Genomic DNA, 72,089 nt, shown 5'->3' on the forward strand with positions numbered 1-72,089 from the left:
GGGTCCAGTGGCGCCTCTGCTGTGCGGTTACACTAATCTTTGCATCCCCAGATGCGGGGGCAAAAATCCTTTTTGTTTGTTTCAAACAAACTTTCTCTATTTGGTTTGTCCTAGAAACCCTGTTCTATTGGTATGTTGCACAGGTGTGCACAATACCAGATGTTGTCTTCCTTTTCATGCATCTGCTGCTGTCGTAAGTTCCCTATAGGGCCCACTGAGTTCTCCCTTATTTTAGCCTAACTGCAAGTTGTAGGCTGCTTTGCTTTGCACATGTTGCACTTAGCAATGTTTTTTTTTGTGCCATCACATTATTTAAAAAAAACACTGCACTTTTTTGTTATTGGTTCTTCTCTCTGGGGCCATGTCTGAACATCTCGTAAAAGTTCAAACAGCACTGTTACCTGTCTTCTGTGCTCGGTTAGCAACGTAGCTTGGCATTGAGACACAACATACCGTCACATCTGCTGTTTTAATAAAAAGACACCTCGTATCATATAAGAAACCGATGCATCACTTCCTCTCCGAGATGTGCAATTTGAAAACAGAGAAGGGAATTCTTGCAGCAGAGAGGTCATGAAATTAACGAGCCAGCCGTTAATGACAATAATACAGGCATGGAGTTAGATTCTAATCCCAGAGATCTATGATATATCACTGTGACACCGCAGTGAGGATAGGCTAAGGCAGATATAGCTTTAAGCATGGTAGGGCTTCTCATTGTATATAGTTTACTTGTGATACTACTCACTCTCCTGGCATCCATATGTTTTTGAGTTGTTTTATAATAGAGCACAATAGTTTCAATAAATATTGTAAACTGTTCTTGTGTCTTTGTTTTGTTTATTATGGACGTGCATGAGTGAGAAAATGAAAGGTGAAAATCTGTTTCCACCGTTCCCTGAAGGGACTAGAGTGATGTGTTCTGAGGTGCTAACTTACCTGTCACTCTGGAAAGGTTAGGGGGGCAGGTAAGGCATTATGAGCTAATCAGGATTGGGGTTCATAGGTAGTGATGTGGTATGGTGACTCAGTCCCTACATACTCACGTTCTATGATCACAGGCATAGTTCTGCTTACACAGTATCCCTGCAACATGACGCTGCCAATGCTTGGTCTGGTACTTATTGCACAGGTCTCCTGATTAGTGCATGTGTGTCCATAATAGCCCCTACACCTACCAATGGAGTTGTCCGTGGTGTTGGGGATTAATCCCCCACAGTGATTAGGAAACACCAAATTCTATCATTTTTCAAGCTTGAAAGTTTAAAAGGATAACCCATTTTTATGTTGCACTTTCTTTCCACTTCTGGTTTATTAATGGCTGCACCGCTGTTGTCATTCCTCTTAATTGCAGGCCTGCTCTCCATGCACAAGCAACGTATTATGGACTTACTAATGCAGGTGGTGCTTTTATCTTTGTAGTATAAGCAGATGATGCTTATCATTTTGAAGTACTCTATTTTTGGGTCGAACTTCCAGCTGCGGATGCTAATTCATACATGTCATACATATACTACTCCTGCACCACCAGCACATTACAAAGCGTATGCGCTCATGGAAATACCACTGTCTTACTGGGAATACAATACTTGGTTCCTTGGGGCTCCGCTCATGTACCTACACCTGTATGCTTGAGTCCCCTTAGTAATGATGAGCTGAACTGGCCAGCACTAGCTGGATATACTCCATACCCTGATGTAGCTAATCTCAATCTTGCACAAACATGTGCATTATATCTTGCATTGGTTACAATATATAGACGCTTGACTCAATATGCTTCACACACTTAGTTGGCTGTGCCACCACAGCCTAGCCTGCTCGGACAAGCCTAGTTGCCTGCAGTGTCTACAATATGTCCTGTAATTGTTTATCCAGTTATGGGCAAGGTGCCCACTAATCGTGAGGATTGCCCAGAAAACAGACCACTTGAAGCTGTGTTTCCCCTTAGGGGACCACAAGACAAACACAGAATATTAAACTATGTGCTTCTTACCTGGAATGGTTCCCAAATTAGGTGATTGCAACTCATGGGGTTCAGTCTTTTGCCTCTGTATATCCATCAGTTAAGGTAATCCGTCCATGTCAGTCTTGCTGGACATGTTAAAACATACAGAACAAGCACCAGGTAGCTGCTGCCCTGGATTTGGGGCTCTAACTAATGGGATACTTTCCCAAGGTGTCAGCAATGATTCGGTCAAACATTAAGGGCAACACAGCATCTCTGGCTATACACCAGAGGCTCGTAGAGGACGGACAAGCCATCCTTGAACGTGAGCTACCTATAATTATTGCCGGTGTGTACACATCCTAAGGACACGTTTATTTAGGAATCAGACCTGCTAACCCACTTCTTGGCAAACCTAGTACAGACAAGGAAGCCAAGCAAAACCATGAGTTTGTTAAAAAACCATGGGATGATTCTAAACAAATACAAAAAGATAAATCTCGCAGAGGTTCTCCGCCCCAGGAGCCCTCTGAGAGATGCTACAATTTTCGTAATCACACTAAAATCAAGGCGCCAGACAGGTATTAGAGTTCTGTTGCACGTTCTCCTCATTCCTTTCACTACTTATCTGGAAAGCAGCACAAGAGAGGAGGGCAATCCGAGTGCAGACAAGAAAAGTATGTGAAAGCAGAAGAGAGACTCACAATGCATGTCTGATGTAAAGATAAAGGAGGAGAAATCTCCTCCATTTAACATGACAATTTCAAAAAAAGAAAGTTGCGCCCATCACTGCAAAGTATGCTATAGACACTGAGAACACTCCTCCTGAAAAGTAGTTGGGCGGTGGCTCTCCTCAACAGCGCGGCAGAAGTCACCGTAGTGCGCCGGATTCGCCAGGAGTTTCTGGCAGCGAAAGCAACAGATAGCTTTGTTTCAGTTGTAACCCCAGATAGGCGCACAGCTCCTCCAGATAGGTTATATGACTTAGAAATACAAATTGAGAGTGACAACAGTGCACCATTAAAGTAATCTTCTGGGAGAATTTAATTCTGTCTTGTGACATCCTTTTAGCGGAGGTCAATTGTCCCCCACTCTTTGTCCAAAGATCTCCACAGGGTGAGATTGGATACTTCCTTCATTTTCTGCTCTTGTCCCTGATGAGGTCAAACAAGCTTATGCAGCAGAATGGGATCATGCACAAGCCCTGGCTTTATACAGCAATCATGTTGGCTGGTGTTAGACCTGGCATTATTGCCGTGGGTTTCCCCTGTATTTTTGCCTTTGCCTCCTATGTTTTTGCTGTGTGTTGGACTTCGTTTTGCTGGTCTAGATGCTTTGGGCACTTTGCCACTGCTCTTCAGTGACAAAGTGCAAGTGCTCCCTTTGTAAATTGTTGTTATGGAATGGTGTTTCCATGATTGGTTTATTTGGTTTACTGTTCAGTGCCTAGTACAGAGCACTGGGTGTGCCCAATGCCTGTAAACCAAATGCTGCTAGTAGGTTTGCAGCACTAATTGTGCCACCTACAAAAGCAGTCTTGCAACAAGGTCTCAGGCCTGCCATTGAAGTGCCTGTGTGCAGTCTAGGACTGCCATGTTGACCTGGCAAGTGCACCCTAAACTTCCCTTTTATTACATGTGTCACCCCTAAGGTAGGCCCAATATACCTCTGTGGGCAGGTATGTGAAAGGTAGGACATGCCCTGATGTGTGAGTGTCTGTCCTGATAGTGAAATACTGCCAATTTAGTTTTTCACTATCATAAAGGCTATCTGTCCCCATAGGATAGAATGGGGAGTTGGCTCAGACCATATTATTAGTATTACTGCCTATGGGAACAAGATCCAAAAATAAAGTGTGATATACCTGAATTTAGAATGTTAAGATGCATCTTTTAGTAAGGGTGATTTCTACATTCTGGGTTTAAAAATACCACTTTTAGAAAATACGTATTTTCATACCCAAGCAATCAGTCTGCCTCTGCTAGGTTGTGTAATGACCATCTGGTTTTAGAGTAACAGGGGCTGGGGATGTGGATACTGTTCAGACAGCCACTTGGGGGGGTTGAGGAGTGTCCTGACTTTTCAGGGTGAGTCAGTGCTGAGCTGAATAGACCTGGGTTGCATTCAGAGTAGGGGGAGGAGATTTCTTTCACACCTGAATGGGCCTGGTCAGCAAAGGAAATAAGCTGTCTCCGCCTCCTGCCAGGAAGCTGCACCAGAGAGGACAGAGTCAGGGACAGAAAGACTTCGCCCCCAGCTCCCCTGAACTTCCTTGCTGAGAGTTCTGACCTGCCAAGAGAATCCTGTAGCTGTTCCGGGCCTCTAGAGGTTGTTCTGGCTATTGGAAGCTGGAAAAGCAATGCAACAACGAGAAGCGCGACGCAACCATACCTGTTTCCTGCGCATCGCCGAAGAAACCGACGCAGAGCTTGCCGCAGCTCGAGAAATCACTGCACGCCACATCGGGTAAACTGATCTCCGAAGTCAGAGATCACCACACCGATTCTGACGCAAGCCCTGCTGTGCGTCTGTAAGAACCCACGCATCGTCCCGCATCGTCACATCGTGGCACCAGATCAATGGCATCTTTGGGGGACACAGTAAGAAACCGATGCATCACCTCCCCACGCAGTAAGAAACCGACGCATCACCTCCTCTCTGGTAAAGAACCGACGCATCACCAACCTCGCGCAGCAGTAAGGAACCAACGCATCACATCCCCCGGAGCAAGGAACCGATGCGCCACCTTCCCTGAGTGTAAGGAACCGACGCATCACCTTCCCTGTGACCCTTTCCTTATTTTTCTATTCCTGTGGATTGGATTCATGACTGTTTTTTTCTTTCTGATTAATGGCGACTATTTTCTAGAATGCTCTGCTACCGAACTGGTCAATGGGGTTTTGGCCCCCATTCTTCTTCACATGAGCTAAAAAGAGACTTGTCCCTCGTGAACATTTCAGTTGATGGAATTGTTTGGGATAAAGTTTTTTACAACATATTCGGTCCTACAGAAATCCTGCAGATACCATATGTATTTAAGGTCTCTAAGGGGATGCAATAGTACCTGGGTTATATTCTGATTATTGGGATGTTGAAACTATAAACTCCATGCTCTCGGAGCTGGAATATTACATTGTTTTCAAATCAGAGAATTTGTACCTTAATTCTACTATGGTGAGATGCTCTGTTACCACCCTTTGGACATTATTATTCACATCGAGCTACAGTTCAACGCACACTTTTCAATTATACACCAGGGGAACATTGTCCAACTCCTCCATAGGGGAGTTTAAAAACAGTCAAAGATAAATGTACTTATTTTTCAGGATATAACAAGCCAGATCCAACATCCTTTAATTTTAAACTTGTCCGTAAACGACCGAAAAAATATATTCTTACACAAACCAAATTAATCTATGGATACATTTGTTACAAAATTAGCTGTGAAAGGCTATGATTATTTGATGAAAAGTATTGATTTGAAATCCATTTGGGGTACAAAATCTTGGCAGGTCCAGGGTACCAATACTGTATTTCGAGCCTGTTTAATGCCAAGTCGAATGATTCTCCTGAATGACACTGTTGAGCAGACTACATGTCTAGGATTGGCTAATATTAAAGAAATGAATGCACCAACCATTCCTTCCTTTGAAATGTTTGAAAAATTGTAACATTTAACAAATTTCACTGCTGAGCAACGCAGCAGTATGTTACAGAATGGTACATTTAACACCACACTTTCAGGTCCTCACAGGTGGGTATTGTGGCCAGAAGACACAAATGGATGGCATACCCATTTTTTTTTATTCCATACTGGGGTTCAAAGCTAGCTGACCTGATCCTCATTATTCCCAATCGTAACACTCAGTAATTGTTACTACCTATTCAGTGGGTAAATTGTGTCAGCAAGGGTTAGAACACTTTACACTATCTGCAGTAAAACAACATCTTTCTCTCCTATTGGAGGACATGGACCTGTCTGATTTTCTGTTGGGTCCTAAATCTCTGCATACTAAAAAATGTATTTATGCTACATATAATTAAATTTGGAAATTGTCACAAATGGAAGCTGTTGCACGTTTAAGACAAATTGCTCAAGATAATTTGTATAAAGTGCTTGCTGTTGTTGATAATAGTATTAATACATTGTTTTCTCTCATTTACAATTTGAATAACATGATGTCATCTGTTATTGATAGCATGCAAAGTGACATGTCTTCTCTCTACCATGGGCAAAGGCAGCTTAGATCCATCATGCAGTTTAGCTGGACCCTTCAAACCCTTAAATCAAGCCAGCTATTCATGCCTTTCAATCTGGCACATAAACAACGACTCTTGCCAAACAAAAGCCGTAACCTACAACATTTTACATTTCGAGAAGCTAGGACACCTACCTTTCACTATAGCAGAAACACCTTCCGCTGTATGGTTAAAACATGGAGTAATATCTCTGCCAATTTCAACATTTCAATTTACAGCTTGCATGAAACATTTCCCGGTCTGTATATACGAGCCCCTCGGAGGCAGCTTCATTCATGAATTATGTTCCCTTTCTTTTTCTTATTGCTGTAAATGTACGAATAAGGAGGTTTTCCGTACTGGAAAGGAATGCTACTCTTCTGTCAGACATTCACTATTTGTCAACATGTTTCCATTCATGGCGCATTTAATGCTTCAGTAGGGAATTTTCAGTGTTTTTTAAAAGGAATCCCAGCCCCTTCCATAATTCCCCTTATTCAAGTTCTTTCAAACAGAAGCTATTTAGTGTTAAAAGATCACAAATGATGTGGAATGAAAACTGGGATTCCATATATTGTGTTGGTTTCCCGCACTGTAACCAGCTGCAATAATGTGCTCTTCCCCCCGTCAGGAGGAGGATACGATAGCTTTTCGTGGCCTTTCATTCCAACTTTGAAGACAGATTTTTAACAAGCTAAGCAGACTCAAAGCACTATTGTTTCAAAAAGAAGTGGTACTAACATCTACTCGAGAAACCTTTGAATTACAAGTTGCAGGGACATCCAGTAAAATACACTCCTTATTAAACACCAACCTCCCAATACATTTCGGCAAATTAGTTCATAACATTTTTAATGCATCTAATACTTCCGGCCTTGCTCACTTTATTAAAGTACTCGGTTCTGGCATAGTCAGTTCCTTACAAACAATCTTTGGAGTAATACCAGCTTTTATCCATTTATCCATTCTCTTTTCTCTAGTGTGTCCGGAGGCATCTCATTGGTGTTATTCCTCATTTGTGGCATTTTGATTCTATTTTTGCTCCTCTGAAGTGAAGAGACTTCAACAGCGCCTCCAAGACCTCGCAGACTATCAATTAGCTCCACTGACATTCTGTTTGTCGTAGATTCTCTAATACAGAATGACAATGGGCCATGCTGCAGTTATAGCATGTGGAGTGTTGGTGCCCGCATCAGAGTCATACAGACTTCTTTAGATTTTTAAATATTAGAACTGTTCTTCCAAACCTACTTAATAGTAGAATTCTGTCCGGTGTTCAGAAGGGTGAATAAATACCAAACTAATTTCAACTTACGTGCCACTGAAACAGAAGCCATGCTTTGGGCTTCCGGGTGTGCTGCATTTCGAAATATCCAAAGAGGGGTAATGGCAAAGACGTCTGAGTTCTTTGCCTGCTTGCAATTATATGGCCATCATAAACATTTTAATTTAACTCAGGTGATTAATGTATCTCCTTGAGAGATTTCTGAGCTTTGACAAATCCCAGTGTTTACTCATCATAAAGTAGAGCAGAGTGATATTGTGCTTCTTGCAAAGCACAAAGTGTAACATGCGTCTCAAAAATTGTTTTTATGTGGATAGTTCAGAGGGTTCATTTGGATAATAATAAATCTGTATTAGTAAGGACAACTACTATGCTATGTTTTAACCCCTGAGTTTGTATTCCTGCAGACCAAGCACTCTTAACATATAATCAGGGCAACTGGAATTATGTACTTCTGCAACCGCAGTTTTTTTTCTCATAAATATTGATTTGCGGCATTTGCTGTATAACCAATTATCTTTTGCACAATTTGCAGATTTTAGCAAAAAAGTGTATTTCTTGCTCTAATGGATCAAAAGTTACTAAAGATATTTTCACACGCAGTGGAAGGCGCTTCACCAAGTTTAACTGGTCATCTTTCTGTTGCTTATTTATGTATTTAGTTGTTAAGCTGGTACTGATAAGGGGAGATGCTTGCACAGACAGTATTACCAATTGGCCATGTATTAGAATTTAAAAATAATGAAGTAATACTACAAAATATGTGTTGCATTATGCCGCATGAATTGCCTTTACTTGCTGTATAAATTAGTCAACCCTGCCGCATAATTTCAGTGTCCCTGCATATAATGCCTACCAGTATAAATGGAATATAACTACTGCACCTTGCAGGCCTCATTGTTGCAAATAACATTTCCTCTACATTGACATACACACTTATATGAGCCATTGTCGCTGAATAATATGTGTGTGTTGTGAAGCACTCTTGACACCCTAACTTGGGATGAGTAGCGGTATAAAAGAAATGAAATACACTTTGGAGAGGCTATATGAAGAAACTAGCAGCCCGTCCCGACCTTGTCCGGGAGCAATCAGGCTTCAGGGCCCCTGCCCGCCCCTGCCCCCGCCCGCCCCGACATTGTCCGTGGGTCCCCCGGAGTAGCAGCCCGTCCCGACCTTGGCTTCAGGGCCCCCGCCCGCCCCGACATTGTCCGTGGGTCCCCCGGAGCCTTACCTCATCCGCCGCACCTCCCCGTGCTCCTGAGTTCACCGGTCCGCCGCTCCTCGCCGCTCCTCCCCTCTCCTCCCCGCCTGTCCGCCGCTCCTCCCAGCCTGTCCGCCGCTCCTCACCGCTCCTCCCCGCCTGTCCGGTGCTCCTCCCCGCGCTCATGTCTGCCGCTCCTCCTCGCGCTCCTGGACGTCGCTCCTCCCTGCGCTCCTGATATCAGCACGCACGTCGCGGCCGGCGCTACTTCCATGGGACTACTATTTTTTTTCTCGTAAATTTTTTAAATAACATATTTTTTTAATTTATATAGCCTATGTCCATCTGCACACCCTGACAATTTCAACGATGTATCGGGTGTGTGGATTGGCGCAGTGGTTCCAGAGTTTACCCGCCTCAATGGTTTAAAGTTCTTCCTTTATAATAGTAGTATAGATTTCCACGCCAGTATTCTTTGAAATCTTGCTTCCCCTTCCTCTGTTTTCTACCTCATTTAGTAGGAAATTTGTCTCTATTAGTTAAATAATCACTGCTAATGCCTGGTCCAGACTACAGGCCATAAGTTTGAATCCTACCAAGGCCAACACAACCTTCCATCCTTCCGAGGACAGTCAACTGAGAACCATCAAATCTGTGAAAAGAAGAACTCATTGATAACAGCACTTTAAAATGACAAAATGGTGGTATGGATAGCTAAATAAAAATAAGTTGGCATTTTTTTCTCTCCCACAATCTCCTGTAAGGGGTTGAGCAGATTCTCCAAGGGCCATCAACTCAGTGCCATATATAATAATGCTTTGCGAATGAGCGACTGTCACTACCAGTGTGCCCAAAATTCTTCAATGGGTGGCCCCATGCAGCCCAAAGACTAATGACGATCTCGATATCGATATGGGAGACTCGGTGTACCATATCACATTCTGTAGGGGGGCAATAATTTTGCACTACGCCACTGGCTTTCCTCTCGGTGTAATTGTGTTGTGGGCTAAAGAGAAGATTAGTCCTTCCTGCTCAGTTGCAGCAGGGGGGCGAGCATCAGCTGTGACTGCATGTTAGAGTCTGTGGTTTGCAGTATAACCCCCACACACAGAAAAGTGACAGGAAAGAGCGGTAACACCTCTGCTGCTACAGACGGGCATTATGAAGATCACACAGTGCTATAGTGTACACCTGGACAGTGAATTTCGACCATGAAAATGTTTTCTTCGCCCCGATTGCTGCTGGAAATCAAAATGTCCGGGGAGCAAGTGGGACATAAATGTTCATACATTTAAACATGCGCACAGCTGCCTGAGGGGTACTAATTCATTAGGCCCAGGGCAGAACCGTTAATTATAATCTGGGTTAATTGAACTATGTGGCGGGGACGATCATGCCTCAGAGTTGACTTCATTTGATGGCAAGAAAAGGCAAACTATGCAGCATAATGCATCGCACTTTGTGATAGTATTACTTCGTTATTACAATTCTTAACACTGTCTGCGCGTCGGTTTTACTTCATTAATAAAAGTTTAACACCCTGATATAGCAATATTCAAGAGAAAGGTGACCAGTCAAACATTGTGAGGGGCCTTCCATTGCACTGCAACTTGTAAGCACACTTTTAGTCTCTGTTGATCGGTGTGAGCTACAAACAAAACATTATTTTTGTTAAAATCTTCAGATTATGCAACAGTTGATGGATAATGTGGCAAATGTGGCAAACAACACGAAAATAGCATGAGTGCAGTGACCATGATTATAAGCACTTGCACAGGAAGAGTCTCCTCAGACCCCCCAAAACACAAAAAGAGGTGTGGAGAGGGAGGCTACGAACCTTACCCGAGTTTTGGAAAAAGAAGAGCGAAGCAGGTCTTTTCCTAGAAGCGAAACTCATGTGCTCTACTTCCGTTCTTGTAGTGTTGGGTCAGGTAAGAGCAATGAGTGGTTAGATGACTGGATCTACAAATCATTAACGTGTCCTACACATTCTTCTTGCGCCATGAGTACTGCATACATTCAAATGGAGCTCCCGGTCTCTGCAGGAACCAACAACACGTCATTAATAATTACGGCGCAGAGGCACAGCACTGACGTCAGCACGCACGTCGCGGCCGGCGCTACTTCCATGGGACTACTTTTTTCTCTCGTAAATTTTTTAAATAACGTATATTTTTTACATTTATATAGCCTATGTCCATCTGCACACCCTGACAATTTCAACAATGTATCGGGTGTGTGGATTGGCACTGTGGTTCCCGAGTTTACCCGCCTCAAAGTTCTTCCTTTATAATAGTAGTATAGATGAGGGGCACTGTTGAATGGAGGTGCTGAGGGAATCCTTGGAGAAAGAGGTCTTTGGGGGGTTGGCACCAATAAACATTGTCACACCAGGTGCAACCAGCAGTAAAGTCTGCCCTGCCCTGGTGTAGTTATCATTCTTGTGGCAATGCAGTGCTCCAGGCCCTTAGACAAAAGCCCTTCAGGAGCTGAATGTGGGATGGACTGGTAGTAAGGCATAGTCTATGAACGGAGGGATTTAATTTTATTGTGATCTCTATTTCTGTACAGTATTTATTTCAAAATTTCTAGTTAATGGAGAATGAAGAGCACAATTAGAATTATCTAACATAACATGACTGGTGTGCACTAATCCCAAAATCTTCTAGTGCCACACTGTAACCTGCCAGGCAAGTGCCTTGTGCTGCAGCCTTGCTCCCTCACTATTTGAAAAATAGCCTTTCCTTAACAAATATAAAATTCTGTCTGCATGTATATTTTATTTCTAAAGCATGACCCTACTCAAAAGGTAGCAGAATGCAGTACAAGGTCCGAGACAAAATGTATGTCTGGACGCCTGCACCAAATCATTGAGGACCATGTTTACTAACATTTCATGTAAAGCAGTGCAGCGAATGAAGTTCCTGCACTGCGTAAAACGAAAAGAGCAAAACAGCAACATATTTTTAAAGATATGGTGCAGTTATGCTCTCTCCTAGTACTGTTGTACCTATGGCTGCCAAGTGCCAAAACCTTGTGATCAGGTAATTTGTTTGAACAGAAGAGAAAACTATTTTTTCAGTCTCAAGTCAGAAACATTTGTAATGCGCACATATCACATCCAAAGAGTCTCATGGCGCTTGCAGACGGCTCTGACAGGAGGCAAGCAGCTTAGCTTGCAAAAAGCCATGTCTTCAGCTTCTTACGAAAGCAGATGTGTTCTGAAGTAGTGCGCAGGTTCGGGGGCATTTTATTCCAGAGGGAGGGGGCAAGAAAAGAAAAAGCACGACCGCCATTTCTGGCGGTTTGTATTCTCAGCGGGGTAAGCAGCGACTCGGAGTTGTCTTCTGGGTGCGTACCAAGTAAGTTTATGGGACCAATATTTTGGGCCGTTACCATACATATGTTTATGGTCTATAGTCTATAGTCTAGTTCCTCTTTGCATGTGTGCTGCTTAGAGGAAGTAACAAGGAGAAATAAAGATATTTCTCCTCGTTATCCCAGCTTCGGATAGGCACGCCCTTTTTCAGTAAACCCATCCGTACAAGTCTTTGTAAATATGGGTTTACATCAAAATACATAGGCGGATACACGAGAACGCCCACGTGCCGCCCTTGCGACGCCTACCTAACAGAAGGTAATGCAAGGCAGTGCTATGCACCATATTGTGTTGCTTTTTTGTTTTTACAAAGGCATGCCAATCAGGATTGGCACACATGTGTACTATAAGAGCTCCTTTAAGCTAGAAAGACCAGGCTTATTTGTTTCATTCTTGAGACTAATCATCTTGATAACTGAAAACAGTCTTACCATAATGTACTGCCAAGAAACACCGATTAGTGAGGATGGTGGAGGTATATCAAGTGGGGTGGCAACAGGGCACACCGGGTTTCACACTCTATCATAGCTGCTAGGTTTCTACATGTCATGCTGGTCACATTCTGTCAATCTTTTTTTTTTTAACTAACAGAGCATTGCAGGGGGGCTTCAGGGCCAAAGACAACAGCTTTAGGCTACCCACCCTTGGGTTACTTTAGGTCGTGCAGAAGTACTCCCTTCAATCAACTTCTCAAAGGGTAAGTTGAATCCAAATGCTTTCCTCTCATTTTCACTGCTTGCTCTTTCCCCCGTTATTTTGTGTGTCGCCTCCTTTCTTTTCTCCTGTTTTCACAGCTTTCTCTTTGTTCTTCCCACATTTTTTGTGTGCCTCCTCCTTGCCTTTCACCCTGTTTATGTGCAGCCTCCCCACACGACTCCAGAACATCACCTCTTTCTTTCTCTCCTGGTTTCCACTTCCAGGGCCCACCTCCCCTTCAAATTATGCCTCGATCTACTTGCAAGTTTGTTAATCTTTACATGCACTGCAATAGTATGGTTATGTCCCCTGAGCAAACGGCTGAGAATATTAAACTGAAGGCCAGTGCTTTGGTTGAGTTAAGTTAACACTGTCAGCCTTAAAATATATGTGACTTGATTTTTATTTTGCTGGTGCAGCCTCAGTTTATTTAAATATGACTGTTAACTTAGTGAGGAACCAGTGATCGGAGTACTTTTGTTTGCGAGGCTACTGAAAACTCTGCAAACCATTTTGCGCTAAGAAATGCCCAACCATTGCCTCAACAGTTTATGTAGAATAGAGTTTAGGCGATATTGGTGTATTCTACAATAGATGCAAAAGTAAATTTGTTTACAAAGTCAAACATGACACAGCTATAAATCTCCCTTTCCTGAATTGCACGATAATGAGCTTTCCCTCATTATGGCCACAGTGAGTTCATGTTGTTTTTTTCATGTGTCACCATACTACCAGCTTTATTTTGCCTGGTGTTTCCTGATGATCATTTGGCCCATAGCATTTCAGTCTACTCTCATATGGTGAGTGACCAGGGTGATATCCAGAGGTTTACTGTGTTTAGCATGCTGGTTCGTGGTTCACTGTATGTTGATGCTGCTATGCAGTGGCGTAACAAAAGCCCATGCAGCCCCCGCAGTGCGGGGGGGGGGCCTGCTCCAAGGGCGCCCCTCAGCACAGTACCCTCGCCCGAGAGCTCCTGAGTGAGTCCGGAGGGGGGCCCCTCCATGTACTTTGCAGGGGGGCCCTCTCAAGTTTCGTTACGCGACTGCTGCTATGAAATGGTACACTGAGTGTTCAAGCTGCTGAATGATGAGTCATGGTTTGATAACGCTGGTATAAAGTGATTCTTTGTCTGTCCCAGCTTCTCCATGATTTTTCCTGGTGTGACTTGGCTTCGGTCCAAAGGCTTACTTAGGGTCTCTTTTGGATGCCGGTCGGACTGCCACCGACCGCTTATCGATGGCTGCCCGCTGGTTGACAGTCCTTCAGTCCAACCGCCGGATAATGATACTGGAAATCGGGCCATTTGCTTTCAGGGGAAACCCACAGCCTCCAACAGGATCTAGGATCCCATCGGGGCGGCAACCGGACTCGTATCCCTAAAATGGCGGCAGTGCCAAGGTAGGCACTGCCTTCGGCATTGAATGAATGAATTAATAATTTGATAGCGCACTCAAATCACCCCAGGTGGGGTATCTCGGTGCGGCAGTTAGTACAAGATACTAGAACAGAGTCTGAAATCTAAAACAGAGGTGATTTTAAAGCTTTCCCTAATATATTTTAATCCGGGCAGGTTCGAGCTGAGAGATGTAATTTGTTGCAAAAGGAGGGTGTCAAATAGGAAAAGGATCTGCCTCCCCATCTAACAAGTCGTATGCGAGGGACTGCCAATAGCTCCTTCTCACTGGAACGTAAATTCCTAGTGGGAAGATATTGTTTCAGTCTCTGGGTAAGATATATGGGACCTTTACTCTGTAATGCTTTATAGGTTAAGCAGAACAATGTGAAAACCACTCTTTTCTTTATTGGGAGCCAATGTAGTGATTTTAAAAGAGGAGGAGAGGCTATGCCGGGTGGTCGGTTGCAAATCAACTGTGCTGCCGGATTTTGTACAACCTGTAGTGTTGACAGTAATGACTCATTGGCAGCAGCCAGCAGAGCATTTCCATAGTCCAGCCAGCTCACAACAAGAGCCTGAACTAGGGTCTTTCTGGCCTCCAGAGGGAGGAATGGGAAAGTCTTCTTCAGTAATCTTAGCATAAGGAAACAAGTGCTGGTTGTAGCCCTTTTCCAGGCCCGTAGCACAAGCCGCAGTGCTAGGGAGCACTTCTCGGACCGCCACCATGGCGGTCAATTCGTAATTGGGCGGTCAGACCGCCGCCTACCTGTAGGGTGGTCCCTGGACCGCCGTGATGGCAGGCGGCGGTCCGAATGTCCGGCATCAAAATAATGCCCTTAGTCTTAGTGAGCTATCTGATGGTGAAATGTGACCAGGCTACTGTATGATAGTTGACAGTGAGATGTGGCTGCTATTGCATGGCAATGTTGCTGTCACTCCGACCACTTTTATGGGTAGGCTGTAGCTTGATGTTCCATATATGCCAAGTCTTGGTCGAGTTACGCCACACATAGTATCTTTTAAAGTGTACTTTAGTATAGCTTGGAGAGTGCTTGAGGGCATATGTGTACTAACTTGTAGTGCACTTGCAGAAGCAGTATTTAAATTGACCTAGATTGGCTTGGAAATGGGCAGTTGAGGCTAAAATACATTGTATTAGGACAGCCTCTGGGTAGCTCGGAGTAAAACAATAGTGTTAATACAAATAATAGATACTGAAGGGAGGTCTTTAAGCACATCAGGGCTCTGGAGAGTCTCATGAAGGAGCATGAAAATCAACAGTTTGTAGGATCCGTAGACTCTGTCTGGCATGACAAGAAAAAAATACAATCTGGGTACTGCAATACGTAGTGGATTGCTTGAGGTGGGATATATTGGAGTGGGAAAATACTCATGGCTGTGTCATTACTTTTAAAATAGTTACTGTTGTGTAAAGAGTTAACTTAACTGTTTCCCCATCTGAGGACGTCCAATCTTTAGTGGTATATGAATATGCATCAAGTGGCATTGATGACAGCCCTCTTAAACTCATTATGATCTGAAGATATAGCCTAGTACACAGATGTCTTAACCATCTTTCGTGTTAAAATAACTTGCAGTGTCTGTGCGAATCTCCTCAGATTTAAACAACTCTACCTTCCCAAGAGGTAGAGTCTAGAAACGCTATACAATTTGCAAATAAGGTGTCTCAATGTTAAAATTGAATATTGAGGTACATCAGAAATTCACCCCTCACTTTCTAACCGGTGGTGGTAATAACCTTAACGCAGAAAGCCATAGTTCTGATTCACCTGTAGACCCACTCGAGACAAGCCAAGATAATTTAATTTATTTACAGAGGCTTTTAAACTTGGTCAGATGCTTTCATTCAGTAAGTCCCCCTTAACCTCTGCCATCATGTACTTAATTCAGGAAGTCACAATGTAGGACATTTGTATCGATCCCGATAATCCCGCCTTTTGCCTTCTCCCTTTTAAGTCAAATAATTGGATACTGATAATGGCAAAATGTTGCTCTTTATCAGAATTAATGAGATAATGAGCAACAGACCACCATAAATCTCCTCTACAGCACCACCCACAAGAACACCCCAAATGACCAAACTTCACACCCTTGAACAACCAGCCTAGGACCAAATGAACAAAGTCTAGCAAACTATCACACATGCATCTCAGCCTTATTATGAGTTTGAGTTGAGAAGGTATAAATAGGCAATAAAGATGCCTTTAAATTTTGTTTTCAGCTTGTCACAAGTGCCATGTGTTCAAGAATTGAGGGCAAATGTCAGGCTGTATCGTCTGGCAAATTTCAGCTTATTCCTTTAATGTGTGAATTGGTGTTTACAAAATTCTCTAACTTTGCAGTCAAGGACAGATTACTAATATGGACTAGTTGACAGTCTTGTTGTGGTGGTGAAAGGCGTTCAAAAACAAAAGGTTGTAAGCTGTTAGTTTTTTTGTTACACGCAACAACTTTTAAATACCTGTAAATCAACTGCACAAATGTTTCAAAACATATCATCGTATAGAAAACCACAAATGGACCACTTGTCCACAGGCTATGCGAGTGCAATGGTGCAAGATGGACATTGGAATGTTGATTCTATTGGAGTGGCTGGGGGGGGGCAGGCGGGGTATGGGGGCTGATGATGACATGACTGTTCTGTTGTTCAATGATAAAATGCAAATAAAAAGATATTTTAAAAAAATAAAAAATAAAAAATAAAAAATGGACCACTTGTTTGTAATTCAGAAGTGTGCTGGAAACATAGTTTTAATAGGATCAAAACAATCCAAACACTTTACTTGGTGATGTTCAAATGATACAAATGTGCTGTAATCACATTTCCACACATTAACATGTGTGCACTATATAGTTTTAGCAATAAAAATGCATGTTGTCATTTTGCTTCCATAGCAATGGAAAATGTTCTGTGTGTAAAAGACAGGGACTCCTTGTGACCTACAATAATTCCTCAACAAAGTATACAGTTTCTAGTCTGTAGCACACTTCTGTGCATCAATAAGAATCTGCAGTTTACAGCTCACAGAAATTAAATGGACCAATCAGTATACTATTTCCCATACACAGGTAAAATAAGGATAGTTGATATCTGGCTAGCCAGGGCGTTGTGTAGTAAAATCAACTTCTATCTAACCGTTCTGGCCCACAATAATACCATAACACTCTGCAGTCTGCAGCCAATTATAGCTCATGCAGGCTGGTTAATAACTCCCTTTTCCTGCCTCATGCTGCTACCCTCACACAAGACCTGTCCGCTATGGGTCTTATCCATCACTCAGTACTGTACCAGTCCCTAAACCAGTCATCACCAGCTGGACAGACATTGAATACCTGAAGCAATATGACACATAAAGATGGCCATTTGGAGGACTGCACTCTAGTCTAGCACTGCAGGTTCCAATTAGCTACATCCTATGTGTGCTTCTTTACATCTCACATTATGATATGATATGAGATGCTAGTAACAAAGTCCATCCAAGCAGATCTTCCCGACCACTTGTCCCACCAAACATGCCCGCTCAGGACCATGAACTGTAAACAAAATATCAGATTAGACAACCCAGTGCAGTAACCATATAAATAGATTATGATCATCTTAAACACCACAAAAAGACCTGCATGGTTGCTAAAAGCTGCGTGCATACCAAAAGAACGTGAAGTGCATAATTGTCTCAACCTAATATAAACCTATTCTGACTTATACTTATGTTGGTTGTCTATTTACTTACTTATTTACTAATGCACAACCTGTTCTGATGCGTCTGTAGAACGTATCTTTTGTCTTGAATTTTGACCTTCTGTTCTGAATTTTTGTCCTGAATTTTGACCCTTTGTCCTGAATTTTTACACTCACTACCCTGAATTTGCACCCATGCCGGTTGGGCACTCTCCACATGCACTACTTCACTCCCAAGCACACGTTTATATGTTGAAATGGTTTCCCCGTAAAGTAAATACACAATAATTTTCAAAACAAAATATAAACAATCTCTTTTAGTTTTTTCTTTTCAGGCTTTTATTCTTTTGGTTTCAGCCACAGCCAACACGTGTTTCGTTGCAATTGGGGCGTGATCCCGCGACTTCATCAAGGCTGTATAAAATAAACATACAGAATTCCTCTGTATTAAATTTTTCAAAGCCTAATTGCATACAACATTCCATGTACATTAATCATTTGAACTAGTTGTATAGTGATCTTGATCCTTAACAAAATGTGTATTCATTATGAATTACAATTCCTTAACATAATTGTACATGCGCCTCTCAAAAATGGAGGTGTGCAGTAACCCGAAAACGATGGAGAGAATAACAAGTGGAGCACCAATTAATTTTCAAACTAAGAGTGCCACCTTATTGCCCAAGAGTCTCAAAGAAAAGACCAGTGCTGTATCTAAATGTTGAATTGTAGCCTAGCAATGTAGAAATACTTCGCTATGATGTGCATATTTAAAATCCCTGAATCACAGAAGACCAATCCCAAGTGTATAGAATAAGTCACAACCAACGCAGGCACCATAACTCAAGCATATTTGTCAAAAAGGAAATACCTATATATATCAAAGTGTTGAGCTCTGCAATTCAATTGAGATATACACAAGTATAAGTTCACTACAAGCCACTTCTCTTCAATTACCTGTTTCTCTAACCAACAATATCAGTCCATCTTCAAGTAAAAATAACACCTACTTTAAATGTGGTGATATTTCCAACCCACATTGGGGTTCCAAATTATGTGGCGCAATTCCAGGTAATGCGTCTAGCTTCCAGTATCCTTTGTATTTCACGTACTGTTCTGAAAAACATATAGTATAGAGATTAGCTAAACTCTCTAAATATTGATTCAATTAACTCTCACTGTGTATATAGACTAATTAAACATAGTCAAATCCCAAATTCTGTTGCCAGATATACTCCTGTTTGCCCCTAATACTTGTTAATATTCATGAGGCAAAATTATTTGTGATCCCAGGTCCGAGTGCCCTCAACGTTTTTCAAATCCCAAATCATGTTGCCAAATATACTCCCGTTTGCCACTAATACTTGTTAATATTCATGAGGCAAAATTTTATGGCTGGCTGTTCTTCATAAACATTTAAATGCTTCCCCAATCTCATGCCAGCAAACGTTTTATTCACCGCAAGTAAGTATCCCCACTAGCTAGACAGATTGAAACATCTCCTTACCTTTAGATTAGCAGAATATGGCGTCCCAAACTACGTTCTGACATCTATCGAGTGAGATATGAAGCTCATCTTAAATCCACCCGCCTCGGCGCCGCATCCGCGTTCAAGCGAGTTCTGGTTCCCGTGTAATGAAAACTAACGATGGACTAGCGTGTTTAGCCTCACGGCGGCCACCATTTTTAAGTGTGTTTAAAAATGATAGTGGGCTATGGAAAACGTACAAATCGTGCAGTTATAGTATTTTAATTCAAGCTGGGCATATTTATGTGTCCCTAAACGGGAATTCATAAATATAAAGTAGTAAAAATTATTAGAAAAATGAGCGAGTGTACAGCTTAATAAATTAAAATTAACAAGGTGTACTTACCAATAAATCATGATGAGTTTCTAAACAAGATATAGTGGCTTGTCAATTTCACAAGCGTGATGAATCCTCACAATAAAATGTATGCAGGCTAGTCAATTTGAGTGAGTCTATACGAAGTAAAAGAAAACCTAAGTTAGCGGGGATGTGTAAATAACAGCAGTGCCAATGCTGTACTTAGTAGAAAATATCAATCTCTGACAGGGCATAATGTCTCTCCATCAATTAAGGTCATAACAAAACATATAAAATAAAAAAACATAATATCGTAATACATTCCTTACTTTTCATCATATACACAGAATTCTTACAGTAAACGGAAAGGAAAAAACAGTTGCTTCGTTGCATGTTCTCTGACAAATTAGAAATATATTCAGCTTAACATGTACAACATACCTGGACATAGCCCATATTGTTTTTGTTTCATTGCATCATCTATGTTAGTTGTACACGTCAGTCACAGACACCCAAACCTGTCCTGAATGTAGTTTTTATATCGTTTGCCCAAAAAGTAATGTAACTCCTGGTCGATGTTAAGACCGCATTCAGTACTGCGAAGTTTCAATATCCATAACGCTTCTTTCTTGCGCAACATTAATTCCCTATTGCCCCCTCTGGGGTGTCTAGGTGTATGGTCAATACCATAAAACTCAAAGTGTCTATTGGTTATCTGTAGCGGGCATATGGACATATGTGCAGCCAGTATCGCATGTTGCCCTGTTTTACAGCCCGTACGTGTTCACCAATCCTCTCCCTTAATGATCTAATGGTGCTGCCTATGTATCTTTTTTTGCATTTACATTCTATAGCGTAGACAACAAACTTTGTCAGGCAATTAATGTTGGTCCTAATCTCATACCTCTTCCCATTGGGACCATGAAAGTGAGTCTTCTTAGGAGCAGCCCATTTACAAGCCACACATTGGTTGCAACCATAGAAGCCTATACTGTGTTGTGTCAACCAATTGTCTTTGTTGGGTAATGTGGGGTAGCTAGGGCTCAAGATATTCTTCAATGTTAAACCCCTTCTGTATGTAATGTTAGGTTTCTCCGTGATGTGTTTGTTAAGATATTTGTCTGCTCGTAATAGGTGCCAATGTTTCTCCATGCTTCGCCTCAGTACCCCTGACCAATTAGTATATCCAGTAATTAACCAGATTATATCAGCTTCCTTTGTTGTCTTTAAGTTGTCCCTCAATGTGTCCTCTCTTTTTACTCGGTCTATTCTAGATTCTGCCTTCCTCAAAGTGATCCCATCATACAATCATCTATGTATCGTCCCCAATACAAGATGGAATCATTCCACATAGTGCCTTCCGGATCCCAGATTCTCTTCTCCTCCAGCCAGCCCATAAACACATTGGCATACAAGGGAGAGAATCTGGAGCCCATAGCCACTCCCTGTTTTTGTATAAACCATTTATCCTGAAACAAAAAAACATTACTGTCCAAAATAAGTTCGACCATTTCGATCAGCATCTCGGTATAGTTCCATGCACTTGCTGCTCTTTTACTCAGCATTCTTCTAATTGCCATCAGTCCTGTCTCCCTCTTAATGCTGGTGTAAAGGGCTGTAACGTCTAGAGTTACCATATACAGCATCGAGGTGACTCGCACTACATCTCGTTGTATGCCGATGATCTGCTTTTATTCCTCCGGGAACCTGAGGAGGACTTGCACGGGGCAACCTCTATGTTGTCCAGCTTTGGGAGGGTCTCCGGTCTTAAGGTGAACTGGTCCAAGACCTGCCTCTTTCCTGTGCGACGGAGTCGCTCTCAACCAGCTGGACTGGGTGCCATTAGGTGGGAACCGGCATGCTTCTCGTACTTGGGGGTCCGAATTTATCACCTAGACCAAGATATGCTGGAGGGTAATGTGGGCCGGGGTATCAGAGCTCTGAAAAACTGCATGGAATTCTGGGCGAAGCTTCCTCTATCGGTTATGGGCAGAATTGCGCTGCTTAAGATGGTGGCGCTCCCCAGACTCCTGTACTATTTTCGTACACTGTCGATCTGGATTCCGACGAGAATCTTCAGGGAACTGAGGTCACTGATAGGGGGTTTCATCTGGAGCAGTGGTAGGCGGCGCATAGCCCTGGCAACACTGATGAGGCCCAGGTCGGAGGGGGGCCTGGCGGTACCGGACTTTGAACTCTATTATTTGGCGGCCCAATTACAGGTTTTAACGCAGAATGTGGCGAGGGAATATCGGGGCCCCGAGACTGGATGGGGGAGAGGAATCCCTCGTCATGAGCAGGCCTATATAGTTCTGCAGCAGAAGCTGGACCTGAGGGATCTGACGGGAGAAGAGAGGACCCTAAGACTTTGCTGGAATAGGATGCAAAAACGAGCGAGCAGGGACTCCCCACCCGTACGCACCGGAGATACCGTTGGGCATGCTGACAGCACTTCCGCATGGTGGAGACTGGACCCCGCTGGCGGACTGGGAACAGTTGGGGGTCCAAGTGGTGGGAGACCTATACGTGAATCAGGAGTTGGTGCCTTTTTCGGTGCTACAAGAAATGTTTGGCCTGCCAGAGGGAGACTTCTTGCTTCATGCTGCGGTCACGACTGAGATTCAAAAGCACTGGAAATCCGGGAAAGTGGAACCAGTGGAAACCCTTGCTTGTCAATATGTAGTCATGGCAGCGGGCACAGTTAAGGCGGTGACCTGCCTCCAATCCCGGTTGCTCCGGGAAGGCCTGCGTCCTTTGGATGCTCTTAAAACGAAATGGGAAACAAATGTGGGTCGACAGATACCGGATACCGCCTGGGCCCAAATCCTTCAACGGGCTCGGAAATGTACGAGAAACGCGCGTCTCCAATTCATCCAGTACTGTGTATTGCATAGGGCCTATCTAACGCCGGGGAAGATCCGGAAATATTTCCAGGTCCAAGATGCAGCGTGCCCGCGATGTCAAGAAGAGGGCGCTGAGCTAGACCATATGCTATGGCTTTGCCCCCACATGGGGAGCTACTGGGAGGAAGTAGGTGAACTTCTGAACATGATCACAGACAGACACAGAGTATGACATGGCCACCTGCTTGTTGCACTGGTTCCCACATACGGCCAAGACCAAGGTAACCAGCAAATTTATTGACTTAGGGCTTTTGCTGGCGAAACGTGAAATTACCTGGCATTGGAAAGCGAAAGAGGGCCCGTCATTTGAGAGATGGAGAAGGGAGTTCTGCAGGTGGGCTAGTTGCAAGCGTGTGGTGCGGCTCCGACAGGCTACCCGCTCAGGTCAAGAGAAAGCACTAGAGGTGGCTCGGTCTTGGGAGGCCATGGTCCAATCCTTGAAGGACAGCCAGCTGACTGAGGAGGAAGTGTAGGGTTCACATCTGCGTGATGGTTACCATTATAGTGTAGTTTTTGCTGACCCCGTGATAACTCAGTTGAGATGTATCAAGCGGATTGGTAAGCGCCCACACCGCCATTCATGTTCGGGGGGAAGGGAACCGGGAGGGAAGGGAGAGTTGAAGGGGACGACAAAGTGGAACTGTTAGTGATAGCTCCAGGGATAGTTTTAGCTTGTTTGTTAGGTATTTGGGGGGGAGAAAAGAAAAGCAGATACAGTCCTCCGTCTATTTGCCAGAACTGGTTCTATTACTGGGAAACGTATGTATGCATTATGACTCTGAAACTTGCCGCCCGTCCTCCGGGTTGAGGGCTGAATGGCTGTGTACCTCAAATGTTTCTGTTCTAAGGACCACGAACGTTGGTTACAGAGCTGTTGAATGGCATACATGTGTAATATCATAACTGCAATAAAAATATATTTTAAAAATAAATAGAGTTACCATATACATGTTGTCATCCCAGCCAAAGTCAGAGAGAATGCCTAAGATGTGTTTAGTGTCCCTGATAAAGGATGGTAAGTTCCTTACTAAAGGATTAAGAAAAACATCTACATATTCCGAGATTCTTTCCGTGGGACCCCCAATTCCGGAAATAATCGGCCTCCCTGGTGGAAAGGGTAGTGCCTTGTGTACCTTCGGTAATGTGTAAATGCATGGATACCTTGGTCTGTCTGGTTTCAGGTACGTCAGTTCATTGTCATCTATCAGCCCCAAACCATGCCATCTCCTCAGTTGGGTATTGATATGTTCAATTAATGCCCACATTAGGTTGGAATTTAAGGGTTCGTAACATTCTGGGTTATTAAGTTGTGTTAGGATTTCATTATTGTAGTATACACTTCTCATCACCACCATGTTACCCCCCTTATCCACCTCTCTTATTGTGATCTCTTTGTTTTCACATAGTTCTTTTAGTGCCTTTCTTTCTCCAAATGTCAAGTTATCTCTTCTCTTTTTAAACATATTTTTGTTATCCTCATGTCTGTCCAGATCAGCTAGTACTTGTTTATAAAACAAATCTATATTGTTCCCTGATGTCAATGTTATGTTATGTTATGTTAGAGTGCATTTTTATAGCGCGCGGCTACTCTAAAAGAGTGTCCCGGCGCTTTCCACAGGCAACTTACAGTGTTAAATCAACATAACAGGTAAAACAGAACCCAAAAAGAGAAAAAGCCACCTAAACAGAATGATTAAAAAGCCAAGTCTTCAAATTCTTCCTGAATTGAAGCAGGTTAGGAGTGCTACGGAGTGCCAATGGAAGCGCATTCCACAGCTGGGAGGCCTTAAGGCTGAAAGAGCGCCCCCCAATACGGGCCTTCCGCACGCGTGGGACCACAGCAGTGAACAGGGATTCTGAGCGCAATGAGCGAGCTGGGCGATAGAAGGCTAGTCTTTTCTTCAGGTATCCTGCGCCTGAGCCAAACAGAGCCTTGTGCACCAGCGTCAGAGATTTAAAAACAATCCGCTTCCGGATTGGAAGCCAATGGAGCGTCTGCAGCAACTCCGAAGCCCGTGCTCGTCTATGCAGACCAAAGATTGCCCGGGCTGCCGAGTTCTGTGCCACCTGCAGGCGCTGAACCAAATAATCCGGGAGGCCTAGGAAAAGGGCGTTAGCGTAGTCTAGCCTGGATCCGATAAGCGCCTGCACCGTGATCCGTCTGTGCTCCGCAGACAATAAGGGTAGAAACTTGCGGAGCATTCTGAGGATGCCGAAACAGGTGCCGGACAGGCAAAGGATGTGCGCTTTCAGAGAAAGTTTGTTATCAAGCTTAACACCCAAGTTCTTGGCAATCAAGGACGATTGAGCCGGAGGACACATGGCGGCCGGCCACCACTGTCGCCACTCGGGATCGAAGGCACAGCCGAAGAAAAGAACCTCCGACTTGCTGGAGTTGGCCTTCAGACAGTTTTGCTGGAACCAGCTAAAGACCCTGCCCAGGCAGTCCCGGATTCTCTCCCCATCAAATGTCTGATCTTTTTCACATGTGAAGAGGAGTTGTGTGTCATCGGCGTAGGACACGATCTGGGCTCCGTAAGCCTCAACCGCAGCCGCCAGAGGGGACATAAAGATGTTAAATAATGTCGGGCTCAACACCGAGCCCTGTGGAACCCCAACACCCAATGGCGGCATCTCGGCGGAGCTCTGGGAAACCCAGACCGTCTGGCGGCGGCCCTCCAGGAAAGATGTAAACCATCTGAGCACCGTCCCCCTTAGGCCGATGTCATAAAGCCTGGCGAGCAGCGCCTTATGGGGAACGGTGTCGAAAGCCGCCGACAGGTCCAACATGACTAGCATGGCCTTGCCACCCCCATCCAAGGTCTCCCTGATGATCTCAGAGACCTCCACCAACGCTGTTTCCGTACTGAAATTCGGACGGAAACCGGATTGGGATGGATGGAGCAGATTGTTAACCTCAAGGAAGTTCGACAAGACGCCATGAACATGTTTCTCGGTGATCTTGGCCAGAGCCGGGAGAAGTGAAATTGGCCTATAATTGGCCAAAGCCTCGGCATCAAGACCAGGCTTTTTCAGGAGGGGGATCACCATCGCCCTTTTCCAGGCGCGTGGGACACTCCCCGTACTCAAGGAGGCATTGAGGATCGGGTTGACCAGGGGATTCACCACTGCCGCCATCCCGGCCAAAAATTTGGCGGGGCAGGGGTCAAGTGGGGAGCCAGATTTAAGACTGGCTAACAAAGTCCGGGACATGTCACTGGAGACAGGTGGAAAGTCCTCCAGGATAGCCATATGCATGGCCGATGTTCCAAGTCCCACCCCAAGATCACAGCAACCCTCCTCCGTGCTTTCCGAGAAGGAGGCCTGAATTGCCTTAATCTTGTCGGTAAAAAAGGTGGCAAGATCACGCGCCCACACATCAGGTGATACAGGCGGGGGTGAGTAAGAAGTCGGAGACGTGAACTCCTTCACAATCGTGAAGATCTCCTTACAAGAGTTTGCAGACGCCTCGATCCTCCTGGCAAGGTATTCCCGCTTGGCACCAAGAACATCACGGTGATAGGCCTTCACCGCCGCCCTATAGACGAGTTTGGCCTCCCCATCATATTGATGGCGCCAGGCCCGTTCAGCGACCTTACATTGGCTGCGAGCCACATGTAGCGCTTCTGTAAACCAAGGCGCAGATTGCCGTTTCGCCGAGGACCGGGGGGTTGCCTTAGGGGCAAGGTCATCTAACCTCTCAGTCAGCCATCGCTGCAGGGCCTCCGTGTCTCTTTCCGGATCCCCGAGAGAGAACAAGGATGTTCCGTGAGCGCCTGCTCTAGCATAGCAGGCGTCACTCTGTATAACGCTCTCGAGGCCGATCTGGGTACCGTGGGGGCGCAGGTGTCGAACCGCCCATTCTCTAATACAGAGAACCCGATCAGCCTATGATCTGACCAGAGCACAGGCCACGTTTCAATGTCGACAATAGGGACAGAAGAAAACACTTGATCAAGGGTATGCCCTTTCTCATGTGTAGGCCCGACACAAACGGTGTCAGGCCAAGCGGAGATGTAATATCCAGCAATCTTGCCCCATCCGGATCGTCCGTGACATCAAGATGAAAATTGAAGTCGCCTGCCAGCAAACAATGCTGTGCAGACAACGCCAACTCCGAGATAGCTGTCTGTAGGTCCTCCCAAAAGGAACCCACCGGGCCAGGAGGCCTGTAGACCAACAGACCCTTAAGCGCTTGGCCTGGAGACAGTCTTAGCATGAAAGCCAGGGATTCAGAGCCCCCAATGGGGTTCACGGGAAGAACAGAACAAGAAATGTTCTTCCTTACCACCACCGCGACTCCGCCCCCCCTGCCCTTAGCTCTGTCTTGGCGAAAGATGTTATAGGTTGGAGGGATTGCAGAAAAGATATCCGGATTGGACGCCTCTCCCAACCAAGTTTCGGTCAAGAGTAGACAAAGAGGATTATCCCTGACCAATAAGTCGTAGATGTGCTGCGCATGTCTTCCTACCGACCTTGTATTAAGCAGCAGACAGAGATGCTTCGCAGGCACCTCGGTGGCCCTGGGAGCGCTACATAGCGTCCCCGTGGGCGACCAACCGCAGGCCGGACAGCGTCGTTTACCCTTGTATCGTCCAGGGAAAACTGAGCGGCACTGACAAGAAATAGTGCGCAAGGCGCGGAGCGACGCCGAGGTATAATGGATCATTTCGCCCACGCCTGACCAAGAGTCCTACGCCGCCCTGCCGCCTCCTGGACGCTGACGGGCGCAGACGGGCAGGACTCCGGCACGACTCAGGCTAAGCGAAGGCGTCCACCTGCGCGTGGGGAGCGACTTTAAATAGGCTCTCCAATGAGCCCTTGGCGCGCGCGACCGGTCCAAAATGGCGGCCGTCGCCAAACAACAATCCCCAAACAAAGATGGCGCCTGAAATGGAACCCAGGAACCCGGACCCACCAAAGTGGTGGTGCTTTGAGGCACAGAGGTGCACTTTATAAATGCGGTAAGGGGAGCGAGGCGCTAGCTGCAGGCAGCAAAGTCTAAAACCAGGGGTAAATAAAGCAAGCAATAACAAAAATAGAAAACGAGGACAGCTTAAAATAAGCCAGCGCTAATGCAGCGCAGTCGCAGCAAAGTGGTAGATGGTGTAGAACGCTACCCCACGAAGGACCGCCTTAAATAGGCTCTCCAATGAGCCCTTGGCGCGCGCGACCGGTCCAAAATGGCGGCCGTCGCCAAACAACAATCCCCAAACAAAGATGGCGCCTGAAATGGAACCCAGGAACCCGGACCCACCAAAGTGGTGGTGCTTTGAGGCACAGAGGTGCACTTTATAAATGCGGTAAGGGGAGCGAGGCGCTAGCTGCAGGCAGCAAAGTCTAAAACCAGGGGTAAATAAAGCAAGCAATAACAAAAATAGAAAACGAGGACAGCTTAAAATAAGCCAGCGCTAATGCAGCGCAGTCGCAGCAAAGTGGTAGATGGTGTGGGTGTCCATTTAGATTTTCTCTTGCAAATTACTCGAAATGTTGTAATCATTAGTTATGTCAAGATCCCTCATGATCATTTCAGGCGTAATCAATTCATCTTCACAATCAGTCAGAGATACTAACAGACGTGTATCTAAGATGTCTTGGATCAAATTCGCATCAGACAATATCATAGCCAGATTCTTATGCAATTCTTTATTCTCAGAGTTTGTAGCTTCAAAGTGTTTTTTTAACTTTAAACGTCGCACAAACTTAAACAAATCGATTTTCATGTCACAAACATCTCCAACTGAATTAGGACAAAAACTCATTCCTTTAGTAAGTAAAGTACACGCATCTTTAGACAAACATATATCAGTAAGATTAACAATATTCAAATCAGTTATTTCTTTTGGGTCCAGGATCTGGTCCTGACACCTGGTCTCTCTTCCTCTTGAGCACCCTCTCTTCATGCACCCCTGCACAAGGGAAGGGTCCCTAGTATAGCTCATCTAGAGGCACTATTCAGTCTGTTTCTTTCTTCACAAACCATGACACCTATCCCTCACTTCACCCAGTCTATCCTCGGGAGGCTGATGCGGCAGAGACTGTTGTTTGTTCCTGAGCACCCAGAACCAGTGCTCTAAATGGGCAGGTTCTTTCCGGTAGAGTACCTGCACTTCTTTAATTTTGAAGGGGGGGGGTGCCTGCATTTCTCAGCAGAGTGCTGCAATACATTTCATGGAAGTATGCCGGCACTTCTCAGAAGCAAGCAGGCCATCTAATCTGATAAATGGTTCTTTGCATTTCTTTATATCCATTTAACTCACTGCCCATACCTTGCAAATCTTTGCTGCAATAGCTTCAACAACATTATGGTCTTGCCCCTGCATTCTTCTCTCTAAACTCTTCTCGTGTCCCTCCTCCCCACAAACTCTCCACCGGTGTGTTCCCTCAACATCCCCACACCCCAGCATAACATGTTGGCGTCAGTGACCCGTGTTGCGAGCTAAAATATATCTCATTTACGACACGTGACCTTCGGAAACGGAAACTCCGAGCCAATATCTCAGCCCTATCTTCATTAATAATTTATAGCAATAGAGCCACATTTTCCTCTTTTTTCTGAAGATGAAACCTTACCAGCCAGGTGACTCACGCTCCCAGCCCACCTGTACTTTTAGAGTCAGTGACGACTCGAAAAACCTTTACGGCCGCTCCCTCGCGGGTACCTACAGTTACTATAAACAGTGATTGACGTACTATTGAATGTAGGCCTGAGGCCAGCAGGCAACTGCGATCAAAGTTACTTTACCGTGCTCATAGCAGTATAATGTTTCTGCTTCCTGTCATTATCCTTCGACAGTCCTAGGCCTCACGTACCATAACAATGCGTGCCTGTGCGCGCGGGCATGCGTGCTCGTAAATTATAAATAATGCGTGCCTGTGCGCGTGCTCGTGCGTGCTCTTCAGGCCTCAGCGTGCAGCTGTTACCTCATCAGTGAGCGTGTTAAGCATCGGAAACCTGTTGAACCTGTGGAACTCAAATTCGGGGTCAGTACGATGGAAAAGAAGAATTCCTTCATATTTTGGTCCTGTTTTTTCTACGCAACTATGTGGAATCTCCACACATGATGTGAGAGAGTATGGGTTTAAAATTCGATAAAGACAAAGGCGAGAATATTATGTTTTAGTATTCTTTGCTGTGAGAAAAAACGCAAAAATAGATTTTAAAAAACGTCACGTTTCTTTAAGTTCAGAGACCCAAGGTGAGTGGGACATCCTGCCTTTCACCAATCAGCATGCATTATTCCACATCATTGTAAAGAATTTTCCTCTGCAACAACGCACCCACAACCATGACGTTGAGAACAACATTCAGTCATCTTAAACTTAGATATCCCGCTAATATGGGAATTTCCCACTAGAATTAAACTAGCAACCTCTACAAATATGGAGAAAAAAAGTCGAATGGCAAGTTAGGGAAGTCTTTCCTGAAATAATGTGTTTTCAATGTCTATAATGAAGAGAGGCCAGGGATATAGCCCAAATGGATGCTGGTACCCTAGCTAACCTCCAAGGTAAAATAATTTTAATTTTAAAATAATATCGAGTTTCTTCATTGATAACTTTGATCTTGGCCACCGAAAGCTGAAGAAAGTCTCCACAGAAATTGTCATGAACCTTTGAAAATCATTTTTTGGATGGGCAAATTATGAATTTCTTCAGTGCACAGCTCCATAGAATCAACAATGAGCGGCACAAGATATAATCATTATGTCATTAAAATAAATTGTCATCCTGACACCCTTATCCCCAAGAAAAGTCACATTCACGTCAACTGCTTCGTGAAGCAGTGGAGCAGAGTTACAGCCGAATGGAACCTATAATGCCTTTAAGACATAGAATGTTATATATAAAAATGTCTGTGTTGTGGCGTGAGCCTGGCAGTTCTAAACCAAAACAGTTAACAGGTGGTTGGTAAGGAAGGACCACGCTTGAGTCGTGTATGATAATAATGTAATTGCAAAAAACACAGTTGATGGACAGAATGTAGAACAATGTCATACATTCACCCCAGTACAAGGACCTGGGCCTAAATCCATCGTTTTTTTGCACTCCACACCACCCTGGGTAAGACACTGGCTATATGCAAATCAGCTCTGACCCTGTGCCTCATGGGAACAGTCCAGTCCGAACTACCAAGCCATGTCTTTCCCAGACCGGAATCAAGCATCCAAGGACCGGTTTCTGGCTATCAGCCTTCATCAGCCTGGATAGCTTGACTCCAGTGGTGTGGAGAGCCTGGGACTCACGTCTGAGCATACCCAGCCCACTCGGGGTGAAAATTGCAAAAAACACAGTTGATGGACAGAATCTAGAACAATGTCATACATTCACCCTAGTACAAGGATCTGGGCCTAAAAAATCCATCGTTTGTTTGCACTCCACACCACCCTGGGTTAGACACTGGCTATATGCAAATCAGCTCTGACCCTGTGCCTCATGGGAACAGTCCAGTCCGAACTACCAAGCCATGTCTTTCCCAGATCGGAATCAAGCATCCAAGGACCGGTTTCTGGCTATCAGCCTTCATCAGCCTGGATAGCTTGACTCCAGTGGTGTGGAGAGCCTGGGACTCACGTCTGAGCATACCCAGCCCACTCGGGGTGAAAATTGCAAAAAACACAGTTGATGGACAGAATGTAGAACAATGTCATACATTCACCCCAGTACAAGGATCTGGGTCTAAATCCATCGTTTTTTTGCACTCCACACCACCCTGGGTTAGACACTGGCTATATGCAAATCTGCTCTGACCCTGTGCCTCGTGGGAACAGTCCAGTCTGAACTACCAAGCCATGTCTTTCCCAGACCGGAATAATGTAATGTCATGCTATGTAAAGTGAACCTGTGCCTTCTGTTCCATAAACATAAAAGATGTGTTTTTTTGGAGGAGAGACAGTTGTTTTGCAGTGATCTTTTTAGGATTTCTTGAGAGACAGACTGACAGTCTATTTTGCAGATTTATTTAGATACTTATAATTATGCTTATTCTTTTGGTTTATTAATTAATCTTTTTGCCTTCTGAAATGATACTATTTTTTAACACACTACAAAGGGGAACACTAAATAAATATATCTTGAAAGTCCCCCCAAAATGTTTTCTTTATACAAACAGGTCATCAAAAAGAGTGAAGGTCCGATATATATTGCAGTTTTTGCCTTTGCCCTGGGCTGAGAATTTCTCTATGAAGAATAAAAACTCTGTGAATAATAGATATTGGCTGAAGTATTCTGAATGGACTGAATGAAGACTGGATTTGGACTGCGATATATATTGGACCTTCACTTTTTTGATGTTTTTGGGTAAAGAAATCATTTTTGTGGGACATTCAAGATATGTTTTTTCATATTTTTTGTGCTCCCCTTTGTAGTGTGTTTGCATTGGAATTATAAAGAGGGTCTCTTGACAGTGGGACATAGTATTATTGATTCTAGGTATTCTTCCACAGGTGCGGTATATTGTGTCATTAATGTCTTTGATTGGCGTTTTGATACTACTTTTAGTAAACCCACAAGATTATTAATTTTAGAATCTTGTCATGTGCCGGTTTTATTAATAGCCTTAGACTAAGTCTATGTGAGACCCAGACAGTCCTGTTCCTGCCTAATGACCTTAAAGCATCAACAAGTAGTTTTGTGATGACAGACATTGGTGAATTGAGGCGGTCCAGGGGGGCTAGGTACAAATAATGGCAAGTTGTTATGAGGCATGTTGCTGGTGGTAATGGATTGGTAGGAGTGCGAAAGGTATGGACTTTGGGCAAGCAGGACATGAGGATAGGGAGGTAGAAATGCAAACAAGGGAATAGAGACTTCAGATAGCTCGAGTCTATTTACAGGAATACGTGAGGGTTTGAACCTTAAATGAAATTCATCTGTGGTAGAGGATTATCGAATTGACAACCCTCATAGACGCTGAAGATTTAGAAGTTGCGGTATATTTGTTTCTTACGCCCCTCATCAAGCGTCATGGCATAGTCATTGGGTAGTCAAAAGGTTTGGTATGCCGGCCTCACCCGAGGCACCTCTGGAACAGTGTAGAAGTGTCCAGAGACCAACAATTGTACCTCCAAATGGAAGGGAACACAAGGTCGAACTATGAGGAAAATATTAAAAACAGTTAGCACACCTCAAGCAATTTATTCGGGAAGGTGAGAACTGTTGACTAAAAGAATAGGGTATATTCGGTAATCGAGTGACTAGATTACCATATACAATTGGTAGTTAAAAGTCGACATGTTTCAGCTCCTTATGGCCCAGCCGGGTCTGTGGAGCTTTCGTCAGGACAAAAACAAAGCAAAATGTACTTACACAACTTGTGCAGTATTCATGTGTTTAAGTACTCACAGATTCATTTCCCTGTATTTTGGATACATAAAACACAACATAATATGATTCATATATGTGACATCGGCATACTGGACTGGCCACATGCGTCGCAGTCTGTGACATCTTATTCTATTTAGAATGTGCCAAATTGTAAAATGTGCGTGAAAATGCATGCACACATACTCTCTATGAGTGATGAAAAAGTGGGTAGAGAAGCAGGTTAGAGTCTCAGTCAGAAACGATCAATTCTTTGTTATGGAATTCACAGAATTAAGGTGACCACTAGCAAGCAGGCAACCTTAGTATAGTAACACTGGTGTGATTTTGAAGGAGCGCTAGCAGTGTCATTGGCATTAGGATTCAATAAACATTATCTCAGTATCTTTTTAGTGCTCAGTTCGGAGGGCAGGCTGGTGAATAAAGAGAAGACGCTAATGCATCTTCATATCATTTGTCACACACTCCGCACTTAATTACCTGAGTACACGGAGGAGAATTCCTCTTCAGAGTGCTAAGAGTCAATGCAGAATTTACTGAAAACGATAAACACAATGTGAGTAGTCATGTTAGACGGAGGGGCCCCACCCGGGATTCACACGGCAGGGTTCTCACTTACCCACATGTTCGTCCGTTCGTTGCTAGTACTGACTCTGCCTCTGGAAGCGCCGAGGCGCGGAGAGGCAGCGTGTTATGACAAGATAGCATAGAAATGGACAAGGTCTACATTGTCGGGAAGACAGACTAGCGTCACGGCAGAGAATATTATTGCAAAGTTTACCAAATACACACAATTTCTTGGTTTTTGCTCAAAAATTAGGTATTAAAAAACACAATTATAATGTGTTAACCAAAAACGCTATTTAATACTGATACCTAGAATCAGATAAAATCTGCAGACTAATGTCATGAGATAAGTCAAGGTCTGAATTTTACCGGACAAGTCCCCATGTAGGGAGCCTCACATACTGTTAGTAGTTGAAATGAACAGTGTTCAGTTCCGGTCAGATTACACACTCGTAACAGATAAAGGGTTGGTGTACCTCCTCATATGAAAAACGATTAATTTCCAAAGAGGGGTCATTCTCCTCTAGAGTGTTAATGTTGTCACACCTCAGTGGGGAGATCTATAATAATAAGAAGTGTGACGGAATGAGTGCAAACATAATGCTCATGTGGAGTTGGTCTCAATTTAGGTTGCACACTCCTCTAGAGTGTTCATGTTGTCACACCTCAGTGGGGAGATCTATAATAATAAGAAGTGTGACGGAGTGAGTGCAATCAAAGTGCTCATGTGAAGTTGGTCTCAATTTAGGTTGCACACTCATAACAGATAGGGATCTCCCTGATTCTTGTGATCAGAGCTGAGCTTTACGCAAAACTCAGGAAAAATGGTGCCAGGGAATATTATCGTTCATCCCAAGCAAGTGGGTTTTCAAGCGATTCACCCATCTTTGCTCCTTTTCGAAAAGGATTTGTTCAGAATTAGTGTCTCTCTCTTGCAGCACCTCAAGGACTGTCCACCTCAAGTCATCGCATGTGTGGCCCATTTCGACAAAGTGGGCACATAGTTTTGTCGTATTCTTTTTTAGCCTCACATTGCTCCGATGTTCTCCGATTCGGATTTTCACCTTCCTGCATGTCATCCCAATGTATTGTCCTTTTGTCCAATAACGTATGAGGTCCAAAAACTGGTAAAGAAAAAGTGGTCCATCATCACCTCGGGTGCTTTTAATTGGCCAAAGCCGAGATTTGCCAATAAAAGGACAAAAAATATCAAAGATGTGTTGGTCCACACAAGACCCCTTAAGAAACAATCACTTCCAAGAATCAGAGACCATACCATGGTCCCGATGACAGGACATCACCCCTGCGGGACGTGTGGGGTCTGTAAATTTACTAAGAGTACAAAAATTTTGCAATTGACTGACCAACTACTATGGACCCAACGCTATCACACGAATTGCAACTCGACCCACGTGATTTACCTCATCACCTGCCCCTGCCAAAAACAATACATTGGGATGACATGCAGGAAGGTGAAAATCCGAATCGGAGAACATCGGAGCAATGTGAGGCTAAAAAAGAATACGACAAAACTATGTGCCCACTTTGTCGAAATGGGCCACACATGCGATGACTTGAGGTGGACAGTCCTTGAGGTGCTGCAAGAGAGAGACACTAATTCTGAACAAATCCTTTTCGAAAAGGAGCAAAGATGGGTGAATCGCTTGAAAACCCACTTGCTTGGGATGAACGATAATATTCCCTGGCACCATTTTTCCTGAGTTTTGCGTAAAGCTCAGCTCTGATCACAAGAATCAGGGAGATCCCTATCTGTTATGAGTGTGCAACCTAAATTGAGACCAACTTCACATGAGCACTTTGTTCGCACTCACTCCGTCACACTTCTTATTATTATAGATCTCCCCACTGAGGTGTGACAACATGAACACTCTAGAGGAGTGTGCAACCTAAATTGAGACCAACTCCACATGAGCATTATGTTTGCACTCATTCCGTCACACTTCTTATTATTATAGATCTCCCCACTGAGGTGTGACAACATTAACACTCTAGAGGAGAATGACCCCTCTTTGGAAATTAATCGTTTTTCATATGAGGAGGTACACCAACCCTTTATCTGTTACGAGTGTGTAATCTGACCGGAACTGAACACTGTTCATTTCAACTACTAACAGTATGTGAGGCTCCCTACATGGGGACTTGTCCGGTAAAATTCAGACCTTGACTTATCTCATGACATTAGTCTGCAGATTTTATCTGATTCTAGGTATCAGTATTAAATAGCGTTTTTGGTTAACACATTATAATTGTGTTTTTTAATACCTAATTTTTGAGCAAAAACCAAGAAATTGCGTGTATTTGGTAAACTTTGCAATAATATTCTCTGCCGTGACGCTAGTCTGTCTTCCCGACAATGTAGACCTTGTCCATTTCTATGCTATCTTGTCATAACACGCTGCCTCTCCGCGCCTCGGCGCTTCCAGAGGCAGAGTCAGTACTAGCAACGAACGGACGAACATGTGGGTAAGTGAGAACCCTGCCGTGTGAATCCCGGGTGGGGCCCCTCCGTCTAACATGACTACTCACATTGTGTTTATCGTTTTCAGTAAATTCTGCATTGACTCTTAGCACTCTGAAGAGGAATTCTCCTCCGTGTACTCAGGTAATTAAGTGCGGAGTGTGTGACAAATGATATGAAGATGCATTAGCGTCTTCTCTTTATTCACCAGCCTGCCCTCCGAACTGAGCACTAAAAAGATACTGAGATAATGTTTATTGAATCCTAATGCCAATGACACTGCTAGCGCTCCTTCAAAATCACACCAGTGTTACTATACTAAGGTTGCCTGCTTGCTAGTGGTCACCTTAATTCTGTGAATTCCATAACAAAGAATTGATCGTTTCTGACTGAGACTCTAACCTGCTTCTCTACCCACTTTTTCATCACTCATAGAGAGTATGTGTGCATGCATTTTCACGCACATTTTACAATTTGGCACATTCTAAATAGAATAAGATGTCACAGACTGCGACGCATGTGGCCAGTCCAGTATGCCGATGTCACATATATGAATCATATGATGTTGTGTTTTATGTATCCAAAATACAGGGAAATGAATCTGTGAGTACTTAAACACATGAATACTGCACAAGTTGTGTAAGTACATTTTGCTTTGTTTTTGTCCTGACGAAAGCTCCACAGACCCGGCTGGGCCATAAGGAGCTGAAACATGTCGACTTTTAACTACCAATTGTATATGGTAATCTAGTCACTCGATTACCGAATATACCCTATTCTTTTAGTCAACAGTTCTCACCTTCCCGAATAAATTGCTTGAGGTGTGCTAACTGTTTTTAATATTTCCCTCATAGTTCGACCTTGTGTTCCCTTCCATTTGGAGGTACAATTGTTGGTCTCTGGACACTTCTACACTGTTCCAGAGGTGCCTCGGGTGAGGCCGGCATACCAAACCTTTTGACTACCCAATGACTATGCCATGACACTTGATGAGGGGCGGAAGAAACAAATATACCGCAACTTCTAAATCTTCAGCGTCTATGAGGGTTGTCAATTTGAACCAATGGTTCGTGTAGATACAAGTGTCTCCTTCTCTTTGATTAATCTAAACTCTATCCCTGGGGAATCGAATGGGACAAGTTTCCTCATCCCTCCTTTTTTGATGAATGTAGAGGATTATCTACCTACAGAAATTATCATGCCAACAACGCCAGCTGCATTTATGTGCCTACATTTTCAGTTGGACCCCATTGCACAGCAAGGGCATTAGGCCTTTACCAAAGAAGCTTAACCAGCAGAGTGGCTCAGAGAGTTAAATGGTCGATGTTAACAAATTAGGTAATCAGAATATCACAAGTTCAAATCCACACAAGGTAGACTTGGTCTTCTGAATTTGGTAAACTAGTTTTCAAGAGAGTAGTCTGTCCACATAGTTTACTTACAGTGCTTAGAAACGGTGTGAAGCATTGTTTGTAAAATGCATTAGTACTAAGTACTTATATTTTACATTGAGTTCCACCACTTTAGCTATACTGTATTTTTAGGGCGACATACTAAAGTATACAAAAAGGAATGGATGGAATGCTTGAATTAATCTCAGCCACTGGTAATTACTCGGGGTGCATCCCAATCCACCGTTATTTTGCACACCATGCCAACTCATTTCGGATCCAGCTATATGCACATTAGTGTTGACCCTGCTCCAAAGAGAACAGTCCAGCCCAAACTGCCAAGCCGGTCCTTCATGAACCTTAACACAAGCAATCCAGGACCGGTTTCGCCCTTGTTATGGGCTCATCATCCGGGTACAGCTCGTGGCACAGTGCATACAGAACCCCCATCTGAGCATACTTGTCCCATTTAGGGCAGCATACTAAAGTATACAAAAAGTGATGGATGGAATGCTTGAATTAATCCCAGCGACTGGTAAATATTCAGGGCGCATCTCAATCCATCATAATTCTGCACACCATGCCACCTCCGTTTGTACCCTGCTATATGCAAATCAGTCTAGATCCTGCCCCAAAGTGAACAGTCTAGCCCAAACTACCAAGCCAGTCCTCCCTGAACTGGAACACAAGCAACCCAGGACCGGTTTTGCACTTGTTATGGGCTCATCAGCCGCGTATAGCTTGGTTCCAGTGACACATTGTGCATGGGACCCAAGTCTGGGCATACTTGTCCCACATACTAAAGTGTACAAAAAGTGATGGATTAATTTCAACCACTGGTAATTACTCAGGCCGCATCCCAATCCATTGTTATTTTGCACAACATGCACGGGGCAGCACATTCAGCGAAATGCGTAGCGACTGCTCCAAACCCGCTCCATGTTTTACAGTGCAGGTGGCAACCCACCTGCTCTTTAAGGGGCATAAATGCCCCTGCAGGCTGGTGCTGTGAGTGACCGCACCCACCTGTAGTGGTGTGTCTGTGCTTTAGAAGGCTGGACTCAGGGGGAGCACTGTTAGTGCAGCAGCTTTTTAGTGGCACACTATCAATGTGCTACCTAAGGGCATGTCTGCCAAGCGGGTGCACACAACTGTTGCATCCAGGGTCGCTATGCGTAACATGGCCCCTTGTGCTTAAAATCATAAGTTAACAATGGCATATGTTTCTCACAGAAACAGTTTCTCCACTAGGGCGGGGGAGCATTACCCCCCGCCTGCTGCGAGCTGTGCGTAAGAAACATAAAATGGCAATGAAATGATTGTATTGGCATTACATTTTTTACCAATCTGCGTGCCGCAGTGCCCCGTACCGAGAGACATGTGGGGCGTGCCCTCTGCTGAAGATTTGCAGCATGGAGGACTGGAGCCATGGCTGGCCAGACGCTCCACAGTGCACATGTAAGTGTGGCCGGCTGTCCTGCAGTGACCAGCCACTGACTTTGAAGCTCTCCATCCTGGGCTGTCTTAGACAGCTGGGTGGAGAGCAAGGACAAGCCTCCTGGGCCTGAAGGAGCTTCCGGCCAATCTGCTCCATCCAATTCTGGTGCTTCTCTCATGCTGGGTAATAGCATAAGTGTAACATAGTGTTACAGGTCAAATTTATCTGGAGCACAATTAGTTGCTCGGAGCACAAGGGGTGAACAGCGAGAAAAATGATTCAGAATGACAACACAGTATTTTGGTATTACTTCATATATTTGAAAGACATGAAAAAGCACTGCGTTACATTCAATGGCATGTAACCTGTGTGATACAGTGCACAAGTGCTCGTCAAATAGTGAACAGCGCAAGTGACACATGAGAAAGTATGTACAGCAACAAGGAGGGGCACAAAAAACAAAACAAATAGTGTACAGAATTTAAGCATAGAAATACCCAAACAATACATGTAATTATATACAGAAGGTTTAGATGGGTATCCTTGAAGGATTGCCGCCGTAAATTACGCTGTGAGAGACGATAAAGTTTTGGCCTTTCCATAGTTCTCATTGGTAGAGAAGTACACACTGAAGAAATAGCTGCCGATTTATGACCAATTGAAGGAGGAGCCAGCTGGGATCTGATGGGCAATGCTTCGATTAGCAGTGAGCTGCGCCGAGGCGCAGTCATTAGTTGGGGAGGCGAGGTGAACCCAATCCAAGGTGCACGGTAGTCGGCCCTCTGAGTGAATCCAGCGGGCTGAGCCTATGTCATGCCGGCCTGACATATGCTCAGTCCGCTGGATTCACTCGCACAGAGCGCCGACTACCGCACACCTTGGATTGAGTCTGTGGGGCCCGCCAACTAATGATTGCGCCTCGCCGCAACTCACTGCTCATCGAAGCATTGCTCACCAGACCCCCGCCGGCTCCTCACTTCAACTGGTCATAAATCGCCAGCTATTTCTTCAGTGTGTACTTTTCTACCACCGAGAACTATGGATGCGTCCTGACATCCAAACAACAGCGTGTTTATGCACCTCAGCTCAATCTTCAGATTCACTTGGGTCCACTCCACTGGTTTCATTACTTACTGGGTGCGCTTCACCATCTTCCCTCACTGTCATGTAACCTGGTCCTAATGATGGCCTAACATCCCTACAGGCCGAAACTTTGTCAACTCTCACAGCGTAAATTACGGCGCCAATCCTTCAAGGATACCCACCTAAACGTTCTGTATATAATTACATTTATTGTTTGGGTATTTCTATGCGTAACCCTTTGCGTGCGTCGGATGCCCCCAGCCATCCGACGTCACGGTGGGCTTGTGCGGAGTACTGCCGGGGGCCATCCTAACCACGCCCAGTGATATATCACCGGGACCGCGGCAGAATTGCCGCCGCGGTCAACTGGTTAAATTCTGAACCCTATTTGTTATGTTTTTTGCGCCGCTACTTGTCGCTGTACATACTTTCTCACGTTTCACTTGCGCTGTTCACTATTTGACGAGGACATGTACACAGTATCACACAGGTTACATGCCATTGAATGTAACACAGTGCTTTTTCATGTCTTTCTAAATATATGACGTAATATATACAACAATACTGTGTTGTCATTCTGAATCATTTGTCTCCCTGTTCACCCCTTGTGCTCCGAGCAACTAATTGTGCTCCAGATAAAACTTACTTGTAACTTACACCCTTAGAGACACTGTGCTATGTTACACATGTTGGCCCTGGTCTCTATAGGGTTTAGGGGCTACCTCCTGTAGTCTGATACTGGGTAATAGCATAAGAGCAGTGTCTGGATTGGTTAGGGAAGCTCCACAGCAGACTGCAGATTCAGAACACAGAGGAGGACGTGCAACAGTGGGTAGTTTATTGTAAATGTTAGTGTTGTTGTTTTATTTTAGGCTTTTGGAGGATGGGGGTGTTTTATTTTGGGCTTTTGGAGGGAGGGTGTTTTTTATTTTGGGCTTTTGGAGAGAAGGAATGTTTATTTTGGGCTGAGGGAGGGGGTATTTTATTTTTTGTTTTTTTGATAAGTGGTGGGGCACTTCCCTCGCCTCACCACTTTCAAAGGTTATGATCCGATCCAGATTGCTCAGAGGAAGACTGGACTACAATGGGCTTTCAAAGCTTTTCTCGCAGGCCTTTGCCTGGGGAAAGACGAGCGGACTTGGGCATAATCAGTCATATGTCAGTAGGGTAAGGCTGACTCTGCCACTGACGTCTTCTGGTATTTCCCAGTGGACTGTTAACTAGTGGGTTGCTTTTAGGGTGGGTAAGCTGTCATGATCAAGCTGTGCAACTCTAACCCATTAAATTATGAAAAATGTGCTGTAATTTGCACCGTTTGATACCATTGTTTTGGAGAAAACTGTTTTCGCTGAGTACACTTGCGTGCATGGTAAATTAAGGGGTTGGTGTGAACATCTCTGCCAGGGTTTTCCGCCCAACCCATCCCTGCAGGCGAGCTCTTGTGGAAGAAGATAGAGCTGAGCTAGAAAACTGTCAATCTCACGGCAGGAGCTGACCCCTGGAAGGCCTATAGGGTTGAATCAGAGTAAACTCCATGTTAGCCTGCGCCTGGCTCCTGAGCCTGCTTAGCTGCAGATCAGGTGACCTAACAGTAGTGCTTTCTATTCTCTCACTTCTCACACTTCTCATATTGCGGCTTAACCACAGAGCAGCAGACTTACTGTGAACAACGCCCACTTCATATGTTTGTCCAGGAAGTTGCACATATTTGGCTTGGCTCCTTCCAGCATGCACATTCCTATATTTTTAGGTCTGGTTTGACAGTGCTGCTGTCGCTATACCTTATGTTATCAACAGAATAAAAGCTTTAAGAAGCACTACTGGGTGAGGGACTTATCTCCACCCACTTGTTGATAACTTTCAGTACAGAATTTGAACACAAATGTATGCTGCCATGGAAAAAGTGCTTGTATTGCAATGGTTGCCTTGTAGGAAAGCACATGGTCAGTACAGCAGGACTGAGTTGGTTTTGGTGACAAGTTAGTGATCAAAAGTAAAGAAAGCCTATTCACTTTATTGTGAAAAGATATGGCTAAATCCGTAGCTGAGCAAACACAAGCCTGTCTTTAAAAAAAAAATTGAGTTGTTTATTTCTATTTTATGATGCGAAAGCTTTTCAGTATGCTCGCGTGTATTCCTGACCATTCCAGCATTACAGTACCCATGCAACAATTGTCACTAGTTACCCATTGGTGGAGTATTCTGTAATGGAATAGTACATTTAAACCTATTGTAAACTAATAAAATAATGCTGAGAAAAAAAGGAAAAGTTATGACAAAGATTTTTTTATTGTGAAATTCACATGTTAAAGCCAAAAGGGTGCTTTCTTATTACACTGTTTATCGGCTGTATATAGAGTTTACTGGACTAGACAAGGGGGTTGGTGCAGTATATCCCCCACTGACACACAGAAAATTGCCCTGTGATAATACTTGTTAGGCACTTTTAGGAGGGGGTTATATTTTGCTTTGATTTCTGTAATAGTACGTTCATTTTTAATTTTATGACTATGACTGATGATTGCCTTGTGGCCAGTCTTATGCTGAGGGCAGTAGGCCTGAGTTGTTTATGATGACGAACCAGCTATGAAAGCTCTAGGCGTTTTTCATTGGGAAATGTTATGACAGACGCCATCGGTCTGATCTTATTAGTATGAACATTTACAACAAAGCCACTAGGTCTGACTTGTGTATTGTGAAACGTTCATGCTAAAATCAAGGGTGGATTGTTATTACACTGTGTTAAAGCCTGTAGACAGGCATTTTGTTGAGCAAATCTCACTGATCACTGTTTTGATGCAGAGGGTGTATTGTTATACAAACTTTAATTGTGTATATATTTTAAATGTTATAACTGTATGCCTTAAGATTATCTTGTGGGAAATCATACCCATAGTACAGTAGGCCTGAGATGGTTATGGTGAAAACTCAATGGTAAAGACCATAGGCTTGATTGGTTGACTGGGAAATGTTCTGTCAGATTTCATAGTTATTATCTGTTTATTATGAAACGTTACAACAAAGGCTGTATGTGTGATTTGTTTATTGCGAAAAGCCTAGGTCTCAGCCAATACATTTTCAAGGGTGGATTGTTAGTACACTATGTGTAAGAATACTGAGAAATATTTTGTGAAATTAAGTCTCATATATCACTGTGGTGGGCAAGAGGTTTGGTATTTTTACCCCCACGTTCCCTTACAAAACTTGTGGTTAACATATTTGCACTGTTGGAATCCTTGTTGGGCCCTAGTAAAAGGGGTTGTACATTGGTTTGCCAAATGTACATTTGTGTATAATTTTAATTTTATGACTCTATGCCTGATGGTTGTCTTGTGTACAGTAGACCTGAGTCAATTACGGTGACAAATCAGTGATAAAGGCTATAGGCCTGACTGGTTCAAACTGTTAAATGCCACAGACCTCTGATTTGTTTATTATGAAAAGTTAAAAGAAAAGCAGTAGACCTCATTTATTTATTATTAAAAGCATATATTAAAGCCAATGTAGCTTTTAAGGGTGGATTGTTATCACATCGTGTTAAATCCTGTAAACAAATATTTTGTTACATGAAAATCACAGATTACACTTAGGGTTTTAGTGATGGTTCCTCCCCTTGAGGCACCCTCGGGGTTGAAAGGCATTTACTGTGATAATTCTGGCTAAGCAATGGTCTGACCTGTTTAGTTGTCAGACAGGCTCTTGAAATCAAATAAATGTATAAAAACACATATAATCAAATACATACATACAATACATGTATGAGTCCTTGGACACAATCCTAATACAACACTGCACCTTTCCTACACTGAGTGAGCTCTACTCAAAACCTTAAAGAAACATCACTTCCAAATGTATGAACATCACAAACTGGATTGGTCAGACACCCTTCTTCCTTCCTTTCAAAATCCTGTCCTTATTGCACACTCCAAATGCTAAACCAGAGACCAAAATAGTAAAGTCTTGAGCTCTCAAGCAAATTGACAAAAAGGTTCTAAACGCCCTGATGCACTCTATAAAACTACAAACAACCAATTAGTGTCTTTCTCCCCTTTTTGGTAGTGCAGTATTATAATGATATGATATTCAGACTGTAGTCAAACTAGCCCCATTTGCCTTCAAGTCAGTGCTTAATTTGAGCCAGTAGTTTCCTGTGCTCGGCACCAGCACTTAGTTGTCCACACCAGCATTTGTTACAGTCTGCCACATGGTGGCGATGTCTGTCTAATTTAGAGATGTGCATGAAAACAGTTGTTTATTAATTCAATATAGTTCGTTCGAAAATTATTATTACCTGCCGCCTAAGCCATTGTTATAGCTTTGGGGGCCTGGAATAGTCTGAATTGTCACACTAGTAGAACTGTGATGGTTAATAGTTGTGTTGGCACTATTATTGGCAGTGCTGGCCGGGGCAATCTGTGGTGCAAGCTGCAGTGGGTCTCCTGACGAGGGCCCTAGCACTTTTTCTTTTTTTTTTTTTTTTACAAATTAAGCACTGCTTTAAGTTGAAAAAATCCAACAAACCTCAAATTAGTGCAACAGTGAAGTAAACAGGACATGAAAAACCCTAGAAGACTCTGAAATGTATTGAAAAAATACCCTACACACACCCATTTTACAATACTGAAAGTTAAACTCTTTCAGATCATACATATACAATTCCAGAGTCTGTCCCACCTCCCTTCACTGTATCCAAATGTACCGATTTACCCCCACACTTCTTCAAAAAAATCATGGCAATCAGGGAGCCCAGAACAAACTGACACCTATTTCGAATTCCGAAAATTGTAGTTTACCAAGACAATATCCTCCATAACTTGAATCACCTTCACTCCTATTACCACAAATGCATTAAGCAAAGTCATTACTAATACTATAACCTTCAAATTTCTCATCACTCCCCATTACCCATCTCTAGACTAGGATTGTTGGACTTGGCCTTTTCCCCCCAAAATTTTTCGCTTTTGACCCCCTTATCTGGATTGTCTCCCCCATGGGATTAAACCTGTATAGGCCATGAGTGGTGTGAGACACCTTGTGAAAATGTAATTACCTGACATAATGTGAGCACTTGTAAAATCCCCCATTTTAAAACTGCACCCCCATTTTAAAACTGCACCTGACTGAAATGTATTGCTTTTAAAATGGATGCCATGGCCATGGGTTTTGCCACTGGACTGACATAGGTCAGCAGTCTAGATAATATTACCCAGCTACCCCTAGCTTTTGGAGGGAAAGCCTGGCACCCAGGGTGCTCACCCCCTCCCCTAGAACCAGTTTAGGCTAGATGTGCCAACATTCTAGAAGGTCCTGGCACTGCCTGGGAGGAGGGTATAAATAGGGAGAAGTGTCACCAGAGAGTCAGTCAGCGCTGGGACAAGGAAGGAAGGGGACCTGTTGTGAGGTGCTACCGCCACATGGGCCTGTGAGCTGGGCCCTGCACCCCTATAAACCCCCCCGCTGCTGTCCCCATGGGCCCCTGACAAGGGAGGGCCCCTACCCAGGACACTGACGCTGTGGGACCTTGAACTACGCCAGCGCTGAAGGAAAGAGGTGCCCACATGAGGAGGAATGCTGTGGGCTTGAACCCCCCAGGAGGTGAGGAGTGTGCCCCTGGGGCTGGCTGTGGAACTATTCGCCCCCCTCCGTGAGGTGCGCCTGTCAGACACTGTTTGGGGAGGTTGGTGCCCCCAGGAAGCTGTGGCCCCCTTTGGAAGTGCTGACCCCAGAGTAGAGGAGTGAGGCAGTGGTGAGAGGAGGTGGACACACTGAGAGCAGCTAGTTTGTCTCTGAGGCTGACAGTTTCTTCAGAGGGTTGTTCCCCCTTCAACCTTTGACCGATCCCTCTCAATCCAACAATTGCTGATAAGAACATTAAGCTACTTGAGGAAGAAGACCCTTCTATATTGGAGCCCCAGTGAATCCTCTCAGGACACCCTTAACTGAGGGTATCCCTGACTTCCCATACTCAGCGCTGCGCTTACCGGTGTTGTGTAGCAGCTGTGGTGAAGGCGGGTGTCTGTGGCACCATAGCGACCTGAAGCGCGAGGGCGCCGTGTGTGCTCATCCTTCCTGAGAGGCCGGAGTGGGAAGTGTCTGAGGAGAAGCAGCGGCGCTGTGTTAGCTGATTGCGGGACCCCGGGGGCACCAGCCGCGTCACTCGGAGCAGGAAGCGCTTCCGCGCATGTCCTCGGTGTGTCCGCTATTGAAAGCAGGAGGGGCCTAGGGTCGGGCAGGCCCAGGGGAGCAGCGTCGCCGCAAAGAGTAGCGTCCTTCCTGTGAGCGAGTGCAGAGGCGGGAGAAGAGCGAGCGCTTCCGCGCATGCCCGGCGGAGAAGTGCCATCCGAGGGAAAGTCATCGCGTCAGCCGAGGAGCGCCGCGTTGGAGAGCCAGTCGTCGATTCCCTCAGAAGAGGCAGAAGCGCCACAGCGGACGTCGCGGTAGGGAGCCCAGGGCCGGGAAAGCCTTCCCTGCCTTCCCCCTTCAGCCCGACTGCTGCCAAGCTCCATCGAGCGTGGAGAACACAACCGCTGGGACACTTTCAAACCCACAAGTAAGCCGGGTAGAGAGGGAGCGGGAGGCGGCAGCGTCAATTGCCTGAGAACCGGGACATCGGGGCTAAGCCCCAGGAGTTTAACTGTTTGATACCTGGAAAACTGAATTGGGAAAGTGGGTTAGTGACTCAAACAACCACAGCAAAACCATTAATATTTACCTCAGAGGAGAGAGGAGGAAGGTGTGAAGGGGACAGCAGGGTTCCTGCGACAAGACCCTAATAGTCTATTGGTAACTGAGGGAGTGGATCCTCCACTAGAGAGGTGTAGTCTGTAACTTAACTAGAGGGGAGCCGTGTTAATACTACTGTGTCCTCCTTTTAGTCACATACCGGGAGGGCTATGCTGCGAAGATCTGCATCCAGTAGAGGTCTGTGGAGTTGAGCAGTCACTCAAGAAAGTGTGGGGTAATGTACCTGCTAATGAGTCTTTAAAAACGTAATGTACTGTCAGGCTGCATTTTCCTTTCTGTAAATTTATTAGTGAAGTGTATTGTGACCTGAATAACTACAGACCTTAAATGTACCCTTGATTCTTATAATCTAACCGGGAAAAGTATTGAAGTGTTTTAGGCCTGACCTCCCACTTCTATAAGTATGCCCCGAGGAGGGCCCCTACATGATGTTAATGCTAGGCGATGTATGTTCCGCCTGATGTTTGATACACCTAGCCCGGTGACATGCCTGATGAAATGCCATAGTTACCTGTGGCCAGATGGTCCCTGAGGTTAGGCCTGGCTCTTAGGTTATTGGTTATACGTTTATAGTGAGGCCACTTTCCTATCTAATGGTTAATTGCATGTTTTTGTGCCACCGTGCAGGTGATTGTACCTTTTATTACAGGTGCTCCTATTTATGAGGTACTATGATGCCCTGATGTTTTCTTTTACAGGGGTGGGGATTGGCGTTCTAATGCATGAGGTGTATTTATGCATAATGTTGTATCTTACATTTTCAGCCAACCCCCTAAGGATGAGAGCCTGAGTTGGCCCCGCCAGATTGGCCCCAGGTCTAATGTTTGATTAACCATCCTTTTTCCTTACAGCTATGGACTATGGACTCAATCCCTTTTAGGTCCCATGTAAATAATCCCCCTCTGAAGTACTTGGCTCTGGTGCCAGTTGGCGCCATGTTATGATGACACTGTTAATGCATTTTTGCCTTGCAGGTTGGAGATACTAAACTGCTTAATTTTCCAACTCATATTGGTGTCCTGCCTCTTTTGTGGTGTGCCCGGTGTGTTGACTGAGGGTACTGCGTGAGTGCTTCACATGTCCTCCAAGTTTGGCCTGCCCGCTTGATGCCATGCTACCCCCTTTGAGACTTGGGCAACCCCCATTTCCAACATTTGGTGGCAGAGCGGTGGGATAGGACTTGTGTTTGCGCAGTACCACAGCGGCCACAGGTTACACCACAAGTAGAGCCTTGTGGTGGGGATTATTGTTTGAATATTGTTTTTGATTGCTTCCTCCTGAAGAGTATTCTGAATTGTCCCCTTGTTCCACTGGGAGGGTGTGTCCCGGGTGTACCTCGCCACGATGGGGTTGATTTACCAGGAAGTGGAACTGATGGAGTACACCGAACAGGAGGTGATAGACTTCCTCCTGGAGAGAGGGATACCCCCAGTAGGGAACATTAGGAGGAATTTGTTTCTCTATGAGGCCCTCAAGAGGGGAGAGCCCTTAGAGATTAATGGGGACTTGTCTGACTACCCTCCCGAAGTTTTGAAGGGTCAGTGGGTTAGAGACCAGAAAGAGGGCTCCCCATCCAGAACCCTGGGAGGAAACTACTCCGATGAGGAGGAGGAAGAGTTTAGCAGGGCAGAGACGCCAGTAGCTGTGGAGGACACCGAAGATAGGGAGTCTCGCTCTGGGTCCAGTCCCGGGGGCACTGCCCCATCCCTTTCCCTGTCCCCAGAAGAGTGGGTAGATAGGAGGGAAGAGAGGGAGCATCAGCTGGCGCTGGCAAAGCTCAGGCATGCCGAGGGCTTAGCACAGCTGAGGGTAGAAGAGCAGCGACTAGAGACTGAAAAAGTCCTAGCGCTGGAGAGGATGGCGGAGGCGGAGAGGGCCTTCGCCAGGGAGAGATCAGCTCAGGTGGGTAGGTTGTCCCCTGAGAGTGGTTTCAGGAGTCTGGATTCACCGAAGAGGGTGGGATCCAGTGGTGGCAGCGAGTGTAGGTCCAGTGCAAGGAGTCCCACTCCCGAGACCCAAGAGACTGTGCCTGATTCCCCGGAAGAGGAGGACGGGTTAGTGTTTAGGGGCAGGGGAAAGCTGTTCCATCAGTCCTGGGGAGAGTTCGAGGAGGAGTGTTGGACTGTACTGGAGGATTGGGTGGTGAGGAGAGCAGTGGAGGATTGGGAAGGGCTGTGCCATGCCGTTATCCGGGAGCACATGCTGAGAAGTTGTTTCCCAAGACTGCGTCACCATCTGTTGCGGTGCGGGTTCTCAGACCCCAGGGAACTTGCACGGGAGGCAGACCTCTGGGTAAGTGCCAGAGCGTCTGGGAAGACATTGGGGAGTGATCCAGAAAGGAGTGGTGCAGGGAATTTCCGACCCAGCGTGGCGGGAGAGGTGAGAAGCCCAGCTAGGTCCCAGGATAGTGAGCGGGTTGTAGGGCCTCACATCCCATCTAAAGGAGGGAGTGAGACGGGGAGGTGTCCCGAGATGCCCCAACTGCAGTCACAGGGCCTGGAGAGTTCTTTAAGAGAACCCCAGGTTGGGAGTCTAGGCTGTCCCGATGTGTCATCCAGAGGAAGGGATCCCCTCATGTCAGGAGGACCCGGAGCATCATTAATCAGAGCTCCAGGGGTTCGGGGGTTTGACCAGTCACAGGGTTTAGATCCTGGACTGGGGTTCCAGGTTAAGGGGTTGCCTGACCTGGAGGGTGGGGTACCTGTAATTCAGGTCCCTACCAATTTGACTCCTAGGGGTACTACTCCCAGTGGGAGGGTGTGGAACTCTGGGAGGGGGTGCAGAGGGAGGAAGGTCTCTTCTCTGTCACCAGCTCAGCCACAGGGCGCAGATCCTGGGTTGGGTGGCCAGGGACAGGGTTTGCCTGCCCTGGTGGGAGAGACCTCTGTAATCAGGGTCCCCCCAAAGTTGACTCTCAGGGGTACTACTCCAGTTAGGAGGGTGCGGAACTCTGGGAGGGGGTGCAGGGAGAGGGAGGACTCGCCCCTGTCACCGGTTCAGCCTGTGGGTTTCGGCTCCAGGTTGGGGAGAGAGTTGTGTGAGGGTGTCCCCCAGCGTAGGAGATGGAGGAACCCTAGGAGGAGAAGTAGGGGGAGGAGAGCCTCGCCCCTAAGGGCTGGTCCGTCTGAGGGTGTAGACCCCAGATGGGTGGACCAGTGGCAGTTTGGAGAGAAGAGAGTGGTCCAGGAGAAGTACAAGCCTGAGGCTAGAGCCTCCCACTCTAGGAAGGAGAAACATCCCACTAGGGAACACCAGTGGGGTGGTTTTGTTGGTGAAGGGAGGGTTGCGAAAGAGAACCATTGGGTTCCAGAGTGGAGGAGAGACTGCAGGTGTTCCTGTAGTTGCAGGCCTGCGTCCACCTTTTTCCGCCCCAAGCAGGGAAGCCCATCAAGGCATTGATATGTCTACCCTGGCTTTTGGCTGGGGGGGAGTCGTGTTGGACTTGGCCTTTTCCCCCCAAAATTTTTCGCTTTTGACCCCCTTATCTGGATTGTCTCCCCCATGGGATTAAACCTGTATAGGCCATGAGTGGTGTGAGACACCTTGTGAAAATGTAATTACCTGACATAATGTGAGCACTTGTAAAATCCCCCATTTAAAAACTGCACCCCCATTTTAAAACTGCACCTGACTGAAATGTATTGCTTTTAAAATGGATGCCATGGCCATGGGTTTTGCCACTGGACTGACATAGGTCAGCAGTCTAGATAATATTACCCAGCTACCCCTAGCTTTTGGAGGGAAAGCCTGGCACCCAGGGTGCTCACCCTCTCCCCTAGAACCAGTTTAGGCTAGATGTGCCAACATTCTAGAAGGTCCTGGCACTGCCTGGGAGGAGGGTATAAATAGGGAGAAGTGTCACCAGAGAGTCAGTCAGCGCTGGGACAAGGAAGGAAGGGGACCTGTTGTGAGGTGCTACCGCCACATGGGCCTGTGAGCTGGGCCCTGCACCCCTATAAACCCCCCCGCTGCTGTCCCCATGGGCCCCTGACAAGGGAGGGCCCCTACCCAGGACACTGACGCTGTGGGACCTTGAACTACGCCAGCGCTGAAGGAAAGAGGTGCCCACATGAGGAGGAATACTGTGGGCTTGAACCCCCCAGCAGGTGAGGAGTGTGCCCCTGGGGCTGGCTGTGGAACTATTCGCCCCCCTCCGTGAGGTGCGCCTGTCAGACACTGTTTGGGGAGGTTGGTGCCCCCAGGAAGCTGTGGCCCCCTTTGGAAGTGCTGACCCCAGAGTAGAGGAGTGAGGCAGTGGTGAGAGGAGGTGGACACACTGAGAGCAGCTAGTTTGTCTCTGAGGCTGACAGTTTCTTCAGAGGGTTGTTCCCCCTTCAACCTTTGACCGATCCCTCTCAATCCAACAATTGCTGATAAGAACATTAAGCTACTTGAGGAAGAAGACCCTTCTATATTGGAGCCCCAGTGAATCCTCTCAGGACACCCTTAACTGAGGGTATCCCTGACTTCCCATACTCAGCGCTGCGCTTACCGGTGTTGTGTAGCAGCTGTGGTGAAGGCGGGTGTCTGTGGCACCATAGCGACCTGAAGCGCGAGGGCGCCGTGTGTGCTCATCCTTCCTGAGAGGCCGGAGTGGGAAGTGTCTGAGGAGAAGCAGCGGCGCTGTGTTAGCTGATTGCGGGACCCCGGGGGCACCAGCCGCGTCACTCGGAGCAGGAAGCGCTTCCGCGCATGTCCTCGGTGTGTCCGCTATTGAAAGCAGGAGGGGCCTAGGGTCGGGCAGGCCCAGGGGACCAGCGTCGCCGCAAAGAGTAGCGTCCTTCCTGTGAGCGAGTGCAGAGGCGGGAGAAGAGCGAACGCTTCCGCGCATGCCCGGCGGAGAAGTGCCATCCGAGGGAAAGTCATCGCGTCAGCCGAGGAGCGCCGCGTTGGAGAGCCAGTCGTCGATTCCCTCAGAAGAGGCAGAAGCGCCACAGCGGACGTCGCGGTAGGGAGCCCAGGGCCGGGAAAGCCTTCCCTGCCTTCCCCCTTCAGCCCGACTGCTGCCAAGCTCCATCGAGCGTGGAGAACACAACCGCTGGGACACTTTCAAACCCACAAGTAAGCCGGGTAGAGAGGGAGCGGGAGGCGGCAGCGTCAATTGCCTGAGAACCGGGACATCGGGGCTAAGCCCCAGGAGTTTAACTGTTTGATACCTGGAAAACTGAATTGGGAAAGTGGGTTAGTGACTCAAACAACCACAGCAAAACCATTAATATTTACCTCAGAGGAGAGAGGAGGAAGGTGTGAAGGGGACAGCAGGGTTCCTGCGACAAGACCCTAATAGTCTATTGGTAACTGAGGGAGTGGATCCTCCACTAGAGAGGTGTAGTCTGTAACTTAACTAGAGGGGAGCCGTGTTAATACTACTGTGTCCTCCTTTTAGTCACATACCGGGAGGGCTATGCTGCGAAGATCTGCATCCAGTAGAGGTCTGTGGAGTTGAGCAGTCACTCAAGAAAGTGTGGGGTAATGTACCTGCTAATGAGTCTTTAAAAACGTAATGTACTGTCAGGCTGCATTTTCCTTTCTGTAAATTTATTAGTGAAGTGTATTGTGACCTGAATAACTACAGACCTTAAATGTACCCTTGATTCTTATAATCTAACCGGGAAAAGTATTGAAGTGTTTTAGGCCTGACCTCCCACTTCTATAAGTATGCCCCGAGGAGGGCCGCTACATGATGTTAATGCTAGGCGATGTATGTTCCGCCTGATGTTTGATACACCTAGCCCGGTGACATGCCTGATGAAATGCCATAGTTACCTGTGGCCAGATGGTCCCTGAGGTTAGGCCTGGCTCTTAGGTTATTGGTTATACGTTTATAGTGAGGCCACTTTCCTATCTAATGGTTAATTGCATGTTTTTGTGCCACCGTGCAGGTGATTGTACCTTTTATTACAGGTGCTCCTATTTATGAGGTACTATGATGCCCTGATGTTTTCTTTTACAGGGGTGGGGATTGGCGTTCTAATGCATGAGGTGTATTTATGCATAATGTTGTATCTTACATTTTCAGCCAACCCCCTAAGGATGAGAGCCTGAGTTGGCCCCGCCAGATTGGCCCCAGGTCTAATGTTTGATTAACCATCCTTTTTCCTTACAGCTATGGACTATGGACTCAATCCCTTTTTGGTCCCATGTAAATAATCCCCCTCTGAAGTACTTGGCTCTGGTGCCAGTTGGCGCCATGTTATGATGACACTGTTAATGCATTTTTGCCTTGCAGGTTGGAGATACTAAACTGCTTAATTTTCCAACTCATATTGGTGTCCTGCCTCTTTTGTGGTGAGCCCGGTGTGTTGACTGAGGGTACTGCGTGAGTGCTTCACATGTCCTCCAAGTTTGGCCTGCCCGCTTGATGCCATGCTACCCCCTTTGAGACTTGGGCAACCCCCATTTCCAACAAGGATCATTCCAATGTCCTATCACTGCTATGACTACAAATCATAAACTCTCTTATGATGGGCCATCCTAATGCAGACCCGGAAATGCTGGGCAACTGTAGGCACATCCAAGCCCTTCTCTTCCTCCCCACTCCAAGATTCCGGAAAAGTGTGTCCAATACCAATTAGAAGAGTTTACATGTACCAAGGGGACATACAATCAGGGTTCACTTCGGGGTACAGTATCGCAGCCTCCATCATTAAAATTGTGGATGACATCCCTGGCTCCTGTTCCTCCTTGTCCTGGTCCTTCTCAATCAATCAATCAATCAGGAATTTGTATAGCGCGCTACTCACCCGGAGGGTCTCAAGGCGCTTGGGGGAGAGGGGTCCGCTACTGCTCGAACAGCCAGGTCTTGAGTTGCTTCCTGAAGGAGAGGTGGTCCTGGGTGAGACGGAGGTGGATGGGGAGGGAGTTCCAAGTCTTGGCTGCCAGGTGGGAGAAGGATCTTCCTCCCATGGTGGCTCTTCGAATGCGTGGAACGACGGCGAGGGCGTGGCTGGTCGATCGTAGCTGGCGGGTGGGAGTGTAGAAGGTCAGGCGTTTGTTGAGGTACCTGGGGCCTGAGTCGTGGAGGGCCTTGTGTGCGTGGGTGAGAAGACGGAACGTGATTCTCTTGCTGACGGGGAGCCAGTGCAGGTCTCTCAGGTGTCCGGAGATGTGGCTGTGTCGGGGGAGGTCCAGGATGAGTCGTGCGGAGGCGTTCTGGATGCGTTGGAGTCTTTTCTGCAGTTTGGCTGTGGTTCCGGTGTTGAGGGTGTTTCCGTAGTCTAGTCGGCTGATGACGAGTGCCTGGGTGACCGTCTTCCTGGTTTCGGTGGGGATCCATCGGAAGATCTTTCGGAGCATGCGTAGGATGTTGAAACACGACGATGAGACGACGTTGACCTGTCTGGTCATCGAGAGGGAGGAGTCCAGGATGAAGCCCAGGTTGCGTGCGTGGTCCGTTGGTTTGGGTGCGCTGCCCAGGGCAGGGGCCACCAGGAGTCGTCCCAGGCAGAGGGTGATGGTCCAAGGATGAGGACTTCCGCTTTGTCTGAGTTCAGTTTCAGGCGGCTGTTCTTCATCCACTCGGCTACGTCTTTCATCCCTTCGTGTAGGTTGGTTCTGGCGGTGGCGGGGTCATTGGTGAGGGAGAGGATCAGCTGGGTGTCGTTGGCGTAGGAGATGATGTTGAGGTTGTGTTGGCGTGCGATGGCTGCGAGGGGGCTCATGTAGACGTTGAAGAGGGTGGGGCTGAGCGATGATCCTTGTGGTACGCCGCAGATGACTTCGGTGGCCTTGGATCTGAACGGGGGGAGGCGGACTCTCTGGGTTCTTCCGGCGAGGAACGAGATGATCCACTCCAGTACCTTCTCTTGGACTCCGATGTTGCTGAGGTGTTGTACTAGGGTGCGGTGGCAGACAGTATCGAACACTGAGGAGAGGTCCAGGAGGATGAGGGCTGCTGTTTCCCCGTTGTCGAGCAGGGTTCGGATGTCGTCAGTGGCTGCGATGAGGGCGGTCTCGGTGCTGTGGTTGGCTCGGAAGCCGGACTGTGAGTGGTCGAGGGATCCGTTCGTCTCGAGAAAGGCGGAAAGCTGTTTGTTGACGGTCTTCTCAACCTTTCAGTGGCCTTTGAAACTATTGGCCTCAAACTCTTCCTAGTAACCCTTAACAACAGAATGTGTATTGATGCAAAAGAGCTAAATTGTGTGAGGTTCTAACTATCAGAAGGATGGCAATACAAACATATTACAACACTTGCTCAAGGTCTTTCAAAACACCAAATCGAATCCCTCATGGGACAATTCTAGTCCCTTTACTTCTCAGTCTTTAGGCTAGGTGAAGTCTTAACAAATTAGGGAGTCGCCTTTCTCCTATATGCTGTTGCCACCCAGCTGTATTGCAAATTTGAAAAGTCAGCCAACCTTAAGGCCTTAACCACCTCCATATCGGAAATTCAAAATTGGATGACAAACATGAAATTTAAAATGAACCCAAAGAATACAAAATTCTCCAGCTGTTTCCCTACAAATGCCTGGAATCCTCCTCAGACTGGACTCAGCAGCTTAAATCCATAGGTCTTACCATAAACAATCACCTCTATAAATCCCTTAGCTCCAAATTTGAAAAATTTCTCCACCTTGACTTTCAAGCCAAAGAGATGGCCAGAAATGCCAGATCCCTGGTAAATCTTCGTAGTTTCAAGCCCCTTGTTAATGTCATTGTTGTCTTGAATTAAGAGGAGTCACGAGCCGCACTTGTGTGCTACAACAGAGGGGACAGTTTATTAGGAGCCAGGTTTTTTTCAGAAAAGGAACCGGAGCTGGTCTTAAGAAGTACTTGAAGTTGAAATTTTTGTTAATCCTCCTGAAAATGGAAAATCTATACACTTTTCCATGCACACTCCTGCTTCCTTACACTTACTCATGTGCAGAGTCTATGGTTGCTCAGTGTACGTGGCACCAGTTTTATTGAGTGGCAATCATTTTAGACGATGAGTAGTGCTACAGTTGTAGGGTTGCTGTTTTGGGACTGTTGTCTGTTCTTTACTTGCTCTGTGGACTTTGTCCTTTGTGGATAGAAAGGAATGATCTAAATCGAAGGCTTTGCTAAATTGTGCCTTCTTCATCCTGAAGTTACCAGTGATCACAGGTTTTGATTCTGAGGGCTTGTTTTACACCTCCACAGGTTCTTTATGGGGTTTCACCTGATTTGTGGTGACTCATCTTTTGCCACATAAGCTCCTTTGCCCCAAAATGTCTTGCTTATGTGCATTTTATTATACAGAGGGGTCATTAGCTACCTGAAGAAAATAAATCCACAACGCCAGAGTGCAATGGGAAAACCAGATTGCATGAGCTACTCACGCAACTACATTATCAATCTCTTTGCTTATAGAGAGTCTTGCAATTGCAGTAAGTATTTATTGTAACCACATCAGGACATGTTTTTGCTCGAACCACCTTTTTCAGTCTTACAAAGAAAATTGTGTCAAAGCCTCAGAGGAGAAAATAAGCTGGGACCTAAAGTGGAACAACGTCAAAGATCTTATCTTGAAATATCCAGTTGTCCTGTGAGCATTTCATTGAGCCATTTCTTTTGACATTGCATTCTGGAACTTGTAGTTTTGATATTTTCATTGTAAACTCTAAACTGAAAATGCCTGAATGCAAACAAAAACAAACAGTTACAAAGGCAATATGTGGTGCCTTGTGGCTTTGACAATTAAGGCCCATTGCTAATGCTTTTTACCATTGCTGTTCAGTATAGGCAAAAAAAAATGGAGAAGGAAATGTAAATGTAAAAAAATACGATGATGTCTATGAACCTATGTGGATTCACTCGTGCACATATGCATAATGATGTTGCCACAAGACAGTGTAATGACATAGGCACGCGTGCGTAAAAAGGCATGCATCCACATATATATCTTGATGCTTATTTTTGGGGGGGGGCATTGGATGAGTTGACGGACCCACCTAGAAAGTATTTAAACAAGTTAATAAAAAAAGAATAGGACGGGGAGGGGCGATGGCTATGGAGGAGCAGGGTCATAGGGTGGTATCAGGTAAAACAGTGCCTAATTTGAGCCGTTGGTTTCAGGTGATCGGCCAGGCACTTAACAGTCAACACCGGCACTTATGACAGTCTGCCACCATGGCGCTGTAGGTCTAATTTAGAGATTAGCACCACAACAGTTGTGCTTAATTCAATATACAATAAAAATGACTAATACCTGCCACCCAAGCCATTCTGATAGCTTTGGGGCCCTGGAATAGTCTGAATGATCATACTTGTAGGAGTGTAATGGTTAGTAGTTGTGTTGGTACTGTCATTGGCAGCGCTGGCAAGGGCAATGGGTGGTGCAAGCTGCAGTGGCCTCCTGATGAGGGCCATGGCACTTATATTTTTACAAATTAAGCGCTAGATAAATAACACCACCAAGTGGTGGTGGCATGAGCAAAGAGTGGTGGAGGGGGCCATTATGATAGAAAAAGTCAAATGGGGTGGGGGAAGCAACGTACGAGCTGGAAGTGGAACAGCAACATAGAGAGCGCGGGGCAGGGTAATAAGGAGTAGCAGCACTCAAAGGAGAGAAAGAATCACATCTCACGCAGTGCTGGCTTTTGCTCAAAGAGCACCTTGTGTGACACCAAATTTGGTGTCCTTCCCACTTGTACTCTATCATTTTCTATTTATTGAAAATTTGGGAGTAGTAGGAGGAACGTGAGAGGGCAAGATTAAGGAGTACCATGAAAAGAAAAATAAACAAAAAGCAGAAAACGGCGCCAGCAGCCTTGGAAAAAAGAGTATAAACCCACTTTACTTTGGACATAAGTGCAGGGGCGGCTCCTCCATTATTGTGAAGGAGTGTTGCCCCGCCTGCTGCGAGTGCAGCAGGCACATACATTAACCGCATGCGCGCTAGCGGGTTTTCCCGCTGTGCGCTGAGATTTTGAAAATCGCGCGTTACGTGACAAAGTCAGCTCGTCATGCGCGTAGCGCAGGTAACGCCCATGACGAGCTGGCTTTGTCACGCGCGTCGAAGGGGTTAATAAAATGGTATCAAATACCATTTTATTAATGTTTACAAGGCTCAGCGCGATGGCAGGGGCTGGGCTGATCAGTGCGATTGCACTAGTAATGCAGCCCCCTGCTAGTGTGCAGGACAGACCTACAGCCGACCAATCTCACATGCGTACTTCAAAGCCTGCAATCCCAACGCGGAGAAACAGCTGAGGGATTGCAGCCGCAGGACCTCAGCCTCAAAATGAGTGCTGGGGAAGCCTGCTCCAGCCAATCCTGGAGCTGCAGCACGGCTCCGGGATTGGCTGGTTTTGCGTTCTAGGGCAGAAGTCCTTTCCTTTCCACCTGAGCCGAGGACAGTGCTGGGAGGAAGGAGATCACATCCACAGCCGGCGGCAGCGAGGTCACAGAAAAGAGTGTCGGGCGGCAGGTAAGTTCTTTGTAAAAAATATATTGTCTGTTTCCCCCACCCTGCCACTCCGCCCCAACAACAGCCGCTACTGCCTAAGTGGCAGGGAAACTGGTGCAGGGAGGTCCAGTGCACCACTGGGGGTCTGCCCCTGGGCATGGGCCGAGTTTGCACATGCTAAAGCCATGATCCCACGAGTGCTGATAGAACAAGCATTTGCAAAGTCAATATATTTCGCCCATGTGAGATCTACTGGCTTTGTCAATGTTTTATTCACATGTTGCACAGCAGCACAAGCTGCTCTGCAACATGGCCTGAAGTTAAAAAAAAGAATTGCTATGATGTGGTTAAGGCTGGTTGCATCATAGCCCTTTATTTCTTTACTTTAAGCCATGTTGTACAGCAGTCCGTGCTGCTGTGAACATTAACAAAAACCTGTGCTAAAGCGAATAGATCTCACATAGGCGAAAACTATTGGCTTTGCCAATGCTGGTTTGTTTTCTTTCCAACAAGCCCTATAGCATGTAAACTGTGACATGGCAGTTGTAATGGCATGCTTGGATAATTGTACATGTATAAAGTTGCTAGATGACTTTATGAATTATGGATGCAATGCCCCTGTACTATATTATTTCAAATGGTTGATTTCGCGTGTGTTAATTCTAGTTCACCTGAAGTGCACCACACTACTACTCCCAGAATTCAGTGGGGGTATTCATTTATAGCCTTTGAGTGGAAGTCTGTGTCACCTGGTATTCTTACAATCAAGCTTTTTCAGAGATGAAAGCAAACATTGAATTGCTTACCAAAGGGCGGGTTCCGTTCTGTATTTTCATTTCAGCCAGATTTCACTACCTCGTGGTAGCTCGTGGCTGTGCTACTAAACCCAAGTTTGGGTTGATCCCTATTGCCTTCCATGACTGTCTGCAGGAGTGCACGGTGCATGCGCAGCACCCTTGTCTGGCAAGGTGATGTCATACTGCAGAGCGACGTGTAACATGATTCGTAGGTGAGCGAGGTGTGATTGCTTCTCCCTGCAGGGACAGAAAAAATATAATAAATTCAATATTTTCAATGAACTCAATAAAATAACTTGGCATCAAAAAGTGCATACTGGAGATGTCATGGATTGAACCCGGGACCCCATGATACAAAATATGTGCTCTAACACTGAGCTGTATCCCTTGGTCAATTAAAGTGAGGCTCCGTCATCTACTAATTCTTACTTCAGAAAAATTCACACGCTGATATATTTAAGTGTGTTATTTACTTGCTTAATATTCCTGTAAAGTAGCGGGCCCTAGGCCCACATGCAAAGTAACGTAACAACAGAGACACTTGTGTGGGTGTGCATAGCTGGCCACGTGCACGTGTGCCCGGGTCCTCTCATTAACAGGGTCACCTGATCAGTGACGCTTGTGTTGGATGGGTGCTGCATGACGTGTGCTGCAGGACACTACATTCCTCCCAAAATCCAAAAGAAAAACAAACAGACTTCCAAAGTGTGGAAACAGACAAAAATAAACCGGATATCATGTAGTCCATCAGTCTCCAGAATGTCAATAAGAAGCACAACAGTGAACGCATGAACTGGTGAAGCTGGCTGCAACAGGACATCTACACTCATGTTCATAATATAACCAAAGTGGTTCAGGACATGAAAACTGGTTCAGAGAAGTCCAAAACCTTCTGGCTGCATGCCAGCTGGAGTTATGTCCATTGTATGGAGTTGATCCACTCTGCTGATGCTCAGGAAGGTTGGTGGTCTGTGTCAACAATTCAAAGCAGGGTGCATCAGGAGCATTGTCTGAGTCCATCGCAAAGCATCAGTCACAAAGCATACTTTGGTGAAATTGCTTGGTTCGCTGAAGACAGTATTCTCATGCAACCTGTTGAGGTCCCCACTGCAAGGCCTTGTCACCTCCTTGTATCTGCAGGTGGGGCAGTGTGGGGCACATATCCATGTGTATCCCTTCCCTATGTATATAGAGATAACTCTAATCACTAGAACATGCCGTAGTCCGCTTTGCTCTCTACCATTCCTATGTGACTTTTAGAGTATATCTAGTCTTACCCCTTCCCTATGTATACAGAGATAACTCTAATCACTAGTATATGCAGTAGACCGTTGTGCTTCTTCCATTTCTATGTGACTCTTAGAGTATATCCATGTGTATCCCCTCCCTATGTATATAGAGATAACTCTAATCACTAGAACATGCCGTAGTCCGCTTTGCTCTCTACCATTCCTATGTGACTTTTAGAGTATATCTAGTCTTACCCCTTCCCTATGTATATAGAGATAACTCTAATCACTAGTTTATGCAGGAGTCCGCTGTGCTCTCTACCATTCCTATGTGACTCTTAGAGTATATCCATGTGTATCCCCTCCCTAAGTAGATAGAGATATCACTAGTATATGCCTAGAATTTATCCATTTGTATCTCCTCCTTGTGTGACTTTATCTCTTGTACATTTGCAATTTTTTTTCTGTTTGTACCTTTTTTATAACGTATGTAATCCTAAGTCCGTATGTTTTCAACTGATTCTTATGTAAGTCAAAAATTTGCAATTTTTTTTCTGTCCGCTTGTAACCTTCAGTCATTATGTTTGAAACTGGGTCCTATGTAAAGCGCTCTGACACCTTCGGGTAAAGTTCGCGCTATATAAAATCGCACAAATAAATAAAAATAAATAAATAAATAAAAGTGTCAAGTCCATCTCTCGCGCTTGTGGAGACCCCTTGGAAGGGTTCCCACGGGACTGCATGTGGTCTGCGCTGGAGATGCATATGTGCCATGTCTGGGATGCTGCAAGACTGCCGCAGAGCCACTGCCTTAGCTGCCCAGGCAGTTGCAGGAGTAGATGGGTCCTGGTCAATAGTTTCTCTCGCAACTTGGATCAGGATGCAGGCAGAGGGAGCTTCTTGCCTGTAGGTATGTCAACGGTGTTGAGCTTTACTCTGATTGTTCGATGCTCCATTTTTTTTTCAAACAAACTTTATTGAAAGTTTTCAATCTATTTACTCACATACTTTAGTGTATACAATACAGTAAGATTATATAGAGCATAATAGGTAACAATACAATCATACCCAACACTATCAAATGAAATCTGCTATATCTAGGTCCATCCTTCTGTCTCGTCTCATGGCTGGAAGGAAGGCAATACTGCACTCTGATTGTTCGATGCTCCATGTGTCTCAGTGGTGATGCACTAGGCAGGGGCTGGCGTGATGGGGTTGCCAGTCGTGTGGTGAACCGGTATGACAGATGGCAACAACTTGCCTCCATGATCACTGGCATTCCATCTTGGATCATCACCAACATGAGTGACGGTGGTCAGGTGCTTTAATCTTTTCTTTGAGGAGGCATTTGGAGCCTTTAGCATGGATGCTCTGCATGGCTGAGCTGCTGGTTACTGTGTCTGGACAGTTATGCTGGGAAGCATGGGGAAGAGACACGGTTTGTTCATGCTTGCAGCACCAGCGTAACGAAACTTGTGGGGCCCGCCAGCAAACTGCATGGAGAGGCCCCCCCTCCAGACTCAGTCAGGAGCTGTCACGCCAGAATATTGTGCTTGGGGTGCCCCCTAGAGCTCGGGGCCCCCCGCATCGCAGAGGCTGCGGGGGCCTTTGTTACGCTACTGGCTTGCAGCTTACTCCCGGTACTCCCACTGGGCCTGGGGCAGAGACTCGGTTTGCATGTTCTTGCAGCTTCTCCACGGTTCCCCCGCTGCGCTGTAACCAGGCCATACTTGTTTAATCTTGCTGTCTTCTTCGTGTGGAATGATGCACTCTGTCAGAGGTTCGAATCCTCTCAAGCGCGCCTTCCAGTTTTAGCCAATCTTGGTCTTCACTCTTTGGCTTGGTCGGTCGTCAGGTTACCCAGTGTAACTGGCAAGTCACACTTCCTTCTTGGTGCTTCAGCCTGCACATTCTTTCCAATGATGAAGCTGAGACTTCTCATTGCTAGAGACTCTGCTTCTGGGTGCGCTGGCAGGCACCGTCTTTTGGATTCTATGGATGAGACTTCTAGTCACTTAAGTCCTACTCCTTCGGGATCCAACGGCATGCAACTTCTTCAGGGCCGGCCAATAAGACTTCTCAGTGGTCGACTGTCTCTGTAATCAAGCCACTGATCTTGGGTGTAGGGCCCCAGCTTGGTGATGTTCAGAGAAGTCAATGATCCTGTTCTCCTCTGCTTCTCTGGTGATGTGTGGCATTGGGCCACATATTCCATCTCCCATTTTCTAGGACATTCTTGGAGTTCCCACTCTATGGGTAGATGTGTGTGGATGTCTCTCTGCTTCAATGGTCTTCCTGCTGCCTGGCCCACTTTTACTCTGGGTCAGTGTGGCATCATGACAGAGGTTGCATATTTCCTCCTCAGGGACCTTTTTGGAGCCCACTCCCCAGCACACGTCTATTAGGAGTATGGTCTCCCAATTTAGCAAAACCAAAGAGTCAGCAGTGTATCACACAGTAAGACATCAATATAAAAATGTTTTCTTCTTTTTGGTATTTTATTCACGTAGGCTTCCACAACAGCTCCCAACAGCCAACACGTGTTTCGTCGCGCAAAGGGATGGTGTCCCGCGACTTCCTTAAGGCTAATTATTCCGTGTAGCATTTCTTTAGTCTGTGGTGATAATTCTGGACCACAATGGGTTTCTGTGCGGGCGGTGTCCCTCTATACTACTCCTGTATCGTTATCAAAGCTTCTCTTTATTTCAGCAATCACCATGCTCCGTGTACTGCCTTAGCCATGTAACCCGAACCCGCTGCCATGTCCATACTCGGTGGACATGGCAGCGGCGTCGGGTTACATGGCGAAGGCAGTACACGGAGCATGGTAAGTATTGGTATTGTCCACAATAGATATTTTGACTGGTAACAAGCCTCGTGACTCATTTCTCCAGGAGATCGACATTCCTTTAAGAGTTTTGCCTCAACCTGTCTGACACACTCGCAGACAACGTCATTGGTCAGGTAATGGACGCAGCTTTACGTAGACACGCGCGCCCTACACCTTCTTTCAGACAACCACTCTGCAGTCACTGGCCTTTCTTCTTCCATCAGAACTTGAGGCGACATCCGAAAATGAAGGGAGAAAAGGCACTCTTTGTGTAAGCGGTGGACAGCCCGAAGAGAGTGAGGCGATAGTCTAAACAAACAAAAATAAATATCAATTGTATTTTTGTTGACATGCAAGGAGCAGTGCTTAATTTGAGCAGGTGTTCCGGCACTTGAAGTTCCTCAGCCTATGAGCAAAAGAGAGAGAAAACCACAAAAGGGGGAAAGAAGGAGGAAAAGAAAGAAGGAAAAACAATGACAAAGCATTGACGAAAAAGAATATGCAAAGTGGGATAAAGGTGGCGGAGATAATAGAGATGTGTGGTGGAATCAACTCTGCACAGCCTTGTTATTCAGCAGCTCAGCTTTCAATGGGCTCTGGTACTTATTCTTTTACAAATTGAGCGTGCCATGGAACACATATATTGGTAAGTCACGCGCGGAAGGATTCTCGCCACACCTTGCTCGTGCGTGACAACTCTCCAATTGCTGTCATACTGGAGCGGTGCGCCATCAAGAAACTTATACCAGGGACCTGCTGAAACTTGACTCACCCTCACAAAGCCGAAAATGAGCTGCAACCACCCAGTCACCATCTGTCGTCATTTGAGCAGTGTCAGCCTGCTGAGTGCAGGTGATTTCAGCTTTTTCACAACCTCTAGGTCTCTTGACCCTGATACCTGATAGGGCAGTCAAGTGTAATCTGAATTCATTGTGGTGCCTTGTATTGTGTAATGGCAGCCTTGGTTTAGACACGCGCAAGGAGGTTGATAAAGAAGGCGGTGGCCATCTTGGGCCTACAGCCCACCAACCTTCACAGAGTGTCCATGACATTTATTATTACAGCAGAGCTGGCTCAGAGAAACTGGAAAGGCTACAGAAGCCTTTTCTATTTAGTCTTTGCATGCCGGGACAACCAACCACAGCATTGAGGTCCCCGGCTGTAAAAAAACATTCATGTCCCCCCTGCTTTAGGAAGAAAACTCCTAGAACCTCAGGAACATTGCCTTTTTGTTTTCTAAAAATGATTTAGCCTCTCCCATGCCCCACCAACTTTAGGGTTTTGTTTTTGGAAAACAAAAAATGATGTCCAGCCCATACTGCTGAACCGGTTAGAATGGGGCATTTACACCAAAATGGCTGCTTCTGTATCTGAGAAAGCACTTTCAGTGAACATATCCTTTTCTGGTCGTGGGAAGCCTAAATCTGATGAGTGGGCTGTGGCTTAGGCTCTTCCCCACAACCCTCATGGCAGCTACAATGCGGGGCTCTACATGGGCTTGTAAATGAAGGACTTGTACTAAAAATGATCTAAACAGAAACAAGGGAGTAAGTTAGATTAGGAACAGTAGAACTGTTTCCTAGATAAATTGTGGAAGAGAATGGGGATGAATGGAACAATGCATTACATAAATTCTGAATTAAAGGCACAGGAAGATTAAGTAATTAGCCCAGAATCATACAACATTTAAGTCAAGTGCCAAAATAGAGTTTAGAAACCCAATCTTCTGGTTCCAATGCCAGAAATGTAGACATTAACCCATGTTTCTTCACCAAACCTGTTGGGTTTCAGACACCTTCTCTTGTACCTAATGGAACACCCATTTACTTGTGACAGACAACAAAATCGTCAGGTGCACTTTCAACGTGGCATCCACGCCACACCACAGTAGAACACTGGATGCTGCAGCAGCAACGTTAGAACTAACAACAATTATATCCACCAGACACTACAAACCTAATTACTTTCTCAAGCACCGGATGCTGTTGGTGCATTGAGAGGAAGAGAAGGCACTGCTTTCAGAGCAATATTTTCAACAAATGTCACAAACATGCACACACCTATTGTATTCAACTTGACATACAGGCCAACAGGTATGGCTTAGGGGAAAAATGTTTAGGGCCATTAGTGGATTACCTGCCGGAGGCCAGTAGGCTTGGTTGAGCCTTGTCACAGATCCTTCACAAGCACATAATCATCCGGAAGGCATCCTAGTTCAAGAAACAAAGATCATTACATACATTTGCCGTGGCACCACAAAAGGAGCTGAAAGGAGCAGGCAGTACTTTGTCGTTGTTGGTACGCAGGCCAAGACAATCTCATGGACCAAACAGAGCGCCTATGCTCATCGTGCCCCATCTCTCACATCATCATGATCTTGGTGTGCATGACTCATGGCATAGCACAAGAATTCGTTTTTGGGACACTCTGGGCACGTCCTGGGCATAATAGACAAATTCTCACAATAACCCTTTGCAGCATTTCTACCCTGAACTGCCTCTGGTCGTGGGACACGATCTTTGCCATGTTGGGCCTATAAGTTGTCTGCAGTACTGTCAACGAGCTGGTGTTCCATGGGACAGCAACTTGATATGTTTGCCCATTGTATGGTATTTTATCACTATTGGAATTCCCCTCACTAGCTTTAAGCCAACGATAAAGTTGAGTGCTTCACCTAAGCATTCAAAAAGACACTCTATATATCAATTTCCTGGACGACCCCTCTGCTTACTACGAGCATACATGCAACATCTCGCAGCACAAATTATGTAAGATCCAAAGTCTTTCTCTTCTAGTGGAAGACTAGATTGGAGATCCTGCATGCTGGCATCCAAAACAGGGTTGAATTGAAGCCTACTGATACAGATGACGAAGCATTCAGTGGAAGAAGAACAGTCACCAGAGGTTCCAAAGTGCAATTTTGTTTCTGCCTGCAACACTCCCACTAGACTTCAACCACCATTTGACCCAAGGCCAAACCCAACTCTACATGGCACAGACACACTGATCACAGGAATGAAAGTGTATGTCGGGAATATCGAGGACACAATATGGAATGGCCACGATATCGTGACCAGAATATCGAAGGACAATATATTGAAAGGTAACTTTATGTAGATTTTCTGAACCTAATTCCACATATACGTACCTCGATTATATATATATCTTGAAGGTATGTAGATGTGAAGTTAAGAATTGTAAATCCGCACCTTCCTCTGTTCAGTTGCCTGTTTTATAATTTGTCCCTCAATATTCTGGTCACGATATTGCGACCATTCAACATTGTGTCCTCGATATTCCCTACCACAATCATCAATGAAAAATGGTTGGTCAATAAAAAGACATTTCTTAATCATCAAAACAATGTGTGGATGACTTCTGCTGCCAGAAAGCACTGCACTGCCCATACAGAGCATGCCTTCATGTATCAATGACTAAGACCCTCAGCCTTGCATGCGACAAGGCGAGTAGACTGGAAATCAACCACAACTATCCAACCTCAAAGGGCACAGAAGTACGGTGGTGTTGCTGTATCTCTTCATCAGAGCAACATAGCAGTAATTCTACCACCATCTGCAAAAAGATGATAAGTAACGTATGCGGGCACTCACACAGCTGTACCCAAGCACTTCACAAGTCTTTAAAAGACCATTTGCATGTTAATGAGGCCTTGCTGTTGTTTCACCCCTTCTAAGAGCCCCTGCAGCTCCACTCTGCCTATTGCTTAAAGATTCACCCCCCCCCCCCCCCGGAATTTTTTCTTAGCCCCCCCCCCCAGAAATTTGGCTCTAGTTGAGCCTCTGAACGTATGTAGTGTTACTCTACAATTGCTGTAATATATTATAGCACATCCTGTTGGTGTGTGTGGGTGAGAGTAGAGATAAAGAAGGAAAATGGCCATGTTGGTCCTCTTTTGCCTCAACCCACCATATCCATCAGTACTCTGTCATACCAGATTGGCAAGGAGCGACTGTGGGCATTGGAGCTATCGGCAGATGCACCAGGTTGGGTCTGTTGGTTTTTGTGATTAGGCAACCTCAAAAGGTAGTTGAGACCATTACCATCATGGTGTCTGCCAAGAAAAGAACTTGGTCCAACACAATATGATTAAAAAAGTAAGTGGACTTATAAAACACAGATCAATATATAAACTGCATGATGCTACAAATTCAATCATATTCTTTGACACTTAAACACAGAGGATCCCATGGGATTATGAACATGACAAATTGGGTAAATTCGTGCAATTTTCTTTGAGAGCACATGACTAATCACAATAGCCATCATTAACCACTAGCCTTGGGAATTGGAGTAGCATGCTACTCGCCGTAAAGTGCCTTAATGCCTCGTCCGGGGTAGTAAGAAGTGTATAAATACAATTACAACTACAAATACAGTCAAGCAGAGCCAGCAAACATGGAATTACTCTCCTGCAAAAATGGATATTGATGTTGATGGGATGGTACAGCTTCTGATAATGATAATGAGGAGTGTGGGTCACCAAAGACGAACCACAACATACCTTCTGATTCTACAGTGCGTGTGCTGTATGAATCCACCAAATCTATGTTTAATTTAGCCACAACACATCCCAACTCCACATAGTGGCCTCCTGTGGGACGTGTGAAAAAGTACATCCACAGTTGATTACATTCCGCCTTAGCAAACGAGACAATAGCAAAATAAACCAGAATGCCCCCCCAACTATTGTGGACACTTATATCCACCGCCATTATTAACCCCCAGATGAACACCATTTCTGTATATAGTAAGGACCCAAAGAAAGACGTAGATTTCACCTGGTCCTTATGTTAGATTTAGCTCTTGCATACTGAAAGCCCTCTGAATTAGATTTTGGATTTGTAAGAACTATTCACCGCCATTATTAACCCCAAGATGGTCACCTTTTCTGTATATAGTAAGGACCCAAAGAAAGACGTGGATTTCACCTGGTCCATATGTTAGATTTAGCTCTTTCATACTGAAAGCCCCTCTGAATTAGATTTTGGACTTGTCAGAACTATTCAGAGTGAGGGATGTCCTATAGACCCAAAGGCCTTTCATACTGGTATCACTGAGTCATATGTTTCATGGTAAATGCCAATTGCACAACATCCCAAGAAGGATGAAATGGTCTACTTCTGAAAATAGACCACAAACAAGACGATATGGCCCAGAGTGGTACCAAGACTTCTTGAACCGGAAGTACAATGGTTTCTTGCTCTTGGCCATTGTTCCTTTAACCGCTGCCTCGCTATGCATGCTCGCTCTCACGTCTTGGCTATTACAGGGTTCAATAACTACAGCTGAGTGTCACACTTTGACGAAAAAAGGATCACTAAGGTCTGTACCAATTGCCTTTCTTTTCACTCTCCGCTTTACATTTATGTACTGTACTGCTCCTTAAGTACTATCTTGCAATTCAAAGGAAATGTAAACATATTGCCTCCATAAACATGCCCTAGAACCCTCTTTGCAAATTACAATAACTATTTGCAACTTTTCTATGACATCTCCCATCCTACTATAGACCGGGAATCACTCTCACAACTTATTAAGATTCAGATACTTGGGGGGCGTGGCCAAGCAGCATGGCCGACAGGACGTGAGCTCCACCAGCTCCTGTCCTGAGGACCCAGATATCCTCCAAAAATATCCTGCCTGGGCTGTTTCTTACTTGGTTCAGGGGTCGGAAGCTCCTCTCGTGCTGAAAAACCGCCGACGGACATCCGTGAATTTCCCGCGGGCAGTACGGGCGCTCTGAGGGCTGGGCCTCGAACTACGTGAGGCCGGGAACTGCGGCCTGCGCCGGAGCGGTGCTGAGGGGGCGGACCGGCCCTGCGGCGATTCCGGGAGATCGAAGGGCTGATCGGAGGACGGCGGAGCCCGCTACCATCTGGGGCTCCACCTTGGAGGCGACAGTGTTCGGCTGGCGGACCTGTGGACGGCCTCTGCTGCCCGGCCCCGTCCTGCTTCAGAGGTGGGGAGACGCGGCGGCCGCCCCTCCCCCAGGCGCTGCATCGGAGCGGAGCGGGAGCCTCCCGCCGGGTGAGCGCCCCTCAGAGGGGATCTCCTTTGTTCTCTAGGGCCCTGGGGAGCTGGCCTGGAGCCTGAGGCGGCTGGGGAGTGCGGGTCATCGAGGGGCGCACGCGATCGGTTCTGTGCCCCTCCCCCACTATACCGCCATCTTGCCCCTACGCCGGGACGGCCGTCCCCTGCAGCACAAGGACCTCTCACCCGGTGGCCCGCTGCCCCATACTGGACTACTGCCATATGCGCGTTATTGGAAAGCGCACTGGGGGCCTGGGAGATCGTGCACGTGGATGTGGAGGTGAGGGATGGCCGTGTGAGTACCCCGCTCACCACGAGGATCCTGCTTCCTGAGCTGGCCTGATTGCCCTGGGCCTCATCGCCTGATCGGCGGAGAATGTGGGTGCTGCTGGCTGTTGCTGCCCACCTTCCTGCAGGCCTCGGTCCTCTCCTGGGTGCTTTCTGCGGTGGCGGACTGTTGGCCATACAGTTGCTGCCGCTTTGGTGGGAGTAGGCGGCCCTGCGCTCCTGGTGGAGGCTGAGTTGACTTGCCTGGACACCGGCGATACTGGCCTACGCGGGCACCCCCCGCATTGCCACAGCCTGGAACTGCCTGGAGGTGAGATTTGGCGTATGGCGTTGTGATCTGAGGAGAGTCCTGGAGGCAGGTGCCTGGGAGGCGGTGGTTGAGTGAGTTCCTTGACGGTCCATTGGAGGAGTTGTGGTGACTTTTTACCTGATGGCAACGCGCAAGGACAGGATGTCCTGGTCCACCCAGCCCAACACCATTGTGCAATATACTACCCCGCGACTGCCGTCGCAACGAATTACGCGCCAGACGGGCCAGGAGGAGAGCGCGGATGGGCCGGCGGAACCTTCCTGGGCGGAGATATTGAAGGCTATACAGGGCTCTCACTCGGCGCTGGAGAGGCAGATAGAGACTGTATCGATGGATGTCACTCTACTGCGGACGGATCTCCGAAAGGTGGCGGATAAGGTCTCAGATGCCGAGGTCAATATTACCCAACTACAGGGGGCGGTGGCCACCCTACTGAAGACGGTCACGTACCTCACAGCCACGACGCATGCATTGGAGAGGAGAGCTGAGGACGCGGAGGGCAGGGCACGTCGAAGCAACATTAGGGTCCTAGGTGTGCCGGAACGATTGGAGGCGGGGAATGCCGAACGCTTTCTGGAAACCTGGATACACACTCAGCTGTTCCCGCAGGGCTTGTCGAATGTCTTCATCATCGAGCGGGCGCATAGGGCCCTGGTCCCCCCTCTGCGCCCAGGTGAACCCCCAAGGGCGCTGATTGCAAAGATCCTGAACTATAAAGACCGGGACTGCATCTTGAAGGCAGCAAGGGAGGCGGAGTCTCTCACTATAGAAAACAGTCACGTATCCATTTATCCTGACTACACTCAACTGGTACAGGAGATCCTCCGCTCCCACTTGCAGACGGTGTATGCGGCTGACCCTTCGATCACGGAGGCCTCCTATCGGCCTTACCTGCAGGGATTGGCTTTCCAGGCCCTCTCGAACGAGGCGGCCGAGGAAATAGATGCGGCATTGACGCTTCGGGAGATTAGTGTGGCATTGGCAGCCCTGCCGCGGGCTAAGGCGCCGGGCGGAGACGGTTTCCCGCCTGAATTTTATCATTCGTTTGGCGATGTCCTGGCCCCCCTCCTCTTACAGGTTTATAATGAGGCCCTGGAGACCGGCGTTCTTCCGCCCACCATGAATCAGGGGGAGGTCTGTATGATCTTGAAGCCGGGTGGGGACAACTGCGATCCCGCGGCGTTACGACCTATCACTCTGATCAATACCAACGTTAAGATCCTCACCAGACTATTAGCCACTCGCCTAGCCCCACACATGGCACACTTGGTCCATCAAGACCAGTGTGGGTTTATCCCTGGTCGCAATACTGCGATGAACTTGCGGCGCCTGACCCATATCCTCCACGAGGTGCGTGGGAGGGAGGATCCCCACATACTGGTGTAAATTGACCTGGCTAAGGCCTTTGACACGGTCAGCTGGGAGTATCTCTTGGAGGTGCTCCGGATGGCGGGGCTAGGGCCAGTGTTCTGCAATTGGATCCGAGTGCTCTACGGGGCGCCCCGGGCTAGGGTTCGGCTTGGTTCGGCCCGCTCCGAGGAGTGGTCCTTGGGTAGGGGCACCCGTCAGGGGTGCCCCCTGTCGCCGCTCCTATTTGCCCTGGCAATAGAACCTCTGGCGGTCTCCGTTCGTGCTGAGATGGCGCAATGGGGCATTAAGGTGGGCGATACTGTGAATGTGATCTCCCTCTATGCAGACGATGCTCTGTTCTATTTGACCTCCACGAGCGACTCGCTTCCCGCTTTGATGCGGCTGCTGGACCGCTTTGGCGCGGCCTCTGGGCTGCGCATTAACCCTGGCAAGTCTTTGATTTTCCCGCTGGCGGGATGTACTACCGATCCGAATGTGAGCCTCCCGTGCCTGGGGCTGCGGTGGGAGCTGGAGGCGTTCCGATATCTCGGCATTCAGGTGGCTTCCTCGGACAAACTCCTGCTGGCCCGCAATGCTGAACGGGTGCTCCGCTCCCTGCACCAGTCTGTGTCCTTCTGGAATACGCTTCCTCTCTCCCTTATGGGGCGGTTAGCGGTTGCTAAGATGGTGATGTTGCCCAGGATGTTGTACGTCCTGCAAAATACCCTATGCCCGCTCCCCCTGTGAATTTTTCGCACGCTCAACTCGCTGCTCACATCTCTACTCTGGGCGGGCGGGCGTAGTAGAGTTGCCCTACATACTGTGGTCCGGAGCTGGGAGGAGGGAGGCCTGGAGGCCCCTAGGTTTGACCTCTATTATTATGCGGCGCAGCTCCTACCCCCCGCGAGGTGTTCCGCGGATACAGATAACTGGGAGCTGCAGCTACTGGAGGGCAGGGCGGACGAGAAGACTTTACGAGTGGCTTTGATGCAGGGAAGGGGAGCGGACGAGGACCTGCCCTATGTGGTGCGCCACGCAGTGGGAGTCTGGCAGCGATTTGTGGAGAAAGTTTTGCGGCGGGCCCCCTTTCATAGGGAGCTGCCGGTGTGGATCTTGGCCCCGGTGCTGCGGATGGAGGCAAATGTGTCCTTCCGGGAATGGCGAGACAGCGGATGTGAGACTCTGGCGGACCTGTACCCAGATGACTCCTTCGTGTCTTTTGAGCGTGCCACGGAGGCCTTTGACCTGAACAGGGGACAATACCT

The 72,089-nt window shown here is 46.3% G+C and overlaps 1 long non-coding RNA gene across 1 annotated transcript; it reads right to left on the bottom strand.

Moving 5' to 3' along the window:
- Positions 1-18,179: 18,179 nt before the first annotated feature.
- Positions 18,180-29,429, bottom strand: LOC144766658 (uncharacterized). The gene is made up of 5 exons (XR_013597868.1): positions 29,322-29,429; positions 19,722-19,828; positions 19,355-19,560; positions 18,858-18,963; positions 18,180-18,261 (listed from the first exon to the last, which is right to left on the bottom strand). It is a non-coding gene; the product is annotated as an uncharacterized LOC144766658 (long non-coding RNA).
- Between the last annotated feature and the right edge of the window lie 42,660 nt (positions 29,430-72,089).

This window comes from Lissotriton helveticus, chromosome 7 (assembly GCF_964261635.1).
Source record: "Lissotriton helveticus chromosome 7, aLisHel1.1, whole genome shotgun sequence".
NCBI lineage: Eukaryota > Metazoa > Chordata > Amphibia > Caudata > Salamandridae > Lissotriton > Lissotriton helveticus.